This window comes from Phyllostomus discolor, chromosome 6 (assembly GCF_004126475.2).
Source record: "Phyllostomus discolor isolate MPI-MPIP mPhyDis1 chromosome 6, mPhyDis1.pri.v3, whole genome shotgun sequence".
Classification (NCBI taxonomy): domain Eukaryota; kingdom Metazoa; phylum Chordata; class Mammalia; order Chiroptera; family Phyllostomidae; genus Phyllostomus; species Phyllostomus discolor.
In genome coordinates, this window is record NC_040908.2 from 158426994 (window position 1) to 158486366 (window position 59373).

General features: G+C 36.3%; 2 protein-coding genes, 1 long non-coding RNA gene and 3 pseudogenes across 3 annotated transcripts; all 6 read right to left on the minus strand.

Annotated features, from left to right (window-relative positions):
* Positions 1-6177: 6177 nt before the first annotated feature.
* LOC114490207 lies at positions 6178-7254 on the minus strand (annotated as a pseudogene).
* Positions 7255-20635: 13381 nt separating this feature from the next.
* LOC118501355 lies at positions 20636-23566 on the minus strand. The gene is made up of 2 exons (XR_004903994.1): positions 23411-23566; positions 20636-20706 (listed from the first exon to the last, which is right to left on the minus strand). It is a non-coding gene; the product is annotated as an uncharacterized LOC118501355 (long non-coding RNA).
* Positions 20699-22014, minus strand: LOC114490187 (annotated as a pseudogene).
* Positions 23567-32579: 9013 nt separating the features above from the next.
* Positions 32580-33287, minus strand: LOC114490156 (annotated as a pseudogene).
* An 8939-nt stretch (positions 33288-42226) lies between these two features.
* On the minus strand, positions 42227-44679 carry LOC114490157 (olfactory receptor 10AG1-like). The gene is made up of 2 exons (XM_028504089.2): positions 44598-44679; positions 42227-43186 (listed from the first exon to the last, which is right to left on the minus strand). The coding sequence occupies exon 2, from the start codon at positions 43184-43186 to the stop codon at positions 42227-42229; it is 960 nt and encodes a 319-aa protein (XP_028359890.1). The 5' UTR covers positions 44598-44679.
* Positions 44680-48146: 3467 nt separating this feature from the next.
* LOC114490192 (olfactory receptor 5F1) lies at positions 48147-50322 on the minus strand. The gene has a single exon (XM_028504119.2). The coding sequence runs from the start codon at positions 49757-49759 to the stop codon at positions 48815-48817; it is 945 nt and encodes a 314-aa protein (XP_028359920.1). The 5' UTR covers positions 49760-50322; the 3' UTR covers positions 48147-48814.
* Between the last annotated feature and the right edge of the window lie 9051 nt (positions 50323-59373).

The window sequence follows — 59373 nt, forward strand, 5'->3', positions numbered from 1 at the left end:
GTGTGTCAATTTTTTTTTAAATTGAAATATGGCAAGAATATTTTATTTTATTTAATATTTTATTTATTTATTTTTTAGAGAGGGAAGGGAGGGAGATAGAGATAGAGAGAGAGAGAGAGAGAGAAACATCAATGTGTGGTTGCTGGGGGTTATGGCCTGCAACCCAGGAATGTACCCTGGCTGGGAATCGAACCTGGGGCACTTGTGTATCAATTTTTTACCTATTAAAAGGAGGGATAAGTATGCTACATTTAGGACTGCTGTGAAAATTAAATCATTTTGAACTTAACTTTTACTGTTGTTATGTGATTTTATTGTTCCCATGCAAGAATCATTAAGAAAAGTTTCAAAAACTGCCTCTTAAGGCAAAGGTTCTGAACCAAGATATATTGGTTCAGAAATATAGTGAGCTATAACCAAGTGAGGAGACGAGGACATGGGAAACAAGAATAAGTGTCAAAAAGGCCATTAGATTAAAAAAATTAAGCAAGCTATTAAAAATATTTAATATAAAGATTGAATTATTGTTTAGTTTGCTTGTTTGTGTGTGTGTGTGTGGGATTTATTGTCCATACATTTAATTTACTCATTTGCTAAAGACATATTCCAATGTATGAAAAACTTACTCCTTCTAAACTTCAGTGACTGAGGGTAGAGTTCTCCAGGAGACAGGAAACTTAATTTAAACCCAGTTCATTATTCAAATCAATGCTTTGTAGAATGTTGTGCCTCACTAGTTTTATGATTTATATTTATATCTATAATGCGGACCAGTATCAGATATTATAAAGCATTTGTTGAGTGCAAGAAAGGGGTATGACAAGAGAGAAGGAGAGGAGAAGATATGGGAGAAGAGGAGAGGAGGAAGGGAGGGGAGAAAGAAAGGTGAGCCAAAGAAAAAGAGAAAAAAGGAGGGAAGAAAACATGACTCTTTCTTAGTAATCTAAGAAAAATTTTAAGTAGGTGTGTCATAGTATTTCCAACAAGCATTGTACTTGAAATCCAAACTTTCTATCAAACTCATTTTTGATTATGGCTCTTAGGCTAATTAGCAGGAAAAAATACTGACAAATAAATAACTGACAGGTTGCTTTTATAAATTAGTCAGGAAAAGAAATTATTCTGGCCCAGCTCAATATTGATGGTTATAAACTACTGTCTTGTTATGAGTTGACTCTTTGTCAATTCAATAATACTTAAAATCCATCAGGATTTACTTTAATCCAGAATCATGGTTATATAAATTTACTGTAAATAAATCAAAGTGTTTCCAGAAATGGAAATGCTGAAGTAAAACCTAAAAGAAGAAAACTGTGCTTCTATATACTAATGCTGACCACATCCTGTTTGTCTAAGACTTTGCATCCCAGCCTGCTGTTTCAACTAAGAATCCCAGATAGTAGACACATGCATGTCTTATTTAAAAGAAACCCGATTTTGGAGAAATGGGGAAGATTTCAGTAGCTCTAGCACATTTCTATTTTCATGGCACTCATAGAAATCTATGTATTGTAAGTGTTTATGTAGAAACTGATGTGAAAGCGTTGGTGCAGCTCCTAAGAACATGATCGCTATTTCTAAAGCTAGGAAAGCAAATTCAATTACCAAACCATCAGCAGTTGATTAAAGGTCTCTTGGATAAGGAACTCCTTGAAGACAATTCTTCAAGCCTTTTTCAGAGCTGAGCCTTAGAGTTCAGTCCCTGGGAATTGCCCTGCCTTCTCCCATCATTTGTGTAGAAGCTCACATCTAGCTACAGAAGAGGTCAGGGAGAGATGTTGCCTCTGTGGTTCACTCTGCCAAGAAATTCTCAGTCCCACCCCTCAACTCCTTTAATTCTCACAAAATAGAGACGAGTTTTACTCACGTGGGCAACTCACCTCTGTGCTGTTTCCTCCAGGGAAGAGAAATTAATCTAAAGAGTCTTTGCCAAGATGGAAACCAACTACCTCTCCCTTCACATTTTGACAAGGGTTAGAATTCATCTACAAGACTGGGATAATCATCAGACTACAGCCATAACCTGAATTCTTCATTTCTTTGTTTTTCTGATAAATGTTCATTAAACATGTAAAAGTACCAGGCAGTGGTGTTCAATGATAAAAATAAAAATAACTATGAGTGACATATGCTAGGCCCTGTGTTAAACACATGATATAATAACAGTACCCTTTGTGATGGGTACTATTATTATTCCCATTTTACAAATGAGGAAACTGAGGCACTGTGAGTTTAGGTAAATCACCCAGGATCAGGAATGAGTAATGGCAGGACTGAACTTTAAACACAAGTAGTCCCCTACAGCCCAGATAGTGTCCCTGCTCTCATGTTATAAGCATTCAATTAATTAGAAAAGAGAATGTGGTGAGCACTATAAAATAATCAAGAGTTCTAAGTCTGTGTAATATAAACAGGGTAGTAGGAAGAATGCCTAGGGAAGGTATTCTGAAGGAAGTAATGAAGCTGAAGCCAAAAAAACATTACCCAAAGTCTAGAGTAGATAAGTAAGAGAGGGTGTGGGAAGATTAACAAATTTGGGAATTGAGCTGTGCTGCATCTCTTGGTGAATTGTGCATAAGGTACCTGTGTGAGCACACCTGGTGCATTTGTGATTCCACCTTGTTATGAGGTAAACCAATCCATCGTGCTTTTCCAAATATATACTCAAGTACACTACACACTTTCACTGTTAACTATCAACTGGCTAGAAATTACTTGAGCAGAAGAGTGATGACGCATCAACAACTGAGAAACCCCAGTTATAACTGGCTCACTAACATGAGTAACAGCTTAGTTAAAGCACACAGACATTGGATAATGTAAATCCACTCTAATTTCAGCTGTGCCATGTAGATGCTTTCTTTCCTTGAAATAAGTTAAGTAATCCTCGTTAGCCTCAATTTTTCTCATCTTCAAAGTGAGACTAATGATACATACCATTGTTTAGAGAATTAAATAGATCAAATATTTAAACAGTTAAAAAATAGACAATAAATAAAAGCCATATCTCTATTAACTTAAAAAAAAAGCATCTCAACCTCGAGACGACATTTCCACTAAGATTTTGAGAATGTATTTTCAAGTGATGAAAGAAATCTACCTTTTCTGACACTCTTAAATTATTTCCTTTCACAGAATAACTAAATAGTGCCTCTCTCCCTGGCTCTGCCTGCTCCAGAGGCCTCCAGTGTGGAAGCCTGCAGCTGTGCCTGGGGGGCATTCCCTGGGCTCAGGCACCCTTCCTGGTGGTGCTTCACAGCTGATGTTGGTGTTTCTGGTTCATAACATTTTCTGTGTTATTTAATTTAAAGACTACATGTAAACAGTAACTAGGGAAATGGAGTGACTATGTTATTATCAAACCAAAAAAAAAGACTTTTAGACAAAAATTGTTACAAGAGAAAAGGCAAGACACCATGTAATGATAAAAATATCAATCCATAAAAGACAGATATCATTATAAACAAAAATGTAAAAATTGACAGATTAAAGGGAGACTAGACAGTTCTACAATAAGAGTTACAGATCTCAATATCCAATTTTCAATAATGTATAGAATAACTAGAAATAAGATCAATAAGGAAATAGGGTATTTAAACAACACTATAGACCAACTAGAACTGAAATATGTATGACCCAAACATACTGGAATACATGTTCTTCTCAAGTGAACATGACAAATTCTTCACGCACAGCTACAGGTTAGGTCACTAAACAAGGTTCAATATATTTAAAATGATTGAATCATCTAGAGTATCTATTCCCACTACAAAGGAATGAAATTAGAAAGTAATAACAGAAAGGAAACTGAAAAATTCACCAATATGTAGAAATGTCACAACTTACTGTTAAACAACCAATGTGTCAAAGACAAAACACAAAGGAAATTAGAAAATATCTTGAGACAAATGTGAATGAAAATACAACACACCAAAACTAAGGAATGAGCAAACAGCAGTCCCCAGAGGAAAATTTATGTCTGTGAACACCTATGCTGTAAAAGAAAAGGTTCTCACCTTGATAAATAAGAAAAAGAAGAAAATATTAAACTAAAAGCAAGTGGAAGGAATAAAATAACTATTAGAATAGAAAAATGAAATACAGAATAGAAATAATAGAACCAACCAAACCAGAAGCTTGGTTCTTTGAAAAACTTGACAAATATTTAGGAAAATTAATCAAGAACAACAGAGATGACACTAATTATTAAAATAAGGAATGAAAGCAAGGATATTACTAGCAAAGTTATAGAGACTTTTAAAGTAAGAAAATAGTAAGCAACCTAAGTGCCCAGCAGTAACTGAGTGGAAAAGAAAAACTATGGTACATTTATACAACGAAATACTAGACAGCAGGAAGAAGGAGCTCCTACTCTTAGTGACAGCATGGATGGAACTGGAGAGCATAATGTTAAGTGAAATGAGCTAGGCAGTGAAAGACAAATACCATATGATCTCACCTAAAAGTGGAACCTAGTCAACAAAACAAACAAGCAAGCAAAATGCAACCAGAGACATTGAAATAAAGAACAAACTGACAGTTACTAGAGGGGAGGGGGAGAGCAATAATGGGGGAAAACAGGGGAAGGTCTATGAAGAAACATGTATGGAGGACACATGGACAGAGTCAAGGGGGTGGATTGGATTGTGGGAGGCAGGGACAGGTAAGGCAGGGGCCTGTGGTGGGATGAAAATGGAGACAACTGTACTTGAACAACAATAAAAAAGTATCTATTAGAGATATTAATCTTTTTAAATGTTTTTCTTTTTGTTAGTTATCTCTTCTCTCTCAAACATTTTTTTCTATATTGTACCAGAAGGGCAATGAAAATGAAGGACTTTTCAATTTCTGTCTCAGTTCTTCCCACTTATGATAGTTTCGGGGTTATGCAATTTCTGCTTGGGAATTTTCTTGCAATTTTTGTTATTACATTTTTTCCCCCTGTATGCACTGATTTCCATTAGATTTTTATAGTTTCTGATAGCTGCATTTTCTTAGAATCTTGGTGATTCATTAATTGCTTGCTTTGCTCTCAACCAAAATTGATTCTTTTCCTAGGTTTCTACCAGGGTTGTTCATACATCATCTGGCTGTTTTCTTCCAGGGAGAAAGTAATACTGCTCTGATCTACTTATGTGGAGTGAATCATTCCCATGTAAATGTAAGCAAAATTGACATGTTTTTTAATGGGAAAAAAAGCTTTAAGAACTTTGCAAGCTTCATCACATTCTTTTAAACTCTGAGTGTTGGTGACAGGTCCTGGTCCCGCAGAGACCTGTTGCCTGTCTGTGTCAAGGGCTCATTAGCCAAGCACGTGAGTTGGAAAATAACATCCACAGAACGGGACTCACACTCACAATGAATCAAATTTATTTTCTGCTTTGTATGACTGCATAAATACCACAGGTTTATTGTAATACACTGCTGAATTTCAGTTAAACAAAGAAAATTAATAAAATGATTTACTCTGAGATTCTCATAGTTAACATCAATGATTATATTCTTCTTGATCATTTCTGATGTGTGTGCATACTTGGTGCACAAAGTATGAGTGTGATACCTGTGTTTTTATAGGAGATGCTCACTTTCATACACATTTATTTCCCTTCCCTTAGATTTCCTCTTCTGTTTATCATCTCTAGGAAAATATACTTAAAAACAGTAACTTGTGAACATTCCCATGATTACTCCAAGCTCTTCTTATTATATGCAAATATTTTAATAAAAATAGTTGTTCTATGATATCAGTGGGTTATATTATATAAAATAATTAATTTGATATACACATAAACCCTGCCTGACACTCACTGGTATCATCATAGCAACATCATTTATTGTAGAAAACCACATTCCTAATGAAAGATGTTTATCTTCTCTGACAACATAATTTCTCTATCAAGTCATTGCTAGGCCTAAATAGACATAAAATGTTAATTAATATTCCATTACCAATCTGGTTTTAAAAATTTCTGTGACAAAATTATGAAAATGAGTGACATAGTTTCCAATATATGCTATAGCAGAGACTATATTACAGTTGAATCCATTACATTGATCCTTGTCAAAAGTTCTTACTGAGAAGGAACATTTCACAATAAAATTATACCACTTACCTAAGAGTGAATCACTATTTCTGGACACATGTACAACTTTTCAACTGAAGACAGAAAGTCTCTCAAAGTTTTAACTAACTTTTAATATGGAAATAGATAAATTGATTTTAAGATAAACAGCTGTTGAAATTTTATTAAAGATCTGCCAGACATCAATCAATTCCTGTAAATAGACTCACCTTTTATAAGTGAAGTAGATTATTTACATAGCAGTTTCTTCAGTGCGTTTATGACATCCTTGTTTCTTAGACTGTATATCATGGGGTTAAATAAGGGAGTTGTGATGGTGTAGAAAAGAGAAAGCACTTTGTCAGTTCCTGCTGAGTCTTGGGTCTTGGGTCTTAAATAAGTGATAGTGCCTGATCCAAAAAAACAGTGTCACCACTATAAGATGAGATAAGCAGGTGGAGAAGGCTTTGGCCCGACCTGTGGCTGATGGCAATTTAAGAATTGTAGAGATGATTTTGCCATAGGAGGCAAGGATTGACAGAAATGGAACTGTGACAAACATCACAGCAGCTATGTAGACCATCGTTTCACTCACAGTGGTGTTCCCACAGGCCAACTTGATTATTGGGGGGATGTCACAGAAGAAGTGGTTGATGAGGTTAGAACCACAAAAGGACAGAGAGAAAATCTGGAATGTCTGCCCTATTTGGACTGGAATGCCACCCATCCAAGAGCCAGCCACGAGCCGGACACAGACCTTGTGGTTCATAACTAGAGGATAGTGCAGAGGGTGACAAATGGCCACATAGCGGTCATAGGCCATCACAGCCAGAAGGAAACACTCAGTGGCTCCCAGCATGAGGAAGAAGCACATTTGTGCAGCACAGGCAACTAAAGATATTCTTCTTCTCTGGGTCCAAAGATTCGTGAGCATTCTGGGGAGAATAACTGACACGTAGCAGATTTCCAAAAAGGAAAAATTGCCCAAGAAAAAATACATTGGGGTCTGGAGAGCAGGGTCTAGTTTCGTTAATAGAAATACAGTGCCATTGCCTATCAATATCATGATATAGACGATTAAGAATAATCCAAATAGAAACCACTGGAGATGGGGAACATCAGCAAAGTCCAGGAGAACAAATTGCATTGGTTCAGTCATATTTCCCTCTGGTGGCTTTTCTTGGTGCTTCATCTGTGGACAGAGGAAATGAACAGTGTGCTTTTATTTTTACCCTCATGGGTGAGTGCCTCTTCTTTAAATTGTGTCTGGATGTGAAGATAGGTTTCCATGATCACTGCAATGGTTTCTAATTAATACATTTCTCATTTTCTCAGTGCAGACATTACAGATTATCACTGCAAAATTCCCTTAAATTATTTTTAAGATCATTGTTTGTACTTTCTGAATATAACCCAGAATAAACCAAACTATGCCCTGCTCAACACAGACACTGGAGAAACTGGGAGTTGTTGAAGACAGACCCACAGCTTGGCCATATAACCTCCCTTTTCATGAATTATGCTTCTCGACAATCCAGCTCTGTATTAAAATTGTCTTCCTGTACTTGAACAACAGTACAAATCAAAAGTATTTAATAAAAAAGAAATAAAAAAGTCTTCCTTATACTTTTTCAACTGCCTCTTGTAAACCTTCATTTCTCTTCCATCATTAGATTACCTTGAACATACATGTCCTTATTATACAGTTCATATTATTAGGTAGTTGACACACACACACAGAGAGAGAGAGAGAGAGAGAGAGAGAGAGAGAGAGAGAGAGAGAGAGAGAATTTGATAGCACATAGTAGAATAAAACAAATTATTTTTAGTAGAAAACTCAGTGGGGGATATAAGAGGGTTCTATGCCGGAAAATCTGCCTGGGAACACAGATAGGGAGAGAAGCAGGAAAGAGGAAACCCTGGACACACAGAACTGGCCTAGAATGTGGGAGCCAACCTGTGTGCACGGGTGCGGCAGGGGGAAATGTCTTGCCTGGGATGTTTACCGCATGTGCTGAGTGCCCCTCCACTATCTCTGTAGTTCTTTAGAAACAACATTTTAAGTAAGCATTTCTAAACTCCCTTTTTTTTTAGACATAAAGATACTGACACTGACTAATGGCAGATACTTTGATCATTTGCACAGAAGTTTTTTTCCCCAATGTATTGCTATTTTAATTTCGATAGCTTAAGAAAATTGGTGCATTTGCAAAAAAAAAGTTTTATGATGTCAAGTCAGAGCCTAGGATTTCTTTTCTTAATTATTGGACTTGAGTGTGAATCCTAACTCCAAACTCTGTGAAATTAAGCAATTGCTTACATTTTCTAAGTTTTACTTCCAATAATGTAGTAGGTAAAATTGCCTATCACTTTTAATCTGGTATTGCTTATGGTTTCATAATTATAACTATGAATGCGAGTTATGTTCCTAAATTTTTATCCCTCAGGGTTGTAACACATTGCCTAGTAAAATTGTACTTAGTAAGGTTATTGAGTTTCTTCTGTTGGTAATTACTTTTTCCCATTGTTCTCCATTCACTCCAGGACTGGAGTAAAGTGAGTGACACTCTTGGGTATACAATTTGAGAGGCACTGACTCACTTTTAAGGGTGGCCGATTCTGCCCTGTACCATCCTGAAAGTGTGGTCCTCCTTAGATGTTACATCCCAAGCATCTCTTGGCTCAAGTTGTGGCTCAGCACTGCTTTTCATTTCTGTGTCCTGGTGTGTTTGAACCATGTCCTCCAAACAGAGGGTAACTATAGCGTCATGGATGAGGAATGTAATCCTACCAAGATGGACAGGATTTGAATGATAGTTTCCCTACCTGCTGGCTGTGTGACCTCTTGCACATTGCTTAATACACTGTGCCATAGTTCACTCGAGTTTGTAATTGTCTAACCAATATATAAATACTTAGGACTGTAATATAAATTAATTCATTTAATGTATCCAAAAGCAACTTGAAGAAGTCCTAACATTTATAAATGTATTTGTAAATACTAGCTATTATTGTTTTTATTGCAAACTAAATTTTATTTTTCTAAATTTTCCTCTGTGGTCTAAACTGCATGAAAAAATACCCTCTGACTTACTTTATGTGTGCATCACATGTTTAATTTAGGACAGGAATGAGATCTTAAAGCAAACATCAGAGTGTTATAAAATTCTCCATGAATTTTCTGCCAATATTTTTGTTTGTATTCTTATCTCTAATCTGTGGACCTAATTCTAAGATTACTCATCACTATCCAGCCCTTAGTGTTGCAATCTGGCTCCTTCCTTTTGGAAGCCTTTTCTCTTACTATCACTAAATGATCTGAGAGATAAGGACTGTGACTATTTTCCTACTGGAGACCAATATACATTTTAGAATATGCCTGATTCCAAAACTAAGTAAAGCATGAAACACTTTTTAAGTGAAACCATTATTCTTACAAGGGAGAAAAGAATTAACATACCATGTAATCCAACTTTTAGAAAAGATTTTATTTATTTATTTTTATGGGTGGGGGAGAGAAAGAGAGAGAGAGACATCTGTGTGTGAGAGAAACATCAGTTGGCTGCCTCTCCCACAGCCCAGCCAGGGACCTGGCTTGTAACCAAGGTATGTGCCCTGACTGGAATCAAACCAGTGACCTTTTGGTTCACAGGCTGGCACTCACCCCCCTGAGCCACACCAGCCATGGTGTAATCCAGTTTTTAAGTATCATATTTATGAATGGTAGCATTTAATGGAAGTAATTTAACTTATTACTTCAATTACTTCTGTTGCTAAAGATATAAGATATAAGATATATATTATTATAGATATAAGATATATATATATATATAAATTTGTAATGGCACAAACCCAATCTTTGGTGATAAAATCATAAGTGTATAACATAAAATATGCAAGATTTGTGCATGGTTTTCTCTAGAGAAGAACAAGGTGGAAAAATAGATTCACTTTTTTGAGCTTTAACAAGATTATCTACATGACTATTCTTTCTTGTGAATGTTTAAGTTCTTATTATTCAAGGAAGTCAAATTCAATCTTTAGTAGCTTTATTTTAAATTCCAGCTTTCATTCCTTGGCTAAATCCAAATAATTAAGGGAATGTTTTAATTTGTTACATATAGGAAGCTACCTAAGCTTCAGTTGTGTTTATATATTTGATATAAAAAGTCAAATTAAATCTTGAAATCAATAAAATACTTAAAATTTTATATTAAAAAGTACTTAATTTTGTCTTTTTTTCTGTTAAAATAAATGTTCTTTGGATTCCCTAATGGCTGGACATTTATTTCATGGATTGTTTCACTTCAAATCGCCTATTATAATATCAAGCTGAATGCATAAATATGAAATTTATTTGCTATGTTGGCTGAAAATGAAGTTTCCTATAATATTATCTATACCTAGAAAATATTCTTCAATATTACAGTTTTCAGTATTGTGAAGTGATTTCACATCATTACTTATCATTTCAGTACACATTGTATTTAACAGAATTACAATATGCAGAAGTTACTTCACTATGATACCACATATCTTACTATAAATTAAATATTAATTTTAAATTTAAAAACAAGTACTAAAGCTTAATATCAGTATAAAGTAGTTCACATTTACCTTTTTTTATTTGCGATGTTGCCGATTTTTCTCACTATAGTGGGTTTCGATTTTTAAATTAATGTAGGTGAACACACTTGTTTCATGCACCTCAAAATAGTGTGTTCTTTCTAAACATAAGATGCTCTTTTAATAAAAGTTGTCATCTCTGCCCCAGGGATCTCTTCCAACTGACATAATTAAATTTTTAATTGAAACAATACTTTGGCACTGTCTGATTTGCTGTGTGTATTTTTCCCTGAAAGCTCTCACTTTACCCAGAATTTTCCTTCCTCAGTCTCTCTGTGGAGTAGAGTGTTCAGTGGACCTTATTTCTTAGACACAAAGAGCATGCTGAGCAATACTATTTGAGGCCATCCAATATTGACAAACATTCAATTTTTACCTTATTTAATATAAATGCTCTATATGGAGCTTCTGCTCCTATTAAATGGAAATCTTGAAGTTGTTCTTCTTACAAGGATTTAAAATAAGATTTTATTTATTTATTTATTTTAGAGAGATGGGAAGGGAGAGAGAGAGGGAGAGAGGCATCCATGTGCAAGGGACACATCAATTGGTGGCCTCTAGCTTGTCTCCAACTGGGGACCTGGCCTGTTACCCAGGCATGTGCCTTGACTGGAATGAAATCAGTGATCTTCTGGTTTTCAGGCTGGCATTCAATCCGCTGAGCCACACCAGCCAAGGCGAACTTGTTTATTTTTTTAAAAAACATTCTTTTCTAATAGGTTGCTTCATTACTAAAAGCTGGCCCGTGTAACAGTTGTAATAAATGTTCTGAAGACAGGTATTATTTATATATACAAAACTAATGCATCTGTTTCTTCATGACCACCTGAGCAAACCTGAGATTTAGTCACTAGATGTATTTGTTAAACATAGTTCAAAATTTAAAATTTTAACTCAAGATAAATATTAATAGGGAGAAAGTTTTTCTTTTTTTAACAGTATCACCATCTTTTCCCAAATTTACCTAACATCTTTAAGTTGTGAATACTTTCAAACTTTACTTCTAATCAAATGAGAATCTGATGAAAGCCCAGCTGACATATTAGGAAAGATGCCAAGAGAATAGGCTTCAACTGTGGGAAAGACATACTGTTTTCAATGCTGACATTGTTTAAGAATCTTGGGTTGGAACCAATGTCTCATGACAAAAACAGGATGCTGCTTCCTATTATTTAGTGAATGGCGATTTCTGAAGGTTTATGTTTCTGAGGAAAATACATTTACAAGACAGGAAATTGCTATAGTCATGTGACACCAGAGAGTGACTAGGAGAGTTTCTTACAAAATATCAGGAGTCATTTGCCATCAGGGAAGGCCAGGGAGGAGTGGGCAGTGAGACACCTCAGGGGACCAAGATGTGACACAGCACAGCACCAGAGTGAGGAGCAGGCAGGGCTGACTACTGCAGGTGTGCATCCAAGTAGCTCAGCTGAAATGGAGTTCTAAGCTTCATAATCAGCACGGTGTAGTATCATGCATGGCTAGAGAGATCTCCTGGTGCCACGGAGTATAGATTCCGGAAAAAGACTCAAATACAAGTGAGAATGTATCATTTAACAAAATGAGCTCACCAAATTGGCAAGTTATGGACTATAAAATAAATGCTACTGGGAGAACTGAAGAGCCTTACGAGAAAAAAATAATAAATAATAAACTTTTCTTAATCCCTTATACTACAGCAAGAAAAACTCCCAATAATATATAACTTTAAATATTTTAGAAAGTGAAATGATAAGGGTAATGTATGAAAAATCTTTAAATAATTTTACAGTAAGAAAAATTAAGTATAACACAAAATTTAGAAAGCAGTACACAAAAATTGAAAAAAAATCTTTGCAAAATAAATAATTCTGCATTATAAAAAGAAACAAACCTCCAATGTGAAGTTAAATAGAATTGATAGAATGGAAAAGTAATTACAAATAATATCTCAAATAAAGTGCTCTTATTCTTAAATACTCAGGATCAGTCCAAAATTAAAAAAAAAAAAAAAAAAAACTGAACAGATGAAGGAACATTTCACAGAAAAGATATGAAAGTAATTTTTTAAACATTTAGACACTCAACTTCAATCATAAACAATTAAATTTTAATTTGAACAAGTAATTAGTTAAAAAACAAGACACTGCCTGTGCATTTTATGTATGTAAGGAGGAGGCATGCACCATTGATCAGCATCAGAATTGTGTTTGCTTCTTGAATCAATCGGTAAAATTTGCAGACATATGATATTCAGTGACATGATATTGCATCAGCCGCAGATTGGCATCCAATTAAGCTAAAAAAATCACATGGGCTATCCCTTTCTGACTTTATGAACCTTAATTTTGAATTGTCACATATCCTTTTTTCTCTCAGAGCTCTCTGATGTGTCCAAAATAGAAGTTTTATAATTTATGCAAATTTCCCTAGTGTTTGCAATAAGAAGACTGCTTTGCCATGACCAGTGATCTTAACCGGTCATAGACATTATTTCTTTATTTGTTGGAAAATATATGTGGCTTTGTTTGGAGTAAGTCCTTGCATAGGTTTGATTCATTTCCCCCAAACAATTCAGTAGTATCACCACTCTTGAATATATTTGTGGTGTGGATTATTTTTTGAGGTAAAGAGCAATTAATTTTCCTGAAATAGTTTCAGGAAAAATAGAAGTGTGGCATTGTTCCTTGTGGAAAACAAATTCTTGCGATGTCTAAAGGGAAAGAATTTCCTGAGACGAGCATGGGAGGGTGGGACTCTGTGGTATGGTTTCTTTATGAGGTACAATGAAGAGGGTTCCCCTCCTGACTTCCCGATGTCCCATCTTCATCCGTTTCACTGTGGAAATAGTCCCATCTTGTCTGCACTAGGGCCAGGATGTGGGCCACTGCCCAGAGTTTGTGTTCCGTATTCAAGTCCAGTCGATTTCAGACAGGAAAAGTCAAGAACCATATGATATCACTCATATGTGGGATGTGAAAGTGAAAACCACAGGTGAACAAACAAAACAAACAAACAAAAACTCAGGCACAGGCAGCAGTGTGGTGGTGACTAGAAGGAAAAGGGTGGGTGGGTTAGTAGTAAATGGTAAAGGGGGTTACCTAAATGGTGAGGGAAGAAGATTTAAATTGGGTGGTAGGAATCGTGTGGTAGGCACACAGTGCAATATGCACATGATGTATCATAGAACTGTACACTTGAAATGTATGTAATCTCATTAATAATCAATGTCACCCTAATAAATTTAATTAAAAGAGGAAGCACAACAAAATTAAAGAATTCTCTAGATAAAAGTAGGCTGTTGGCTAAGGTGCTGTCTCAGTGCACATTCCTGCATCCATGAGAGTTCCTGTTGGTCTACAACTTGTACACCTGTGGCATAATTAGTGCTGATTCATTTATTTTAAAAATTGTGTGTTGTTGAGGAGTGTGTCATAGATCGCATTTGATTTTAATATGCCTTTTACTGGTTACTGATGAGTTATTTTCATTTTCTTGGTCATTTGGATTACCCTGTTTTGTGAAATGCTCCTTCAGGTTTCCTGTCAACTTTTCTCTCAAGTGTTCTGTGTTTTGAATTTAGAGCAGTTCTTTGTATGTGGTGTATTAAGCATTTTGCATTGAAAATTTCACTCTGAATGGCGTCCTTGCATGCAGAACACTTCTTTGTCAATTCCATTCAACATATCAATGCTTTCCACTATGGCTCCTTATCTTATTAAAACTATTTTTTCTCACTACTGAGGTCATAAAAACATATTACCTTTGAAAAGAGTCATGCTGCATTAATATTTAGGCTTAAAGATTATCTGAATATGTTTGCAAATTATGTGAAGCAAGAGTCACTTTTTACACATTTACATGAATTTAAATTAATGTAACTTATTAAAATGCCATCTTTTCTACACTGCAAACTTTTACATATTCCAACATGTTCATGTTCTGCAGTCATTCAGAAATGATTCTTGAAAGAGTTTCCATATACAGCATTTTTTACTGGCTGACTTCTTTTTAATTCAATAATAATGAATGGAGAGTAGAGCTAAAATATACACTATGATATTTTAGGGAAATAATGGGGCATGAATTACTAGATAGAAGGTATTATATTTTTGTGTAAATGGTTTCAAATGAGCAGCAAACTTTTGCTGACAGAGATTTGTCCACTACCCATAAGATTTTCTGAAATATTAGTTTCTTATTGGAAATATTACCATTTGCGATAGCAGAAAGTTGAGCCAAAAATGGCAACTGCAAGAATAAGTAAGGACAATCAATTCACTGTGGAGCAGAAAGAGAAAATACAAACTAACCTCTAATTAGACAAAAGCAGAACTAAAGGGAAAACAGAAAATACATTCAAATCAGTGGCTGATGCATTGAACATTAAGGTACCATTTCCTCTAGGCCATACTGTCACCTTTATTCCTCAGAATGTATATCATGGGATTAAACATCAGGGTGACAATGGTATAGAAAAGAGAGAGAAATGTGTCTGTCCTGGAAGAATGTTTGGATTTGGGTCATGAATGTTTGAATAGCAGAACAGAGCCACGACTATGTTGTGAGATGAGCAAGTAGAGAAAGTGTGGGCTCATCCTGTTGCTAATGGCAACCTCAGGGTGGTGGAGACAATTTTACTGTAGGAGCCAAATATCAACATAAAGGGAATCATAATACACAGCACACGAACTGTAAAGACCTGAATCTCCCACAGGAAAGTGTCCCCACGGACCAGCTTGAATACTGGGAGGAGATCGCAGAAGAAGTGAATAACTTAGTTAGATCCACAGAATGGCAGAAAGCCAATGTGCATGTCTGCCCCAGCTTGACTGGAGCTCCACTCATCCAACAGTCAGTCATTGTCAGCCAGGTACAGAGCTGCTGCTTCCTACCCTGAGGACACTGCAGAATGTCACAACTGGACACACTGCTGTCACAGAATGTCACTGTCAGGAAAAAAAAATTTTGTGTGCTCAAGCATTAAGATAAAACATACTTTTGTTGCAGAAACAATGAAAGATAGATTTCTTTTGTGAGCCTAAATTTTTATGAGTATTCTATAAAGAATGAGAAATAGTATAAGAGATTTCCAGGAAGAAAAAATTACTGAGGAAAAAAATGCACTGGAGTATTGAGAGCGTGATCAGCTCTGATTATGAGGATAATGATGCCTTTTCCCTTGAGCATTATTACACAAACAAGAAAAATATCACAAAAAACTCATTCAGAGATTGGGAATACAGTAAAATCCCCCCAAACCAAATTTCATCATTGCAGTAAAATTTGCTTCTGATTGGTATGTTTTGGTGTTTCCTCTGTAAAAATAGTGACATTAATCATCTATCCTTCTGATTTTTTTTATTGCCCAGCGGAGGTTGAGGAACTAATATATGAAGTCATTATTTCCATTCAAATGGCAGCATTTTATATCATAATGTTAAAGAGAAAAACTGAATACAATAGTGAACACATGCTAAATCTAAACATTGGGATACAATGAAATATATAGTAAGTTGGCATTTTAATGCAATCAAAGGGTTCTGGAAATAGCATTTTTAGCTTTTGTTTGTGGACAGGGCAAAGTGAGTCTTTTTACCCCACATACTACAGAGTCCTTCAGCAGAATCATTGGCGTCTGTCACAGTTCCCAGTGGGGAGCTCACCACACTGTTCTGCCTTGTGCTTCTGGCCACAGGAGGCTTCCACCTGCCCTTTGGCAAGCAGCGCATGTGCATTCCTGAACTGTAACACTGCTCTTGCTCTTCCTGATTCTGCATGAACTTTTCCCCAGAATTTTATTCTTGTTTCACTTATGTGTCAAAATCAAATACATGACATTTTCACCAGGCATCATGTTTCAAGAGCTTTCCTTTACTCAATCCCATCATGCAGCAGAGGCTCGATAAATGTATTCTGACCTGTAAATTGGTTAATTAGTAATGAATGTAAGAAGTAAATTGCATAGCTAATATTAGAGGAACGTTGCTTTGTGCATATAACCTGATGTGTCTTGCTGTCTGTGATTAGTTCTTGTTAAAACAATTCTCATTACAATAATTATCTGAGATACATATAGAAATCCAAATTGAACAGAATAATTATTATAAAATATAATTGTTAGGCAGTTGCTCCCCAAAATCCAGTACTAAAGTATTGGCTTCAAGTTTGTAGTTCTCCTTTTAGGGTAAAAAGAACTGTGGAAACTAATATAGACAAAACTACTTCTTAATGGAGTCAGAGCCACTATCCCAGGTGCAGGGCCTTGCATTTCTTACTTCTCAATCAAGCCTTCAGAATGTCTGGGTAAAATAACCTTTACACTGGGCCAAAGCAGCCTTGTATTCCAACTGATTTCAGAACTAACAGGGAAGCAGACATCCTGACTGCAATACTGAACATTAAAGGCATTCTTAGAATTAGCACCGTTATGTGTATCTAAAGACTAACCTATCTTGGGTGCACCTATAGAGATTTCTTCCTTGGCTTATTAGTACCCATAGAAAGTCCTTTGTTCTTTTCATGGAATTGTTTTCCTTCCCTTTCACGTAAATACTCCTTGCCTCCATCCCATAACACAAACACTATTTGGATTTCTGCCTTCATCAGTGCTACCCAAATAGCTATTCTTTGATCTAAATTAAATGCTGTTACCTCTCACTTTGTCTTTTTATTTGTAAGGATAACAGAACCCCTCCCCTCAAAAAAGAATAAGGTGCTTTGGAAAATAAAGTTTAGAAAGAAAAAATGTATGTGTTTTGAAACAAGTAAAAGTACAAAGAGAAAAATAAGGTGACAAAGAAATGAGAGATCCTATGTTTGTATACTATCTTAATTTTACTATTCTTAATAAAAAATCACTTCTAAAAAGTATATTTCAGGTTAAAAAAATCAGAGACTTAATCTCCCTTAATGCAATATATAACTTTTTCTATGGTGAGTCATAGAACCACCGATAAATGAAGATAAACCAGTATTATTCCTATTAAAGAGGATTTGGTCTAATAAGTTTCTGGTTTTTATCTGATTAATTATTCACCCAAACATGTTGTATTTATGTATTTATGAACTTTACAGTGCTTTAGTACCAACTCATTTTTCAATTTTCTATATCATCATAAAAGTGAGAAATCCAAATTTTCATCTTTGATTTGAATGCAAATTTTGAGCTGAAATATGTCTTATTTAACATGCTATCTTCTGAATTTTGTTCCTCAGAATTTTACAGTGTTCTAAAATAAATAAAAATGTCAATGCAACAATCAGATTGATATAAAATAATGTTAACGTTCTCCTCCAGATTAAGTTATAGCTGCGCTTTCCCCGCTCCTTGGAACAGTTTAACTATATGTGCATTTAAATGCATAGGTATGAAACATTTGTTTTAAGAATAATTGATTTTCCCCCTCACAACTGAAACTAGTATGTCTTGGTTAAAATAAGACCAATGGGCATTATGATGTGCTGTGTAAGATGTAACAAAACTACTGTGGATACTCAAACCTGTTTATTTACTGATAGTTTTCAACCATCATAAAGGGGGTTTGACAATCCTGGCTTCATTATATGAGAGAAATTGCAGTCTCACTTCAATGCCTCTTGTCCTCTGAGCTCTCCAGAAGCCTGTGTTCTTTACACACTTCATTCAATTGCAAGTAAGCCTGCAGTATCCCATACAGGGGACAAAGAAAAAAAATCCTAGGAAGTTCCAGCTGCTGAGTGTGTTTCAGACCTTCCATACATGCCTGCATCAGAGAAAATGCACGTGCAGAGTGACCCAGAGGCTTCACATGACCCCAAGTTACCTCTGTGTGCTCCATATACATGTTTGATAAGAGCATTTTATGGATAGGAAATATTTGTTTGATCAATTATTTGGCATGTTCAGGGAAAAGATTTTCCTAATTGGGTTGATATGGTGAAATCTCAAAAATGTTAACACAGTTGTTTGATTGTCATTAAGTTTGAATAGATTTAAATTATCTTAGTTATTTCACCTATGTCTTATTTAGTGCTTTAATACTCAACATTTTTAGTGTCTTACGTATTTAAGCTTTTTCTTTTTTTACTTTGTCATTTTTTATTTTGTTTGAATTATTTTTGTCAGCAACATATAAAAAGCATTTTATACATATTTTTGGTACTGAAAAAGAGATAGGCTCACTTTATGAATTTACCACTGATGTCATCTCTGTTCATTTTGATTTGTCCAAGACCAGAAACTCATAAATGTCATTATTGGTATAATTTTTATATTGTTAATTATCTTTCTCATTTGTCAAATATAGAACCTCTTCACTGATTTAATACCATTTTCCTTTATTTTTTGTTTGAGGATTGTTTTATTTATCATCATTTAATACTCACAGTCATTTATTTGTAATTATGTTCATTTTTAATAATCTTACATTTGTCCACCTCAATGTCTACTATAAAGGCCTTTTAGTTGGTTTTTTAAAAAAGATAAGGTACATAGATACAGTGGGATACAAAAAGTCATAAGAAAAGGTGAAACAGTGCCACCTGAGATAACATGGATGCACCTTAAGAATATTATGCTAAGCCAAATGAGTCAAACAGAAAAAGTTAAGAGCCATATGATTTCACTCATTGTGGGAAATAAAACTAAAAGTAACAAACAAACAAGAAAAATACCTCATAGATAGACCATAGGAAGGTAGTTCCCAGAGGGAAGGGGGAAGGGGGCAGTAAAGGGTGAAGGGGGTCAAATATATGGCGGCAGAAGGTGACTTCACCTTGCATGGGGAACACTAAACGCAGTATGCAGGTGATGTATCATGGAATCGAACCCTTGAAACATATATAATTTTGTTAACCAGTCACCTAATACATTGAACTAAAAAAAGAGTCTTAATGTTATATATTGATACTTTTTAGTTCACAAAAAAATCTGTTGTGTCTTTCAAAAATCAAAGATAATTTGGTTGATATTGAAATTTCTCTGCCAAGTGCTGAATATCCTTAAGACAATTAATAGGTGTGAGAAAGGGTGAAATGGAAGAATATTCTTTGCTCTGTAGTTTTATATTTATTAGACAAAAAGTTACTTCTTTTAATTTACATATTACATTCTCTCTAATAAATCTAAACTATGAATAAAAATAATTAAAAATCATAAATTATTTGAAATCTTGTCACTGTGAAGAAGCCATTTTTTTCTAATACAGAAAACAAACTGGTTGGTGGTTGCCAGAGGCAGGGCGGGTGGGTAGGCAAAGTGGATGATGTGGGCGAAAGGTACAAGCTTCCAGTTGTTAAATAAGTAATTCATATGGATGTCATCGCCATGGTGACTTTAGGTAACACTACTGTATTGCATATGTGAAAGCAGCTAGGACAGTAGATCTTAATCACTGTTCTAGAACTCAGAGTCCAAAATCACTGCATTGGCTGGGTCTTACTCCTTCTGAGGGTTGTAAGGGAGAATTATTCTTGCTTCTTCCAGCTTTTGGTGGTTCTTGACCTTTTTGGTTGCATGATTCTTGGCTGCATCACTCCAATCACTGCTTCTATCTTCACATGATATTCTTCTCTGTACTTCTGTATCTGTTTCGTAAACTCTCTGTGCCTTTCTGTCTCATAAGGACACTGTTCATAGGATTCAGTGCCCACCTTAACTTAGGATGTTATTATTCTCTTAAATCTGCAGAGGCCACATTTGTAGGCTCTAGATGAACATATATTTAAAGGGGCTGACATCCAACCAGATACACCTTGATATGGATAGTTTACAGTAAAAATTTCAGATACTTCTAATACTAAATAGATATGACTAAAGCAAAACCTGAAGCTAGAAGGGGAGAGGATGATATAGTAAGAGAACAGAGTGCTGAGATAATAGAGGAGAGGACACCTCAGGATTTGTAGTAATAAAGTGCCATGGACAGCAACAACAGATAGAAAGGAGGGGAAATGCAAAGCAAACACTAAGATTCCCGTGCCCCTGCCATCTTGGCTGCTGCTGGTTTTTCTCATTGGCCAAATCCAATCACAGTGCAGAGCAGGTCAGTAACCATATCTGAAGGAGTGGGAAGATTACAGAAAATACATCAGAGAATATAGCTCTAATCCATGATTATGTAACACACCCAGTTAACAATACATTGCTGGGGCAATCTCCTTAATTCACTAGTTCATAATGAGAGGAAAGATGAATTCTTCAGATTAGATTTTTACAATTGAGATAATCTGTGCTCTGATGATAGAGAAGCCCTTTCCTTAACCTTATGAAACTAAAACCCCTTAACATAATGTGAGGTTCCTATGATGATATTCATGATCATCATTTAAAAATATGACAACAAAACTGTATTTTTTCTGTTGTATCTACATGGCCAACACATAAACAAAGTCTTCTGTAATTTCAAGTGTCTGAATCATTGTAATGACTTAGTTAGTAGTTTTTTCAGTGCCACCATGATGTCTTTGTTCCTCAGAGTGTATATGATGGGATTCAATGTCGGGATCAAAATGGTATAGAAAAGAGAGATCAGTTTTCCGATTCCTTCAGATTCATTTGGTTTGGGTTGTAAATAAGTGATGGTAGTTGTGCCATAGAATAAGATGACAACTATGAGGTGAGAGGAACAGGTGGAGAAGGCTTTAGACTTGCCTCTGGCTGATGACAATTTCAGAATGTTGGAAATAATTTTGCCATAGGAGACAACAATCAACAGAAATGGAACTGTGACAAATACCAGTGCAACTATGTAGACTGCTAACTCATTCACAAACGTGTCCCCACAAGCTAGCTTGAGTACTGGGGGGAGGTCACAGAAGAAATGATTAATTGTGTTAGATCCACAAAAGGGCAGAGAAAAAACCTGCCATGTTTGCCGATTATGACAGGAACTGCACTGACCCAGGAGGCAATCACCAGCTGGACACAGACCTTCTGGTTCATCACTACAGTGTAATGCAGAGGGTTGCAAATGGCCACATAGCGGTCATAAGCCATCACTGTCAAGAGGAGACACTCCGAGACTCTGAACGTAAGGACGAAAAACATTTGTGTTGCACAAGCAAGCAAACAAATGTTTCCTTTCTGGCTCAAAAGGTCCATGAGCATTCTTGGGATAGTGACTGTAACATAACAGATTTCTAGAAAGGAAAAATTGCTGAGAAAAAAATACATGGGGGTGTGGAGAGCAGGGTCAATTTTTGTTATCAGTATAATGATGCTATTGCACATGAGGATGGTCAGATAGATGACTAAAAATATCCCAAATAGAAGCCACTGCATACTTGGGATATCAGAAAAGCCCAAGAGAACAAATTCCATCATTGTAGTGACATTCGATTTTTCTGTTTTTAATTTGTTCCTCATCTGCAAATATGGTAAATTTAAGGTGGTTAATTCATTAATGTTCTTGAACCACATTCTCCTCTCCTATATACTGGATTAAATGCATGAAGGTATTTCTATAAACTCTAAAATTATTTTTATCATTGCCTTGGTCTGTTTCTAGGGAATATGATTGGAAACTTCAGAAATGAGCTGATGTGCATTTAAAATCAATGCAAGAAATAAAATTCTAATATATCTTTTATAGTTGGATGTGATGATACCTGAGAAAGTATGCCTTGTTATTTAGAGCTTATTGTGCAAGACTAATATCTCTTGCAGCCTTATTCAGAGTGGAATTATGACACAGGCTTTTTCTATATTTTTTGTCTGGGTTCATCATTTTCTTTTTCTGTATTGATTGACTCTTTCCATTCTCTTAAAGTTTTGTTTAATTCTTGTTAAAATGAGTTTAAAGTCCTCCCATTTATATTTCAGTAAGAATCAGTTATTTTAAATAATTCTTTTTAAGATAGGGAATAAGTATATTCAATGTGAATGTTCTGCATTATGTATCACTCCTGTCACCTCTGCTAAATAGAATTCTATCATCTTGTTAAATAACTTTAACTATTAACACATCTTATATAGTGTATACAGTGTGTAATAACTATCGATAAACGTTTAACTCAATCAAGTAGTATGGATCATTCATTTACAATATTTTTTACATTTATTTCCTTATTTATGGAAGAATCTATGATCCATTGTTATATAATTCTCTTGTAACCAAATACAATTCTCTTACTTTATTTCTGCTACATAATTTTGCCTAATAAAGCTTAATTTGAGTAGACCCTACTATTTTTTCCTCTGTGCATGTAAATGGTTGGAACATACAAATGAAACTAAACACACACATATACATAGACACACATCAACACTCACATACTCAGTCTTTCTTCCATTCATATTAAAGTCATTAGTCTCAGACAGTCAGCACAGCCTGACATTTCTATTATACTTTATTAATAGTTGTCTGTAACTTTCCAAAACAAATATGCTTTCTGATCTCATCAAACCTGCTACAACTATGTTACCCTCTAAACCCATCACTTGTTTTTTGCCTTAATAATACTTTGAAGTAAAACTAAGAGGACAAAATTTCTGTCACATTTCTCTATTTTTATCATTAGTAGTTTCAGAAATTACCTTAAGTGCATAATTTTATTATAAATATCGTTATTTTAATTTCACCCATTGCTAATTTTATTTTACTTGATAATTAAGAAAGTACTACATGATTTATCTTAAGTAGTTATTCATTTTCAGATAAAGTTCTCAGAATTCATGTTTCTCTGTTTCATTCTCTGCATGTTGATCCTCAAATTTAGAACTTCTTTAAATAAAATAGGCTAACAACACAATTACAACTCACCTTTATGGACTTGCATGGAGCTGTCTATGTGAATGCAGGTGTTTTTTAAGCCATAAACTTTTTAAGTTCGCTTGTGTCAGGAAGCCAATGTAATTCTACAATATTCTTGTAGCTTTAGTGTCAGCTGCTCTTAAGTAGGAAGTAGCTAGCCATGCTCACCCTGGGGGACTTCTCTCATGTATGAATTTAATTCCCAGATGGCTGCTTCTATTTGGAAATCATCTGGGATTATGATTTGAAATTGCTTTCTCTGTAGGTCACCTGTCCTCTGCAGCCCCTTCTTGGCATAAAGCTCCCCACAGTGGGATAGTCCCTGGGTGAAGAAATGCCACTTAATTGTCTAGTGTTACTTTCAAGATTAAGTTAACAAATCTTTCCATGTAATATATTTCAGACCCTTATAAATTGGTGTGGATTCACCTTCCTTCCTTTTATTTCCACAATTTATCCAGATCTAGAGCATCCAGGCCTTTAGAAAACTGTATCACATGTTTTGTTTGGGACATGGCACGCTTTTTGTCTTCAATACATGGGAGGCAAGATCCCTCTTCAAAAGTATAATGCTCTGTCCTTAGATTAACTTTTATAAAAAATAGAGCAGGATATATGTGCTGGCAAAATTCTAGGCAGTTTCATTCACGTTATAGCATCTGCTAAAGCAACAGGGAAGATATTTAGCTGATTCAAAATCTGAGCCACTCATAGACACAGACAACAGCATGGTGGTTACCAGAGGGAAGGGGTGGAGGAGTAGTGAAGGTTAAAGGGGGCCAAATATATGGTGATGGGAGATTTGACTTTGGGGGATGGACATGTAGTGCAATATACACACAATGTATCATAGAATTATACACTTGACACATATATAATCATTAACCAGTGTCATCCCAATAAATTAAATTGAAAAATAAAATATAAAGAATAATTCAAAAAATCAGTATATGGGAAGCATAAAATGTGAAGGGCAATTACAAATACAAGCATTTTTTCATTTTTTAAAGATTTTATTTATTTATTTTCAGAGTGGGAAGGGGGGTGGGAGATAGAAAGAGAGAGAGAAACATTAATGTGCGGTTGTTGGGGGTTATAGCCCGCAACCCAGGCATGTACCCTGGCTGGAGATTGAACCTGCAGCACTTTGGTTCCCAGCCCACACTCAGTCCACTGAGCTACACCAGCCAGGGCTACAAATACAAGCATTTTAAGCAAGACTATTTAAGACAGAAAAAAGAAACTTTTGTGTCAAAATTCTTTTCTGATTTCAGCTACTGCTGGGCACATACAGAGATAAAACTTTATCACATTTAAGAATCCCAATATCCACCTCTACTTGTAATTGCATTTGTTTCTGTTCTGGGGTTCGTTGGCTGTTGGACAGTGTGTTTCTAGAACCGCATCCCTTTTTCTATATTAAGCCTCCTCCTGTTTACGACAGCATGCCTCTCGCACACTGGCCCTTGTACTCTTTCCTATGACTGTTTCAGTGTGAGACTGCCTTCACTTTTATTTATAAATGAGAACTGCATTCATGATTGGCCTCAAGTAAGTTTGACAGTTACTTACAAGCTGGGACAACTTGAGTGTCCATCCCCCATTAGAGGAGACTGATCTAATCTCTATTCTATTATTAAGATAAAGAATTAGAGATTGCATTATTCAATTAAATATGACCGTTATCTGAAAAAATATCTAAAAACAAATAGTTCCTCAGCTGTGTCCATGGTTGACAAAATAAAGACCCATCTTGCAGTCCAACTTGGTGTCAGTTATTAAGAAACTTATTTCTTTCATTTGAGAATCCCACTGTTCTCTAGTTCATTCTTCTTCACAGTTCCATATTAGATTTTTAGCATTCAGAGAGCTGGGCATTAAAGACACTCAGGAAATAAGGAAACAAACCCACTCTGAAGAGCTTCAACACATTACTTCTACCCATATGCTATTAGAGAAACTAATCACGTGATTTCACGTAGCTATGAGAGTGTTAGGGAATGGTGTTCACTGAAGATCAAAGAAACAGAAATACATTTGGAGAGCATCAAGCCAGACTCTGCCACAGCCCTCCCTTTTGGTCACTAACAATGTGTTATAGCATGCTGTAACATATACACCTTTAGATTTAAGTTTTAATATGACATATATAGAACAGAATCATTATGTGGAGTACGTCTATGTATTTTAGTTGGTTTTTAGATATATTTGTGTCTAATGAAATGTCATTATTATTTCCATTCCTAAATTAGCAACATTATGGAAGCATAATTTACCAAAATTAAAGTTCAATCTTTAAAATGCACGCAATGAGATTTAAAATAAGATGCAATTTGACATATAAGAGGTCTTTCCAGAAAGTATCCAGCCATGTAATATGAAAAATAGCGACATTTATTGAAGAAGATACAACATACAAGAAACATTGAACATAGGACAATGATGCCTCAGTCCCCTTCAAAGTGGGCACCTAGGAACCTCACACAGTTCTCCCAATCAGTACCAGCTGTCCCACTGTATTTTCCTGAACCTCACTGATGGTCTGAAATCTCTTCCCTTTCAAAGGTGATTTTAGTTTTGGGAAAAGGCAGAGTCACAGGGCAGCACATCTGGGCTGTAGGGGGCCTGAGTCATCTGGGTGATTTGATATTTTGCCAAAAACTCTGTACAAGATGTGATGCATCAGCAGATACATTGTTGTGATGAAGCTGCCAATCACCAGTTGCTCATAGCTGCAGCTTCTGAATCATCAAACAGTTTCCATGGAGGAACGTTCAAGCTTAATGCAGAATTCAATGCTGATTTGTTGCTCTACTCCCTTAGTCATTTTGAATGCGATGACCACACAGTATACACACCCATTCAGTGGCGTCTACCACCCCCACTGACTAGTACAGTGAAACTGTCAGTGTTTACATGTGTTCATTCCAGACCACTCTCCTTGGCTGCCAGTAGCATGATGTTGCACAAACAATTCTCCTTATATTAACAATGGCTGGACTTTTTCCTGATAAACCTCATATACTGTTGGGAACTGCCCTGCCTGGCATCAGAAGCTGTAACCCCCTGCCTAGGCTAAGGCTAAGGGAATGCCCTTGGAACTGTAAGCCAGCAAGGAGACAAAAGCTTAACTCCCTGGAAGGAGCACTGCTTTTGCTGCCTCATTCATAACTGAACCACAAAGCTTGGTTGGTTAGCCAAAGACGGGTAAGATTCCCCAAGGGGGGAACGATTAAAGACAGGCACGATCACGTGGGAGGCCCCCAAAAGAAGGACTTGGGGGCTACAGCAAAAGGGGGTGATGGACCCTCACCACTGGGCTTGACACAGCCTGAGTCCTCATCCTCTGGGAGAAAATCTCCTTATCTCTTGGTTGCCTTAGTTCCCGTGCTCCACCTAAGCCTGAAACAATGACAGGGTGGTGCAGCTCTGTGCTGAAAAGGGCGATTCCCGGGGTGATCAGGCCTAAGAAAGAACATGTAAATTCCTGTGAAACCTTCTTTGTTTAGAATGCTCTCAGTTGAATGAGAGGGGTCCAAGGAGGAAGTTAGTTTGTTTCTCAAAGTCTTACAGCTCTTTGACCCCGACTCAAAATAGACTCGCTGAGTTCCTTGTTACCTATTATTCCTTACTTCCTGGTAATGAGTACTGTACTTTACCTGAATTGTTATACAAAACAAGCCCAATAAAAGCAGGGTGGACGGTAAATTGGTGTGCTCCCCACTAGGGGGGATGGCCATTCCTTCCCTACTTCCACAGAAACTAGTCTGTCTCTGTGTATCTTTTTTCTCGCGTGTTTTCGACGAGCCATCCGCAGCGTTCCGTGATCAGTTCTGGCCAGTGACCCACACATCAATATACATACATGGGTGAAACTATTCCCACTGGCAAAATACAGAACAATCATATTATCCAAAACATTTTTCCAAATATTCCATATTTTTAGTTATTAAGTATATTGAATTGATTTTTATAATTTTACATTCCAGTTGATTGCTAGTAACATATAAACAGTTGAAATGATGTTAACATTTAATAGCATATTCTTGTTTAAGTCATGTAATTATTTCAGGACTTGTTTTGTACATACCCTAAGGTATGCTAGGTAAAAAATCATAACTCTACCAAACCAACCACTTTCTTTCTTTCCAATTTCAATTTATTTTCCCTTACTTCATTTGGAGTTTTTTATTTGTTTATTTGTTGAGAATATGTCAATTAGTTAATAAATATTTGAGGTTTTAAAAGAAATATCTTCTTTTCATTACTTTTTCATTAATTCTACTGTATTCAGAGAATATTCCAAACCTTTGAAACTTACAAGCACTGCTCTGCAAGTCAGCATATGGACTACCTTTGTAAACACACCTAGTGCTCTTGAAAGCGTGCATAATATGCATTTTGTGTGTAATATTGTTCAGACAGTTTATTCCTGTACCGATTTTTTAGTTTTCCACAGGTGAGTGAAACATAAATGTGAAGATTTCCTGCTACGTTTGTAGTATTGTCAAGTAATTACTTTTAGTCTTCGTCACTGTATTTTGAGATTCTGTTTTCAGGTACATACAAATTTATGACATTTGTGCCTTCCTAATAAATTAACCTTTTCATGTCAATGTAATATACCTGTTGATTTCTGCAATACAATAGCTACTCAAGTTTTTTTATGCTTACTGTTTGCATGGTAAAGTTTTCCTATTCATTTATTCTTAATTAATATATTCTGGCTTTAAAGTGTGTTTCATGTAGATAGCACATATTTGATTCTGGCTTTGTAAAGTATTCTCTGCTTTTTAATTGTAGAGTTTATTAATGAACATTCAATGTACTTACATATGTTTGGAATTAGTCTCATCTTTCTTTTCCTTTTTTTTATTGTTGTTCAAGTATAGTTCTCTCCATTCTCCGCTGCCACTACCCCCTAACCTACCTGCTCCCACTTCCCACCCTCTACCTTACCACCCTTTGGCTTTGTCCATGGGTCCCTTATACATGATCCTTGATAACCCTTCTTATTTTTCCCCTATTATCCCCCTTCCCCCCCGCTCTGGTTACTGTCAGTTGGTTGTTTATTTCAATGTCTCTGGTTATATTTTGCTTGTTTGTTTTGATTAGGTTCCACTTACACATAAGATCATATCATATTTGTCTTTCATCATATAGTTTATCTCACTTAGCATAATCCTCTCCAGATCTATCCACGTTGTCACAAAGAGTAGGAGCTCTTTCTTTCTTTCTGCTGTGTGTTATTCCATTGTGTAAAGGTACCACAGCTTTCTGATTTGCTTATTTACTGATGAGCACTTAGGTTGCTTCCAACACTTCGCTATTGTAAATTATACTGCTATGAACATTGGGGTGCATAGGTTCTTTTGAATCTGGTGTTATAGGATTCTTAGCAGTATAATCCTGTTCCAGAACAAACAAGGGGGGGCCTGGGACGATATACTATTATTGAAAAAAATGTCCCCAGGTCCGTCATGTCTGCCGCCAGAGGAAAGAGGTCTCTCAATGCCAGAAATTTGTGAAAAGGAAAGGAAATGTTTATTTAATGCTATACAAACTTAAAGTAGTGACCTAATGTCTATCAAAAATCCTAAAGTCCCTTAAAACACCCACAAACAGACACAATCCTTCCTTCCTTCCCCCTTTGCCCAGTCCAGAGTACCGTATCTCAGGAAATGAAATAGAAGTCCATAGCTCAGGCAGTCCTCTGGTTCTTCCCACTTAGTTCTCGATCTCGACTGGGAGACCTCCCTGGGTTCCCGGCACCCTCAGCTGAGTTGCAAGGATCTCTACTAAAACCAGGCGGTGGTTCCACCTTCTAAAGCTGTGTGGGTCCCCACTCTGGCAAAGGCCGCGTGGTTCTCTCTCAATGGCTGCCGTGTCTGCACTTCCACAGCTGCATGGTTCTCCCTCTCAGTGCTGTGGGAGTCTCCATTCTGTCAACGCCTTGTGGTTCTCTCTCTCAGGGCTGCAGGAGTCTCCACTGTGTCAAAGCTGCGTGGTTCTCTCTCACATGGTTGCTGCATCTCAGTTTAAATCCCCGCACCAGTCTTCCTCTGGAGCCCCATTTCCGACTCCTCCCACACTCGGCTTCTCATGCCAGAACTCATATCCTCCCAGCTTTACTGGACTGCCATCATGAGTCTGGGCAGGTGTGGCCCCATGTCCGGGAGCCAATCTTCTCCAAGTTTCCACGCAGGCACTGTAGGTCGGGGGACCTGCCCCCAGTCACATCTTGGTAGGGAAGTTACTTCCATTCCCCTGGCTCAGAGGATGGCCACAGCTATTTCACATATCAAGGCGACCAGCCAAAGGCTATAGATATGTTAAATGACCACACCTGAGTTTAGCTGCAAGGCTGTTGCTATGCAAAACAGCTCTCAATGGCCCTGCTCCATTTGTCCCTTCCCCCAACCCACACCTGGGGAGTGGGAGTAAGGACATCCCAAAATCACCTGGACACCTTGAGTTCTGGACCCCATTTTAAATGCCCATCTGGGGTCCCCCCTCTTGGCTGCACCCTGTAACAATCCCAGCAGTGGAATTTCCAGGTCAAAAGGAACTTTCACTTTTGGTTACCTGATGAAATTCCATACTGTATTCCAAAGTGGCTGCCCCAGTCTGCATTCTCACCAACAGTGCATGAGGGTTCCCTTTTCTCCACATCCTCATCAGCACTTGATGTGTTGTTGTTGTTGTTCATATCCTTTCTTTAAAAAGAAAATTTTGTTTATTGATTTGTCTCCTCTATTTGTTGATTGTTTATTTCCTCTTTCCTAGAGTCTTAGATTATTTCCATTTTTTAATTTTTTTGGCTGTATAATGGTTATGCATTTTAGGTTATACATGTTTAAACTAAACAGTCTAAGTTAATTATGCACAACTTTATGTACTCTATAAGCCTGTCTTGACTTTGACCTTCATTAGAGGTATTTGAAAAGTAAGTAAGGACAACTTCTTGATCCGCCTTGACTCATTCTGCTGGGAAAATTTAGAAAGGCTTTCTTAATTCTAATATGGCAAATTGTTTCTCCTTCTTCCTATTGTCCTTTGCAGTCAGCAGAGGTAAAACTGCCCATAAGTTAACATTTTATGTCTATAAAAATTATGTAGTGTTTTGCAGCTCAAGTGCTCATCTTCATATGGGACCTACCTGTGGCAAACCTGCACCTCTTATCCAAGGAGTCAGGCAGATGTGAAGAAGTCCATCTTTCTCTATTACATTGGCATGATAAGGACAATCCCCAGGACCACACAAGGGTTTCACCATTTTCATGGCACTTCTAAAATACTATTCATATTTCCTCCATCTTAGTCCAACTGGATTTCCATCTGATAGGAAATTCTAAGGTTATACATTTTAAAAGGATATGGAATTTTGATGTTCATATGTTGACTGAACACATAACTTAAAATGCAGCACGGTGTATACCAGTACCACCTTGTCTTCTGCTGCTTCAGAGATCTTTCAGGTTTAGTATTCTATACATGACAGTCTGATATTATTGGGGAGAATATAGCTAAAATATTAAAAAAGCAATCCCCTATTATTTTTATGGCTCTTTCACACAGTATTTATGAACAACTCTAAGATTTATTTACTTATGATGTTTGATAGTCTCTTTTATAGAGATAAAATGACAAAAATGTATTTTCTTATAATTGTTTATTATTAAGACCTTGATAATTGTTTCCTAATTGTTTTCTTATTTTCTCTCTAAGTTGAGGTTTTAATGTCATGAAGAAATTGTACAAAAATTGTGTTATATGCACTTTCTCATTACCTTCTAACAAACTCTGATGATAGATGTGATAAGGAGATCTGGAGAAGGTGGAGGTGAGTGAAGGTATTCAGTATTTTGAAAGGAATATCTTGGAAAATATAGTGATGTCCAACTAAGTTTGGAAGGGTTGCTACCAGAAGTTTTACAGAATGTAGCATCATGTGAAGCAAAAGAAATGTAGGGAGTACAGAGATGGCTAATATGGATTTTATCTAATTTTGCTACTTTAGCATTCAAACGTGTCTTATCTTCTAACACAGTTATTCTTTACCATTAGGTCCCATACAGTTTCTTTAAAGAAAGAAGAAAGGAAAGAGAGCTGTAAGTAAGAAAAGTAATTCTCACATACCTCAGTGATACCATTTTAAATTTTTTATATAAAAATATTTATTTCAGTTACTCGAATCCCGTTATTTTTCTCCATCCACAACTTGTATTCTTTTTTCTATGCACTTAAAACCTATACAACAAATAACTATCAAGTCTTCTTATTGCTATAATAAAATAATGGCAATTAATTAGTATTCCAGACAAAAACTGAATTCTGGAACTATGTGTCCCTAGTTTTCTCACATGTGAATTTATCTTTGGGGAGTCAGCTAAAGAATCACCATTAAAAACTGATAGAATGTATTTTTTCTTTAATTCATCGATTTACTATTGTTGGATTCCCATCTTTCCTTTCTTTTCATGAGCTTGTCTGATTATAAGAGTTATTAATCATGAGCAGATAAAACATCAATGGTTGCACCGTTGCTATTAGTCATTCTTTCAATTTAGCTAAGTTGTTTAGACACCTGTTATTTTTCAGGCAATATGTTGAGCTCTGGAAATACAAAGATGGATTATCTTGTTGTGAAAAAGAAAATGTAGGTAATATTCTGAAGAATTTAAAAACAACAGCAATAACAAACTTTAATGACTCCAGTGTGTTGTGTCAGACATTGTAATACCTTGGATTGAGTTTCGAATTAATTTGTTATTTAAAAATAACAGCACAGTTTATTTCACGTGAGATATAATATGATATAACTCATCCAGAATAATTAAGATTCCTAGCAGTATTGGACAAGAATCAAAATTAATGTCTGGATACTATGATAAGAAAGAAACAAGTTTTGGGAAGTTACCTTGTCAAGTCATAGAACAATCCATTTTGACAAGAATTTTCTCAATGCTACCGTAACATCTTTGTTTCTCAGACAATTTATCATGGGATTGAATACTGATATCACAATGGTGTAAAAGAGAGAAAGATATTTGTCCACCCCTGTTGAATGATTGGACTTTGGTCGCAAATATGAAATGATGCCTGATCCAAAGAATAAAGCCACAACCATGAGATGGGAAAAGCAGGTTAAGAACGCCTTGGCTCACCCTGTTACTGACTACAGCTTCAGGATTGTGGAGATTATGTTCACATAAGATCCAAAAATCAACATAAAAGGAATAGTGACAACTAAGACAGCAACCACATAAATCAACATCTCTGCCATAAAAGTGTCCCCACAGGCAAGCTGAAGTACTGGAGGCACATCACAGAAAAAGTGATTCAGCTGATGAGATCCACAGAAGGGTAGAGAGAAAATCTGGTAGGTGAACCCTATGTGGACTGGAATTCCAGTCACCCAACAGCCAGCTGCCTACTGGATGCACACCCTGTTGTTCATGATGAGAGGGTAGAGTAATGGGTTGCAAAGGGCAACATACCTGTCATAAGCCATTACAGTCAGAATAAAGCACTCAGTGGCTCCCAAGACCAGAAAGAAATACACCTGAGTAGCACAAGCCAGAAAGGAAATATTTCTGTTTTGTGTACAAAGATCTATTAACATTCTGGGGACAATGACTGACACGTCACATATTTCCAAAGAAGAAAAGTTCCCAAGGAAATAATACATGGGGTTCTGAAGGGAAGGATCATCATTGATTATTCTAATAATGAGGTTATTTCCCATTAGAATAATCATATAAATTATCAAAAACACCCCAAATAGAAATCCTTGGAGATCAGGAACATCAGAAAAGCCAATCAGGATAAAACCCATCAATGTGGTCTGGTTCCCCTGTGGGAGATTTTGTCCTGTGGGTTCCATGCACGAAGAAAATGATTTCAAGTTTAGAAGTCACTTCAACTCACTGGCACGAGATAGACAATCTGTTTTTGTTGTTGTTGTTGTGTTGTTGATTGTTTTTGTATTTTGGGAAGTATATTTCAAGTCCAATATCCTAAAATTCTTGTATGTAAAAGCCATAATCTTAAATCAAATTTTTCCTGTTCATATTAATGATGTGAGTAAATGGATAGCACAGCAAAACAGACAACAATCCAATGAGACCAGAACAGGCCAGGTAGCTTAGTCTCAGGACAAGAACTGCTCTAGGTAACCTGTAACAGTCTCTCATTAGAAATTTTACTCCTTCCTGACCAATCTGTTGTCTATTTGCTTTTCATGTGTATTTTTTTCTGCCTAGCAACTTCTAGTGTACAGTCTGTTTAGATAACTTTTTCCACATTTGGTTCTATGTTTCCCCTGTGAACTTCATTGAGGCTTGCTGAAGGGCAAGATCATCAGAAAGACTACCCTGTAGAGCCAGTTCAGGCCAGCCTGGGCCACTTCCCACCTGGGAAACAGACAGAGACACTTGTCAGAAAAAGAAGAACTACAGCCTTGACCCATCATAAAAACAATTCCATTTAATATATCATACAAATTTATATTAGTAATACATCATAACAAGTCAGAGATTCATTAGAATTTTAGAATGTGAAATAAAGATATAAAATTTTGTTTTAATATGTCCTTATCTCTGCCATGGCCCCCAACAATTTTAACAGTTTTGCTTATATTCTGAATTTTAGGCATAGTTTAGAAATAATTAAGTAAGTTTGGGCTTTTATGGGGTAATCACACAAGGAAAAGTGAAACCAAAATGTGTAAGAGAAGTTGATAATGATGTTCACACCTGAAAGCAGACAAAATGTAAAATCTGCTTTTGTACACCTGTTCCCATCTCTAAACATGTGTTCTAGGTTCCTACTTGAATATGTAATATGTCATATAGTATGAATGTTATCCATGATGCATATTTAAATTATTTATATTTAGAAAACCATTATAAAACACAATATTAAATGCAGTATAGGTTTAGCCTAATTAGCTCCTTAAATAACTAAGCATTTTAATACAAATAAGTTCAGTCCCTCCTCCACTGTGCTGGATCCTACACATCATTTTCATGCAGCCTTCGTTAATACTAACCAGTGACCTTTTTAACACATTGCCATATGCCAAAATCTACATTGCCATGGGTTTTGAAGTATCTCCCCCATTTCCTAGACTCCAAACTCATCTTTTCCTACATAATACAGCCTTCCTTTCTTCTTTTAAGATCCCAAGTTCCTCTTCCCTGTACAAACCCTGAACTACTGGAATAACTTAAATTACTACTCCTTGTGTCTTCCATCTCACCAGTCCTATACACTTCCCTACTTAGTTCAGTGAATTCTCCATTCTGACATTCATATTACATTCTAACAACATACCCTAGAGTTAAAAGCTCCCTCCTCCTTCTTCCCTGCTCTGGCTCAGAAATTTCCAGAGGAGGAATAAGGACCTGGGACATTTCAGATTCAAATAATATGTTCTATAAACAGAAATTGGGTTCATGGCAGCAAGTTTTCCCTTTCTATCTCTTTGTTTTCCTGATCTCTCTATCTCCGTTCTTTTCTCTTCACATCTCGAACATCATTTTACCATTTTATGTCTTCTCAAAATTTCAAGATTTTCCTGGCTGGCATAGCTCAGTGGATTGAGCATGGGCTGGGAACCAAAGTGTCCCAGGTTCGATTCCCAACCAGGGTACATTCCTGGGTTGCAGGCCATAACCCCCAGCAACCGCACATCGATTTGATGTCTGTCTGTCTGTCTGTCTATCTGTCTCTCTCTCTCTCTCTCTCCCCCTTCCTTCCCTCCCTAAAAATAAATAAATAAAATCTGTAAAAAAAATTTCAAGATTTTATATCACCTTACCACTATGTGTTTTTCCTCAGAAGTCATACCTTACAATCAAACAACTGTAACAAAAGCAGAATTGAATATCAGATGCAGATATGTTTGATAAACATATCAGGTGCTCAATCAATATACATTTTTAGTATATTCTGTAATTTATTGAGGATAAATACTAAGTGTGCATTAAACACAAAATGTGTTAAACACTAAGGATGCTAATGGTAAATGACATGAGCCTAATTTCTGTCTTTACAAAGATGACAGACTAGTGGTGACACCAGGCAGATCAGTCAGGTGCTTGCAATAAGAAGATTGCTTTGCCATGACTGTGATTTTAACCAGTCATGCATGTTATTTCTTTATTTGTTGGAAAATATATGTGGCTTGGTTTGGAGTAAGTCCTTGCATAGTTTTGATTCCTTTCCCCCAAAGAACTCAGTAATATCACCAATCTTGAATATATTTACGTTGTTGATTGCTTTTTGAGGTAAAAGGCAATTAATTTTCCTGAAATAGTTTCAGGAAAAATAGAAGTGTGGCATTGTTCCTGGTAGAAAAGAAGTTCTTGTGATGTTGAAGGAAAAGAGTTTCCTGAGACCAGCATGGGAGGGTGGGACTCTGTTGTATGGTTTCTTTATGAGGTACAATGAAGGGGGTTCCCCTCCTGACTTCCCGGTGTCCCATCTACATCCATCTCACCATGGATAGAGTCCCATCTTGTCTGCACTAGGGCCAGGATGTGGGCCACCACCCAGAGTCTGTGTTCCATATTAAAGTCCAATCCATTTCGGACAGGAAAAGTCAAGAACCATATGATATCACTCATATGTGGGATGTGAAAGTGACAATCACAGGTGAGCAAACAAGACAACCAAAAACTCAGGCACAGACAGCAGTGTGTTGGTGACTAGAAGGAAGAAGGGTGGGTGGGTTAGTAGTAAATGGTAAAGGGGGTCACATAAATGGTGAGGGAAGAAGATTTAAATTGGGTGGCAGGAATCCTGTGATAGGCACACAGTGCAATATGCAGATGATGTATCATAGAACTGTACACTTGAAATGTATATAATCTCATTAATTAATGTCACCCCAATAAATTTAATTAAAAGAGGAAGCAAAACAAAATTAAAGAATTCTCTAGATAAAAGCAGGCTGTTGGCTAAGGTGCTGTCTCGGTGCATATTCCTGCATCCATGAGAGTTCCTGTTGGTCCACACCTTTTACACCTGTGGTGTGGTTAGAACTGATTCATTTATTTTAAAAAAGTATGTGTTTCTGAGGAGCGTGTCATTGACCTCATTTGATTTTAATATGCCTTTTACTGTTCATTGATGAGTTATTTTCTTGGTCATTTGGATTACCCTGTTTTGTGAAATGCCCCTTCAGGGTTCCTGTCAACTTTTCTCTCAAGTTTTCTCTGTTTTGAATTTAGAGTAGTTCTTTGTATGTGGTGTATTAAGCATTTTGCATTGAAAATTTCACTCTGAATGGCTTCCTTGCATGAAGAATACTTCTTTGTCAATTCCATTCAACATATCAATGCTTTCCACTATGGCTCCTTATCTTATTAAAACATTTTTTCTCACAGCTGAGGCCATAAAAAATATATTACCTTTGAAAAGAGTCATGCTGCATTTAATATTTAGGCTTAAGGATTGTGTGAATATTTTTGCAAATTCTGTGAAGCAAGGGTCACTTTTTACACATTTACATGAATTTATATTTATGTAAATTGTTAAAATGCCATATACACTGCAAACTCTTACATATTCCAACGTGTTCATGTCCTGCAGTCATTCAGTAATTATTCTCAAAAGTGTTCCTGTATACAGCATTTTTTACTGGCTGACCTCTTTTTAATTCAATAATAACAATGAATGGAGAGAGGACATAAAATATACACTATGATTTGTGAGGGTCATATTGGGGCATCTTTTACTAGATAAAAGATATATTTTTTGTGTAAACAGTTTCAAATGAGCAGCAAGTTTTTGCTGACAGAGATTAGTCCACTACCCATAAGATTTTCTGAAATATTAGTTTCTTATTGGAAATATTACCATTTGCAACAGCAGAAAGTTGAGCCAAAAATGGCAACTTCAAGAATAAGTAAGGACAATCAATTCACTGTGGAGCAGAAAAGAGAATACAAACTAACTTCTAATCAGACAAGAGCAGAATTAAAGGGGAAAACAGAAAATACTTTCAAATTAGTGGCTGATACATTGAACATTAAGGTGCCATTTCCTCTAGGCCATCCTGTCACCCTTGTTCCTCAGAATATGTGTCGTGGGATTAAACATCAGGGTGACAATGGTATAGAAAAGAGAGAGAAATGTGTTTGTCCTGGAAGAATGTTTGGATTTGGGTCATGAATGTTTGTTTATATAGTGGGACAAAGCCACTACTGTGTTGTGAGACGAGCAAGTAGAGAAAGTGTGTAGCAACAGGATCTATTGCTAATGGCAACCTCAGGGTGGTGGAGACAATTTTACTGTAGGAGCCAAATATCAACATAAAGGGACTCATAATACACAGCACACGAACTGTAAAGACCTGAATCTCCCACAGGAAAGTGTCCCCATGGACCACCTTGAATACTGGGAGGAGATCGCAGAAGAAGTGAATAACTTAGTTAGATCCACAGAATGGCAGAAAGCCAATGTGCATGTCTGCCCCAACCTGACTGGAGCTCCACTCATCCAACAGTCAGTCATTGTCAGCCAGGTACTGAGCTGCTGCTTCCTACCCTGAGGACACTGCAGAATGTCACAACTGGACACACTGCTGTCACAGAATGTCACTGTCAGGAAAAAGAATTCCATGTGCCCAAGCATTAAGATAAAACATACTTTTGTTACAGAAACAATGAAAGATAGATTTCTTTTGTGAGTCTAAATTTTTATGAGTATTCTACAAAGAGTGAGAAATACATAAGAGATTTCCAGGAAGAAAAAAATTACTGAGGAAAAAATGCTCTGGAGTTTGGAGAGCCTGGTAAGCTCTGATTATGAGGATAATGATGCCTTTCCCTCTGAGCACTATTAGACAAACAAGAAAAATATCACAAAAAACTCATTCAGAGATTGGGAATACAATTAAGTCCCCCCAAAATCGAATTCCATCATTGCAGTAAAATTTGCATCTGGTTCATATGTTTTGGTGTTCCATCTGTAAAAATGGTGACATTAATCATCTATCCTTCTGATTTTTTTTTTATTGCCCAGAGTAGGTTGATCAATTAATATATAGAGTCATTATTATCATTCAAATGGCAGCATTTTATATCATAATATTAAAGAGAAAAACTGAATAAATGGTCAACATATGCTAAATCTAAACATAGAGTCACAATGAAATATATAGTAAGTTGACATTGTAATGGAATCAAAGGGTTCTGGAAATAGCATTTTTAGCCTTTGTTTGTGGACAGGGCAAAGTGAGTCTTTTTACCCCACATACTACAGAGTCCTTCAGCAGAATCATTGGTGTATGTCACAGTTCCCAGTGGGGAGCTCGCCACACTGTTCTGCCTTGTGCTTCTGGCCACAGGAGGCTTCCACCTGCCCTTTGGCAAGCAGCGCATGTGCATTCCTGAACTGTAACACTGCTCTTGCTCTTCCTGATTCTGCATGAACTTTTCCCCAGAATTTTATTCTTGTTTCACTTATGTATCAAAATCAAATACATGACATTATCACCAGCCATCATGTTTCAAGAGCTTTCCTTTACTCAATCCCATCATGCAGCAGAGGCTTGATAAATGTATTCTGACCTATAAATTGGTTAACCAGCAATGAAGGTAAGAAGTAAATTGCATAGCTAATATTAGAGGAATGTTGCCTTGTGCACATAACCTGATGTGTCTTGCTGTCTGTGATTAGTTGTTCTCATGAAAACACTTCTCATTTTAATAATTATCCGAGATTCATATAGAAATCCAAATTGAACAGAATGACTATTATAAAATATAATTGTTAGGCAGTTGCTCCCCAAAATCAAGTACTAAAGTATTGGCTCAAAGTTTTTAGTTCTTTTAAGGTAGAAAGAACTGTGGGAATTAATATAGACAAAACAACTTCCAAATGGAGTCACAGCCACTATCCCAGGGGCAGGGCCTTGCATGCTTTATTTCTCAATCAAACCTCCAGAACATTTGGGCAAAATAACCTTTACACTGGGCCAAAGCAACATTGTATTCCAACTGTTTTCAGAACTAACAAGGTAGCAGACATCCTGACTGCAATACTGAACATTAAAGACATTCTTAGAATTAGCATCATTATGTGTATCTAAAGACTAACTAGCTTGGGTGCACCTATAGAGATTTCTTCCTTGGCTTATAAATTCCCATAGAAAGTCCTTCGTTCTTTTCATGGAATTATTGTCCTTCCTTTTCACATAGATACGCCTTGCCTCTATCCCATAACACAAACACTATTTGGGTTTCTGCCTTCATCAGTGCTACCCAAATAGCTATTCTTTGATCTAAAATAGATGCTGTTATTTCTCACTTTGTCTTTTTATTTTTAAGGTTAACAGAACCCCACCTCCCACCCCCCCAAAAGAAAAAAGGTGGTTTGGAAAATAAAGTTTCGAAAGAAAAAATTGTATGTGTTTTGAAGCAATTAAAAGTATGAAGAAAAAAAGGTGACAAAGAAATGAGAAATCCTATGTTTGTATACTGCCTTAATTTTACTATTCTTAATAACAAAATCACTTCTAAAAATATGTATATGTATATGTATATGTATATGTGCGTGTGTGTGTGTGTGTGTATATATACACATATTAGGTTAAAAAAGGCAGTGACTTAATCTCCCTTAATGCAGCATATAACTTTTTCTATGGTGAGTCACAGAAGCACCTATAAATAAAGATAAACCAGTATTGTTCTGATTTAAAGGGATTTGGTCCAAATAACTTTCAGTTATTTACCTGGTTAATTATTCACACAAACATGCTGTATTTATGTAGGGCCCTATGATCTCTACAGTGCTTTAGTATCAGTTCATTTTTCAAATTCCTGTATCATCATAAAAGTGAGAAAATTACATTTTCAGCTTTGATTTGGGTGCAAATTTTGAGCTGAAATATGTCTTCTTTAACATGGTGTCTTCTGAATTTTGTTTCTCAGAATTTTACAGTATTCTAAAATAAATAAAAATATCACTAAAACAATCAGGTTGATATAAAATAATGGATATGTTCTCCTCCACATTAAGTTATAGCTGCTCTTTTCCCGCTCCTTGGAACAGTTTAACTACATGTGCTTTTACATGTGTATGTAAGAAACATTTGTTTTAATAATAATTGATTTTTTCCCCTCACAACTAAAACTAGTATTTCTTGGTTACAATGAGACCAATGGGCATTATGATATGCTGTTTAAGGTATAATAACATTACTGTGGATACTCAAACCTGTTTTTTTACTGATGGCTTTCAACCATCAATAGGGGTTTGACAATCCTGGCTTCATTATATGAGAGAAATTGCAGCCTCAGCTCAATGCCTCTTATTCTCTGAACTCTCCAGAAGCCTGTATTCTTTACACACTTCATTCAATTCCAAGTAAGCCTGCAGTATCGCATACAGGGGACAAAAAAATCCTAGGAAGTTCCAGCTGCTGAGTGTGTTTGAGACCTCTCATGCGTCTCTGCGTCAGAGAAAATGCACGTGCAGAATGGCCCAGAGGCTGCACATGACCCCAAATTACCTCTGCGTGCTCCTTATACATGTTTGATAAGAGGATTTCATGGATAGGAAATATTTGTTTGATCAATTATTTGGCATGTTCAGGAAAAATATTTTACTAATTGGGTTGATATGGTGAAATCTCAAAAATGTGAACACATTTGTTTGATTGTCATTAAGTTTGAATAGATTTAAATTATCTTAGTTATTTCACCTATGTCTTAGTTAGTGCTCAAATTCTCAACATTTATAGTGTCTTACATATTTAAGTTTTTGCTTTTTTTACTTGGTCAATTTGAATTTGTTTGAATTATTTTTGTCAGCAACATATAAAAAGCATTTTATATATTTTTGGTACTGAAAAAGAGACATAGGCCCAATTTATGAATTTACCACTAACGTCATCTCTGTTCATTTTGATTTGTCCAAGGCCAGAAACTCATAAATGTCATTATTTGTATAATTTTTACATTGTCAGTTATCTTTCTCATTTGTCAAATTTAGAACCTCTTCACTGATTTAATACCTAGTGATATTTTTCTTTTTTGTTTTGAGGATTGTTTTATTTAGAATAATCTAATATTCACTTACAGTCATTTATTTTCAACTATGTTCATTTTTAATAATATTACATTTGTCCACCTCAATGTCTACTATAAATGCCTTTTACTTCTTTTTCTGAAAAACTAGAGTAAATATTCCAGATACTTCTAATACTAATTAGATATGACTAAAGCACAACCTAAAGCTACAAGGGGAGGGGATGATGTAATAACAGAACAGAGTGCTGAGATAATAGTAGAGGGGACACCCTCAGGGTTTGTAGTCATGAAGAGCCATGGACAGCAACAACAGATACAAAGGAGGGGAAATGCAAAGCAAACACTTAGATTCCCCTGTTTCTGACATCGTGGCTGCTGCTGGTTTTTCTCATTGGCCAAATCCAATCACAGTGCAGAGCAGGTCAGTAACCATATCTGAAGGAGTGGGAAGATTACAGAAAATACATCAGAGAACATAACTCTAATCCATGATGATGTAACACACTCAGTTAACACTGTATTGCTGGGGCAATCTCCTTAATTCACTAGTTCATAATGAGAGGAAAGATGAATTCTTCAGATTAGATTGTTACAAGTGAGATAATCTGTGCCCTCATTATAGAGAAGCCCTTTCCTTAACCTTATGAAACTAAAACCCCTTAACATAATGTGAGGTTCCTATGATGATATTTATGATCATCATTTTAAAATATGACAACAAAACTATATTTTTTCGTGTTGTATCTACACAGCCAACACATAAACAAAGTCTTCTGTAATTTCAAGTGTTTGAATCATTGTAATGACTTAGTAGTTTTTTCAGTGCCACCATGATGTCTTTGTTCCTCAGGGTGTATATGATGGGATTCAATGTTGGGGTCAAAACGGTGTAGAAAAGAGAGACCAGTTTTCCAATTCCTTTAGATTCATTTGGTTTGGGTTGTAAATAAGTGATAGTAGCTGTGCCATAGAATAAGATGACAACTATGAGGTGAGAGGAACAGGTGGAGAAAGCTTTAGCCTTGCCTCTGGCTGATGATAGTTTCAGAATGTTGGAAATAATTTTGCCATAGGAGGCAACAATTAACAGAAACGGAATTATGATATATACCACTGCAGATCCATAGAGTATTACCTCACTCACAAACGTGTCCCCACAAGCTAGCTTGAGTACTGCTGGGAGGTCACAGAAGAAATGATTGATTGCATTAGATACACAAAAGGGCAGAGAAAAAATCTGCCATGTTTGCCCGATTATGACTGGAACTGCGCTGACCCAGGAGGCAATCACCAGCTGGACACAGACCTTCTGGTTCATCACTACAGTGTAATGCAGAGGGTTGCAAATGGCCACATAGCGGTCATAAGCCATCACTGTCAAGAGGAGACACTCTGAGCCTCCGAACATAAGGACGAAAAACATTTGTGTTGCACAAGCGAGCAAAGAAATGTTTCCTTTCTGGCTCAAAAGGTCCATGAGCATTCTTGGGATAGTGACTGTAACATAACAGATTTCTAGAAAGGAAAAATTGCTGAGAAAAAAATACATGGGGGTGTGGAGAGCAGGGTCAATTTTTGTTATCAGTATAATGATGCTATTGCACATGAGGATGGTCAGATAGATGACTAAAAATATCCCAAATAGAAGCCACTGCATACTTGGGATATCAGAAAAGCCCAAGAGAACAAATTCCATCATTGTAGTGACATTCGATTTTTCTGTTTTTAATTTGTTCTTCATCTGCAAATATGGTAAATTCAGGATGGTTAATTCATTAATGTTCTTGAACCACATTCTCCTCTCCTGTAAACTGGATTAAATGCATGAAAGTATTTCTATAAACTCTAAAATTATTTTGCCTTGGTCTGTTTCTAGGGAATATGACTTGAAACTTCAGAAATGAGCTGATGTGCCTTCAAAATCAATGCAAGAAATAAAAATCTAATATATCTGTTATAGTTGGATGTAATGATACCTGAGAAAGTGTGCCTTGTTATTTAGAGCTTATTGTGCAAGACTAATATCTCTTGCAGCCTTATTCAGAGTGGAATTACGACACAGGGTTTTTCTAGATGTTTTGTCTGGGTTCATCATTTTCTTTTTCTGTATCGATTGACTTATTCCATCTTCTTTCAATTCAAAGCTATTCTCTTAAAGTTTTATTTAATTCTTGTTCAAAATGAGTTTGAAGTCATCCCATTTATATTTCAGTAAGAATCAGTTATTTTAAATAATTATTTTTAAGTTAGGGAATAAATATATGCAATATGAATGTTCTACATTATGTATCACTCCTGTCACTTATGCTAAATAGAATTCTATCATCATGTTAAGTAACTTTCACTATTAACACCTCCTATATAGTGTATACAGTGTGTAATAATGATCAATAAGCCTTTAACTTAATCAAGAATTATGGCTCATTCATTTATAATATTTCTACATTTACCCCCTTATTTATGGAAGATTCTATGATCCATTGTCATATAATTCTCTTCTAATGAAATACAATTCTCTTACTTCATTTTCCCTTCATAATTTTGGCTAATAAAGCTTAATTTGAGTGACCCTACTATTTTTTTCTCTATGCATGTAAATGGTTGGAACATATAAATGAAACTAAACACACACACATACACGTGCACACATCAACATTCACATACTCAATCTTTCTTCCATTCATATTAAAGTCATTAGTCTCAGACAGTCAGCACAGCCTGACATTTCTAGTATACTTTATTAATAGTTGTCTGTAATTTCCCAAAACAAATATGCTTTCTGATCTCATCAAACCCACTACAAAGATCTTTCCTTCTAACCCCATCACGTGTATTTTGCCTTAATAATACTTTGAAGTAAAACTAAGAAGACAAAATTTGTCTCACATTTCTCTGTATTTATCATTAGTAGTTTGAAAAAGTACCTTAAGTGCATAATTATTATAAATATCATTATTTTTATTTCACCCATTGCTAATTTTATTTTACTTGATAATTAAGAAAGTTAAGTACTACATGATTTATCTTAAGTAGTTATTCATTTTCAGATAAAGTTCTCAGAATTTATGTTTCTCTGTTTTATTGTCTGCATGCTGATCCTCAAATTGAGAACTTTTTAAATAAAATAGGCTAAGAACACAATTTTAACTCACCTTTATGGATTTGCATGAAGCTGTCTATGTGAATGCAGGTGTTTTTTAAGCCATAAACTTTTTAAGCTCTTTTGTATTAGGAAGTCATGTAATTCTACAATATTCTTGTAGCTTTAGTGTCAGCTTCTCTTAAGTAGGAAGTAGCTAGCCATGTTCACCCTGGGGGACTTCCCTCATGTATGAATTTAATGTATGAATTCCCAGATGGCTGCTTCTATTTGGAAATCATCTGGGATGATGATTTGAAACTGTTTTCTCTGTAAATCACCTGTCCTTCTGTTCAGCCCCTTCTTGGCATAAAGCTCCCCACAAGGGGATAGTCCCTGGGTGAAGAAATGTCACTTAATTGTCTAGTGTTACTTTCAAGATTAAGTTAAAAAATCTTTCCATGTAGTATATTTCAGACCCTTATAAATGTGTGTGGATTCACCTTCCTGTCTTTTATTTCCATAATTTATCCAGATCTAGAGCATCCAGGCCTTAGAAAACTGTATCACACGTTTTGTTTGGGACATGGCACACTTTTTCTCTTCAATACATGGGAGGCAAGATCCCTCTTCAAAAGTATAATGTTCTGTCCTTAGACTAATTTTTATAAAAATTAGAGTAGGATATATGTGCTGTCAAAATTCTAGACAGTTTTATCATGTTATAGCACCTGCTCAGGAATCCGGGAAGATATTTAGCTGATTCAAAATGTGAGTCATTCATAGACACAGACAACAGCATGGTGGTTACCAGAGGGAAGGGGGTGGAGAAGTAGTAAAGGTTAAAGGGGGCCAAATATATGGTGATGGGAGATTTGACTCTGGGGGATGGACATGTAGTGCAATATACACACAATGTATCATAGAATTATACACTTGACACATATATAATCATTAACCAGTGTCATCCCAATAAATTAAATTGAAAAATAAAATATAAAGAAAAATATAAACAAAATTCTATATATGGGAAGCATCAAATGTGAAGTGCAATAAAAAATACAAGCATTTTTAAGCAAGACTATTTAATACAGAAAAAAGAAACTTTTGTGTCAAAATTCCTTTCTGATTTCAGCTACTTCTGGGCATGTATGGAGATAAAACTTTATCTGGTTTAAGAATCCCAATATCCACCTCTACTTGTAATTACATTTGTTTCTGTTCTGGGGTTGGTTGGCTGTTGGACAGTGTGTTTCTAGAACCGCATCCCTTTTTCTATATTAAGCCTCCTCCTGTTTACGACAGCATGCCTCTCGCACACTGGCCCTTGTACTCTTTCCTATGACTGTTTCAGTGTCAGACTTCCTTCACTTTTATTTATAAATGAGAACTGCATTCATGATTGGCCTCAAGTAAGTTTGACAGTTACTTACAAGCTGGGACAACTTGAATGTCCATCCCCCATTAGAGGAGACTGATCTAATCTCTATTCTACTATTAAGATAAAGAATTAGAGATTGCCTTATTCAATTAAATATCAGCGTTATCTGAAAAAATATCCAAAAAGAAATAGTTCCTCAATTATATCAGTAATCTTATTGGGTGCATTTTAAAGATTGAATTTTAATTTTTGTAAATTATTTTTTCATAATGTTGCTAATTTAGGAATGGAAATAATAATAACATTTCATTAGACACAAAATATCTAAAAACCAACTAAAATACATAGACGTAGTACACATAATGATTCTGTTCTATATATGTCATATTAAAACTTAAATCTAAAGGTGTATATGTTACAGCATGCTATAACACATTGTTGGTAACCAAAAGAGAGGGCTGTTGCAGAGTCTGGCTTGATGCTCTCCAAATGTATTTCTGTTTCTTTGATCTTCACTGAACAACATCCCCTAACACTCTCATATCTATGTTAAATCATGTGATTAGTTTCTCTAATAGCATATGGGTAGAAGTAATGTGTTGAAGCTCTTAAGAGTGGGTTTATTTCCTTATTTCCTGTGTGTCTTTAATGCTCAGCTCTCTGAATGCTAAAAATCTAATATGGAACTGTGAAGAAGAATGAACTAGAGAACAGTGGGATTCTCAGATGAAAGAAACCAGTTTCTTAATGACTGACACAGAGTTGGACTATAAGATGTGCCTTTATTTTGTTCAACCACTAAATACAAATTATTTTTATATAATAACATTTTTCTGTTTGTACTTGTTTTCTGCTTAAATGCAGGGCTCCATCTATCAGCAATTATTTTTAGTAGTTTTATGACTTTTATTATTTTTTTATTGTTGTTCAAGTGAAGTAGTCTCCATTTTCCCATCACCTTGATATTTGTGATTCTTGTATATTGATTCTTTTACTTCTTCCAACTTGTTCGGTGACTTTTCCAACTTTGTCATAAGTTTTTTGAGGTATTCTCTATCTGCCTTTTACTCAAAACAATTAGATTACAAAAACATTAAGATACTTCTAATTTTTGTATTGAGTGTGATTTTATCATTCTCTTCTTTCTTTAGAACTTGAAAATATTTATTAAAAGCCTCCCCTGTGAATGTAATATTCTTTTTACCTCTTTGCTATACTATCTCCATTGCTTTCTGTTTTTTCTAATATTTCCAGCCTTTTATTTTACTTGAATATTTATTGTTACTACTTATCCCATATATACACATATCTATCAGTGTTTTGCAACAGAAAAGTCACCCGGTATGATATTACGTTGATAATATAAAAACAGGTTTTCTAAAAATACAGTTATAGGAATACAGCTACATTTATTTTTTACAAGTAAGAGCTAGGGAATCATGAGGAAAACAGAATGTGGTTGTCACTGTTCAGAAAGCAGGGTGATGGGAGGGGTCACAGAGACTTGCATTATGGCAATGCGAGGCTTTGAGTGTTTTATCTACTGGGGGAGAGAGGTAACATGTGCTCACTCACTTTGTTTCCTAATTTACAAATGCATTTTAGTTTAGAATAAACTGAAATTTTATTTTACATAATATAATAATGAAGACTTAAACAAACAACAAAACTTGAGGAAAGTTCTTGAAATTAGTGCTTGATTCTGAGTTTCCCAAGACCACCTTCAGCTTCATTGATTGATAGGACTCACAAAACTCAGAAGGATGTTTACATTGTACTTATGCTTATGGTTTAGTATAGCTAAAGAACCAGATAAAGTAGCCCAGGGAAAAGGTATGCAGGGCCGTGCCCAGGAGAAGCTTCCACATGTCACCTCATGGCAGAATCACACAGGCAGCACTTAAAGCTCCAGCTGTGCCGTCTGACAGCTCAGAGGAAGTGTCACCAACCAGAAATGCTTCATCAAGTTCTGGTGTCCAGTGTTTCACTCAGTACATAGACATGGAAGAATCACATCAATGTCCATGGTTACTTAGTCTCCAGCTGCCCCAGTCTGATTTCAAACTGACACAGCCTAGCCCAAAGCTGCAGGTGTACAAAACAGGCATTCATTATGACTCCCACAATTAGCATTAACTGTTCAGTGCTGGCCCAGGTTACAAAGACGCTCTTATCAGGAGGGGCATGAGAAGGTTCAGAGGATTCCTCTTGGGAGCCAGTCCAGGTACAGTTGTAAAGACTTTAGAAATATGCAGATTTGCTTATCTGAAACAAAAAACATTGAGATAAGCAAAGTCTTGACTGAAAATCTGTATATTTTTACAATGTGATGACATTCATCATTGCAGTGGAATAAAATACTAGAAGGATTAGAGAAACAGAAAGCAAAAGAGGTAGCATAACAAATAGGCAAAACAATTCACATTCACAAAAGAGGGTTTGAAAGGTATTCTAAGGATATAAAGAAAAGCATGGTAAAACTTCAATCAACATAATTAAAATAACTAAAAGCCAAAATGATTTATCAATTAAAGTTTGATATATATGCATATAACAATTTTTACAAATCATAAATGTTGAATAATGGTTAATTGGGGAAAACTATATTGACACAAGTATTTTCCATAGCTAATTTCAAGTGATATCACAATTTCTGTTGCTAAACAGTCTATACTTTTTTTCTGAGGCAAGATATTATTACAAACAGACCTTATTTTGGGTGAATGCACTACAGATAAAAGATGATTAGGGAAGGGTCCATGGTCCCATATATGTTTGGTAATTGACCTTATGCTTAGAGAAATTTAAAGTAATTTTCTTTATACAATAGACATACTTCACTATTACAGAATGTGATTACTTAAGGATATTCTAATAAAGTACTGTAGCTATGAACCAGCTGTAAACAATCACAGGAATGAAGAGATCCTTTTCTTTGTGATTGCATCCCACAAAGCTTTCTTTACATCCTTATTCCTGAGGCTGTAGATCAGAGGATTTAACATGGGGATCACCACTGTGTAGAAGACAGAAGCCACTTTGTCCTGACCCAGGGAGTAGCTGGAAGTAGGTCTCAGATAAGTGTAGATGGCAGTGGAGTAGAACAGAATTACAGCTGCCAGGTGAGAGGCACAGGTTGAGAAAGCTTTGTGTCGTCCCTCCCCAGAATGCATACGAAAGATGGAGAAGAGAATGTAGGAGTAGGATGCAAGGATGACCAGCAGAGTTCCGACCAAGTTCACTCCAGCAAAAGTGGAAATGATGCTTTCATTCAGGTGTGTGTCAGAACATGAGAGCTTAAAGAGTGGGGGGCTGTCACAGAAGAAGTGATGGATGACATTGGAACCACAGAATGGCAGCCTGCTCACATAGCTCGTGTTCACCATGGAGTTCAACAGTCCCGCTGTGAAAGCCCCTGCTGCCATTTTCAGGCAGACTGTCCTGGACATGACCACTGGGTAAAGCAGAGGGTTGCATATGGCCACATAGCGATCATAGGCCATCAGCCCAAAGAGGAGGCATTCAGTTGTGGCCAAGGCAATGAAGAAGTACATCTGCAGAAAGCAGCCAGCAAAGGAGATGGTTTTCTTCTCTGACAGTAAATCCACCAGCATCTTTGGGGTGATGGTGGAGGAATAACACACGTCCACAAAGGACAGGTTAGCCAGGAAGAAATACATGGGTGTGTGAAGTCGGGAATCACTCCTGATTAAGAGGATCATCCCAACATTCCCCAAAACTGTCAGTGTGTAAATCACTAAAAAGAACAAGAAGAGGAAAACCTGTAGTTCCAGTGTGTCTGCCAATCCCAGCAGGATGAACTCAGTCACCAAGGTATAATTTGTTCTGGTCATGTATTACAAATACAGTTTACTTCAATTCATGTACGTGTGTAGATATTTTCCTGTCTAAAAGTTACAAAAAAGAATAGGAATGTTAATGTTAATAATTCACACACGGGAAAAAACAACTCCCTCTGTTAATATGTCATAGCATCTAGAGTGATTGAAGAGAGAGGAGAATTAGTGGACACGTAGAGAAACCTTTGACTTTATGATGCAATTGACCTTATGAAATCTGGTGGTAGGCTCCTCTAATTACTGGTCTTAAACACACACTCTACTTAAGTTTCTGCAAATGCAATATATATGTTGTTCTCTACCGGCCCACATCCAAAATGCAAAGGATGCAAATATTCCTGCTGTCATCTTTCCCAGTCTCTAAAAGGTATGACATTTAACACAGATCCATTGTTTATTTCTCAAGACCACACTTTATTGTTCAACTCCAAAATTCATGCATTCTCTCCCAGAAATTCCTCATGTACCCCAAGAAGCAAAAATAGTGACCATTTCAAATAATCATATTTTGACACATATCATTTCTTAGAGAATTATTTTGTAGTGTTTAAACTTGAACAAAAAAAATGTTCTTGATACAAAGGACACTATCAAATTAACATCGTGTACCTGTCCAGTGCAGTAAATCCCAGCATCAAATCTCTGCGTGCTTTTTTCCCAGTGTCTTACTCATGTAGACTACTTTTTTCTTTTTATTAGTAGTTTCCAATGGGAGATTAAAAACTTAAAAAATTCACTTTATAAATGAAATAAAATGCATGGATATTTGAAGTACCTATTGGTAAAAATTTGAGACTCCTTCTGCATAAATACATGTTGCTTCCCCTTTATTATGTTTTCCTAGAAGAAAATTGAGTAACCAGGGGGACCAGATTATAGGGTTTAATTGTGAAGTCAATCCTCTGAGGGCAGAAACTCCCAGTCTCAAAAGAAAATAAAATATAATCACATGCAGTTGCATGGAATCAAACATTGCATCATGAGGTTGTTCTTGATCTCTGTATACTTTAAAGGTATTTGCTGATGTACAAGAAAATTAATTGGCTAGGTATATTTCCTCTCTCTTTGTACTTTTAGCCTATTTCCAGTGGGTCATAGCTCACTAATTGATTATTATTTTTCTCTTTACTCAAGTGTGTGTTGTTTGGGGACAGCCTTGGGGGGGTTAGTTTCTTCCTTTGACTCACTTTAAATTTCATTGCAACGTTGTTCTCGAGTGAAATTAATGAGAAGGATGAACTTACTAAAAGCATTGTACAGTGTTTTAATTAATGATGTCCTGATCAAATAGAACAGTGAATAAGAAAATTGAACTTCTATTTTTGATTAAAGAATTGTGCTGGCTTGTTGAAAGTATTGTCTGTGATTCTTATGCTAGAAGGGGATGACAGCACGACTTTGTAGGCCTAACTACACAATAAAACAAGGTGGAATACAATACACTGGGTGTCCATATGCAGAGAGAGTCTATTTGCAGAGATAGCTCATAACACACTGAGTTCTGTGTTATACTTCTCCACTTAAATTTTCAATTAGTTTTGTACATCAGTCTTTGAGGGAGGCATTATTATTTTACACATTTTTCAGATGAAGAAAGCAAGTACTTCAAGCTATAAATGACTTTCCAGTGGACAAATTCTGAAGAAGTAGAAGAATGGACTTGAGCACATACTTTAATGGGAAGCTTTGCCCTCACTGGTATGGCTCATTGGGTTGAGTGCTGGTCTGGGAACCCAAGGGTGGCTGGATCAATTCCGAGTTGAGACACATGCTGAATTGTGGGCCAGTTGCCTTGTGGGTGATTCACAAGAGGCTACTACATGTTCATGTTTCTCTCCTTCTCTTTGTTCCTCCTTATCCCTACCCAACTCTCTAAATACTAGTAAATAAAATCTTTGAGAAAAACAAACAAACAAAAAAACCCAGAAAGCATAAACTCCAAGCTACCGACTTATCCTGTCTAGTGTCATTTTTTCAGTGTCATAGATTTCATGTATAGCATATATGTAATACATGCATACACACTTGCATATGCTCAAACATATGTGCATATATTCTGTATCTTTTCACAAATCCAATCTTCCCAGCATCAGAGCAGGTGGAGATTTTGTGCTTCTTAAGAAAGGTCTGTAGCATCATGAAGAGTATTGGTTGGGGATGTTAGGGGATTGGTAGGGTGTGTTTGTAGTGGGTGAAGGGATCAACAGTGATGGAAGAAGACTTGACTTGAGATAATGAACACACTACAATATACAGGTGATATATTGTAGAACTGTATACCTGAAACCTATATAATTTTATTAAACAATGCTACTCCAATTAATTCAATAAAAATATCTGATGGAAAGATTCCATGAGAATGCCATTAAAAATATCTCCTGAGTACACCTGTGCAAACTTCTTCTGTTGGGAACTGCCCTGACTGGTATCAGAAGCTGTAGCCCCCACCAAGGCTAAGGCTGAGGGAGTGGCCTTGGATCATAAGCCAGCAAGGAGACAAAAGCTTATCTCCCTGGCAGGAGTGCTGCTTCTGCTGCTTCATTCATAACTGAACCCCAATGCTTGGTCGGTTAGCCAATGACGGGTAAGATTCCCCAAGGGTGGAGTTATCTAACACAGGCACGATCACGTGGGAGGACCACAAGGAAGGACTTTGGGGGCTACAGCAAAAGGGGGTGATGGACTCTCGCTCCTCGGCTTTGATATAGCTTGAGTCCTCATCATCTGGGAGAAAATCTCCTTATCTCTTGATTGCCTTAGTTCCCTTGCTCCACCTAAGCCTGAAACAATGACAGGGTGGTGCAGCTCTGTGCTAAAAAGGGTGGGTTCCCTGGGTGATCAGGCCTAAGAAAGAACATGTAAAATCCTGTGAAACCTGCTTTGTTTAAAATGCTCTCAGTTGAATGATAAGGGTCCTAGGAAGAAGTAAGTTTGTTCCTCAAAGTTTTACAGCTCTTTGATCCTGACTCAAAATAGGCCCTCAGACTTCCTTGTCATCTATTGTTTGATCCTTACTTCCTAGCAATGAGTAATGAACTTTTACCTGAATTCTTATTCAAATGAAACCAATAAAAGGCCTCTCCAGAGGGGGAACGAGGAGTGCTCACCACATAAGGAGTGGCCATGGTGCCCTCCAGGAGAGAGGGTGGCCAAGATGCTCCCCACATGAGGAGTGGCCCCACTGTTCCTATTCCCCCACAGGACCTGGTTGTCTCTGTGTATGTTTTTTCTCATGTTTCGATGAACATCCACAGCCGAGATGGATACTGCAGGCCAGTATCTTCCACATCTTCTATTTATTTATTTATAATTTATTTATTTATTGTGCTTTTCTTCTGGTCATCTTATACATAATCAAAGTATACAGATATTGACATTCACAGAAGGTGCATAAGAAATAAACTCTATTGTTCTGACAATTATAGTCTCTTGACTGAGTAGAAATATGCTATTGGATCAAAGGGAAACTACAGTTTATGATATGTAAAGTAAGTTCTGTATTTTTACATGTCCCTTACTCCACTATTACCAAAGGAATCTCTATGTAAAATGGACTCAGAGAGCATATTTTAAGTGAACTAAACATATTTGTTAATCAGCTTACCTGACATAGATACTCATTCTCTTGTTGATTCAGATTTCCACATGTATTGATCTTGCTACGTTTTAAGTTTGTTTTATACCCTATAATTTAAAAATAATTTAAGGCTACAATGAGAAATGTAGAATGAAACATGTAATTATAAAATCAACTCAATAGTATTAATAGGATATATTAATAACAACTTGTCATTCTCTTACTTCTTTATTTTTGATTTTATATATGATTAACATGGATGAAGTGCTTCAAATGGCTTAGGCAGTCTTCTGGGCCTTAGTTAATCATGTAACAATGCATGACACAGGTACTATATTCTTCCCATTTCACAGGTAGTTAACTGAGGCATAGAAAAATTAAGTAACTTATTCTAAGTGTCACTCAGTATCTGGGTACAGAGCTGGCATATGAATCAAGGGAATCTGGCTTCTTCCCTCATCCAGTGATCTACCCTTGTCAATTGATAATCTACACATGATCACATACACATGCACATACACACACTTTTCTGAGGTATTGACTATATCTTTTAAGACAACCAGCTATAGTCCATTGCATCATTAACTTCCAGCAGCAATTTTAAAACTTTTAAATGTTTTCTTACACTTCAGGGTTATACACTACATTGGACTATGTGAAAAATGAGTGTTTGGTGAAATTCTTGAGGGAAGTTGTGTGTGTTCTGGTAAGGCTGTTGCGGGTTGCCAGTTAGAGCTTGTGATTAGGGGATTAGACACTGCTTGGAAAATTGTATCTCACAAGGAATCTACTTTCAGTCCTGTGGCTTTCTTACTGGTATCATTTACATATTTGTCAAACTGTAAATCAACAGGTTCAGCACTAGGATGACCATGGTGTAGAACTGAGATAAATTTATCAATATTGGGAGAAGACTCCCCTGATGGGTGTCCACAAAAGTTAGGTGAGAGGCCCTTAGAGAGAAAGTTTTCCTCTTCCCACTGAAAAAGCCTTTAAGGCTGAGAAAATAGTGAAAAAGTAGGAGATGATGATGTAATAAAACAGATCATTTCCAGTGAGCTGCCCTGTGTGGAGAGATGCCATTCACTAATTGATGTGTCTGCACAGACTAGCTTAAGAAGGGGAAGAGATCACAGAGAAAATGAATCATAACATTTTTTTATCACAGTACTTCAGAGTAAATGCAAAGGATTTGTGAACCAAGGGACTCATCTTGCCTCCAATGTATGACAAGACAATCCACCATGTACAAATTCCCTGAGACATCACAACCGGGTACAGTGAAGGGTTACAGATGGCCACATAGCAGTTGTATGCTATAGCAGCCAAGGTAAAGAATTGTGTGTCCGGAAATGCATAGAAAAAATAGAACTGGAAAGCACGGTCATAATAAGAAATAGGCTTGTTCTCTGAAAGGAAATTGGTCAGCATTCCGGGAACAATGACTGAGAAGGATAGTTTTCTAAGGAAAGATTACACAGAGGATTGAAAGCATGGATTAATCCTGATTAACATCATTAATCCAGTATCCCTATTAAAATCATACCATAGAGTGTCAGAACCATAAAGAATAGGACAATCTACAGTTTGGGGGAGATGGAAATCCTAAGAGAAGCTCAGTCTTCTCGGTGTAGGTAGGAGTTACAGATTCTATGTTCTGTGCTGTTTTGTTTTTATGAGAATTCTAACACCCTAAAATGCTATATTGATGGAAAGAAAAAATAGATATCATTACAAGGTTATTTCATTGTTTCAACAAACTTATCAACCAGTAATAAAATAAAGAGCTTCAGCCACACTCTCTTTCAAATGCAAACTCTGAGAAATATATATAGGAAATTAGTGGCTATCAGATTTTAAGGTTGCTGATTGCATTTTATTTATTTGATTATAAACACTTTCCTCCATTGAATAGCTGGTTTCCTGCATGCCGAGATTATGTCAGATTCTATTTACCTTTTGTAACCAAAATATAGCACAATAGTTGGTCCAGAAGATTAAAGGAAGTAATGAATTAATTAATGGACTGATAAGGATATGAAGAAAAGAAATATACAGATGATACAAATAAATTCACTTACAGAATATGTCCTGGAACAATAATTACAGAACAATTTGGTCTTTCTGTCAGCATGTAATAGATAGTGGTGCACTGCAATCATGAGTGAACAGATGCAATGATAGAATGAAATATGTGCCAATTGTTTTTTAAAAAATATAAAGTAAAAATGATCTTAGTGAAGTGGAAAGAATTTTAACAAACAAGTCTATGAGTATATGTTTGATTGGCAAAACTTCAGAGTAATCTCATAAATTATGTCATGATACTAGATCGAGTTGATTAAATTATTTGTCTTGTACCTTTACATTTATGACAATTCTTGGCTTTAGTAAATGTGCAGTGAATATTAGTTGATTTAGTAAAATGGGCAAACACTTAGTAATAAGGTGACTTACAATTAAGTAGAATACATCTGTATGGCCTCCCCTCTGATTACATGCTGTGAGCAAACAAAAGTAGTTAGCCCCTATTGATCTTATGCTAGTGTAATTCAGGGTGCTGGGTCTTAACAATTCTGTCAATACTAGCTTTGGAGGTCTGAGAATGTTTCCAGGAGTAAGAAGAATTTAAACTTGACTTTGGAGTATAAGAAATTTTATCTTTACCTTGAAGGATGGGCTTGTAAACACGCGAAACTGAACACAAGCACCCAATGAGTTGTGTTACTGTTGCCATGTTGATCAGGAAGGGAACGGGATGACTTGTAGTTATTCTCTCATTTATGTAAAAAATGTTATGACAATAACAGGATTAAGAACTTTGTTTATATCATCTAATCACTAAATCCACCCTATGGCATAGGTACAGAGAAACTGAAGAGAGTAAGGAGCCTTAATGTGCTGTCTTATGCTGTGGCCTCAGAGAGTATGAACAAGAGGCAACACTACAATAGTAATGGGGGAAATGTCCCCATTACTGATGCTATGTTAGTGGTTAATTTATTCTTATTTTGCTTGTTTTGAAAGTAATAAAGGCATTTAGAGAATATAAGACCTTACTGCTGAGTTAGAATTTGGTAGAATTTCACTTTGGCTGCAAATAAGCTTTATGACCTTGCCCAGTATAATACATATGTTTTAATCTGCCCTGTGAGAATGACAATAAATATCTCATAAGGTGACTGTATGGGCTAAATTAGGAAAACTACTTATCTATCTGTCTATTATCTATCTATCTATCTATCTATCTGTCTGTCTATCTATCTATCATCTATCATCTATCTATTATATACACTCTATAGAGAGACTGACACATTGCATGTAAACAGGTAATATTAGTTCCAATTGCTCCAATGCTCTCTCTTCTCCTTCACTTATGACTAGGGTTATGTGACAAGGTTTTTGTTAACAATGACTATCATTTATATAATGATTATGATTTGCAATGTAATATTCTAAATTCTACATATAACTGATTTAATTGCCTGCCCCCACAAAAAAAAAAGTGTTAAATCATGGGCTTTGGCAAGAAATAGTTAGAAAAAGCAGTAAGTGCATGTAAGTTTTTCTTTTGGTATTATGACTAGAGTGATTCTATATGGGTGCAAGGTAGGTTAAATAAATATGTTCCTAAAGTTTATTGATGCTCTAAAATCTCTAGATTTTGCCAGGAATCTGAGGTAGGCCATAGCACTTCTTATTTACCCTTTAAATAAATACTCTTTGAATATTTATTTTCACCTACACCTTCCTACAACCATTAACTATGTTTTATTCACTTATTTACTTCACTATAGAGTCCAATAATTGGGCAATGCAGTGAATGAATCACTAGAACTTTCTAGGTTTACATGCAACAGTCACTCCAAGGTCTGTTCTTGATGTAGCCTCTTCTCTCATTCTTTGATACCCTCTCCACATTATTCCTTACTGTCCAAGTGGAGCAGTACATCTGAGGATCAAACTAAAACTAAGATTACAAAAAAAAAAAAAAAAAAAACAATTGACAAGCCACAGAAATACATATGCACTTAAAAAAAGAAAAGAGGTGAGAAGAGACTGACTTTCATTATACCGTACATGTACTAAATCCACAGCTACATAGGCTGCTTCCAGCACTTGGCTCTTGTATGCCCTAAGAATCCTGAAACCCTAATTCAAAAGAACCTATGCACCCCAATGTTCATAGCAGCACAATTTACAATATCCAAGTGCTGGAAGAAACCTCAGTGCCCATCAGTAAATGAGTGGATCAAAAATGATGGTACATTTACACAATGGAATTCTATGCAGCAGAGAGAAAGAAGGAGCCGCTATCCCTTGCAAAGTATGATGGAACTGGAGAGCATTATGCTAAGTGAAATAACCCAGGCAGTGAGGGACAAATACCATATGATCTCACCTTTAACTGGAACATAATCAACAAAAGAAAAAAAAAAACAAACGAAATATAACTGGAGACATCGAAATTAAGGAACACAATCTAACAATAGCCAGAGGGGAGCAGTGAGGGGAGAGTGGGAGAAGGGATTTCAGGAACTACTATAAAGGACGCATGGAGAAAACCCAGGGGAAGGGTAGAAGCAAGAGAGGGAGGTGGGTTTGGCTGGGGCAGAGGAGGGAGTAGTGGGGAGAAAATGCAGACAATTGTAATTGAACAACAATAAAGTAATTAAAAAGAAAAATGATTTTCCACCAAAGCTCAAAACAAAATCTGGCACATTCACACAATGGAATGCTACACAGGAGAAAGAAGGAAGGAACTCCTACTCTTTGCAGCAGCATGGATAGATCTGGAGAGCATTATGCTAAGTGAAATAAGCCAGATAGTGAAAGACAAATACCATATGATCTCAAGTATAAGAGGAACATAATGAACAAAATAAACTAATGAGCAACATAGAACCAGAGGCATGAAAACATGGAACACACTGAAAGTGATCAGAAGACAGGTGGAAGGGGGATAAGGATGGAAAGATGTTAAGGTACTAGTCAAAGAGCATGTATGAATGCCCCACGGACATGGACAACAGAGTGGGAAATAACTATGGGAGTAGAAGGCAGTGGGGTCGGCTGGGTAGAGGGCAAAAGGGGAAAAATTGGGCCAACAGTAATCAAATAACAATAAAATACTCTTTAAAATGTCTATGTAGGTCCTTTGTCTACTTTTAAGCAGTTATTTGGGGTGGGTTTTGCTACTGAGTTATAGAAATTCCTCATCTAATTTGGATATTAACGCCTTATGAAATACACGATTTGCAAATGTTTTCTCCTATTCTGTGGTGTGCCTTTTCATTTGGTTGGTTGTTTCCTATGATGTGCCATACAGTCTGGTTTCAAGCTTGCAACTCTGGACTTCAAGCTGATGTCAGGATGGGATGAGATCTTAACTGGCCTGACAGCTTCTGCCACTTCCCTCTGGGAGACCTGAGTTGCCATTTAACAAGTATGACAATGTCACTGGAGAGACTTTGTGTATATAGTCCTTTATCTACATGGAAAAAAAAAAAAAGAAGGACCCAGAACAGCCTAATATCCTAGTCATCCCTGCTAGCCACCATTCATAGGAACAAAGTTATCTTGGACCCTCCTTAAATGCCCAGCAATCAGCTGAACACTAGAGAGTGACCTCAGTCCATGCCAAAACAATTGTTCAGTCTGTTTTTCCCTGAACTAAAGAAAGAACAAAAGGAGGATGAGGAGAAACAGCCCTAACATTGAATCTTATAGATATATAAAACTTGACAGAGTAAGCCCTGACTGGTGTAGCTCAGTGGACTGAGTGTGCACTGAGAACCAAAAGGTTGCCAGTTTGAATCCCAGTCAGGGCACATGCCTGGGTTACAAGCCAGGTCCCCAGTGGGGGCCACATGAGAGACAACCACACATTGATATTTCTCTCCCTCTTTTTCTCCCTCCCTTCCTTTCTCAAAGAAGAAAATAAATAAAATCTTTCAAAAACTTTTGACAAAGTAAATAGAAATTTTTAAATTACTAATGGAATTACTCATAAAACAGATTATTTTACATA

What these genes read in the sequence shown, in the direction of transcription:
- LOC114490157 (XM_028504089.2), bottom strand. Translation starts at nt 43,186, where the DNA reads ATGAAGAACAAATTAAAAACAGAAAAATCGAATGTCACTACAATGATG.
- LOC114490192 (XM_028504119.2), bottom strand. Translation starts at nt 49,759, where the DNA reads ATGACCAGAACAAATTATACCTTGGTGACTGAGTTCATCCTGCTGGGA.